At 35.5% G+C, this 72,089-nt stretch overlaps 2 protein-coding genes across 3 annotated transcripts in view; both read right to left on the bottom strand.

The window, feature by feature from the left end:
• LOC129744442 (lysosomal alpha-mannosidase-like) overlaps positions 1-4,576 on the bottom strand; it is a 23,896-nt gene extending 19,320 nt beyond the window's left edge. Inside the window, exon 1 of the mRNA XM_055736957.1 lies at positions 4,201-4,576. Coding sequence (XP_055592932.1) covers positions 4,201-4,368 — 168 coding nt within the window. The 5' untranslated portion in view covers positions 4,369-4,576. The remainder of the gene's footprint in view (positions 1-4,200) is intronic.
• Positions 4,577-20,970: 16,394 nt separating this feature from the next.
• LOC129747434 (lysosomal alpha-mannosidase-like) lies at positions 20,971-40,362 on the bottom strand. 2 transcript variants are annotated; one of them, XM_055741658.1, is made up of 6 exons: positions 39,703-40,362; positions 33,017-33,119; positions 32,336-32,943; positions 32,132-32,265; positions 21,509-23,267; positions 20,971-21,451 (listed from the first exon to the last, which is right to left on the bottom strand). In XM_055741658.1, the coding sequence occupies exons 1-6, from the start codon at positions 39,898-39,900 to the stop codon at positions 21,035-21,037; spliced, it is 3,219 nt and encodes a 1,072-aa protein (XP_055597633.1). In that variant the 5' UTR covers positions 39,901-40,362; the 3' UTR covers positions 20,971-21,034. The 2 variants fall into 2 exon arrangements, with proteins under 2 accessions (XP_055597633.1, XP_055597634.1); XM_055741659.1 differs by lacking the exon at positions 32,132-32,265 and adding an exon at positions 23,328-23,461.
• Positions 40,363-72,089: the final 31,727 nt, after the last annotated feature.

The raw sequence follows: 72,089 nt of genomic DNA, 5'->3' as shown, positions 1-72,089 counted from the left end.
AAATGAAATTATTTTTAGAATATTCTGTAGGCATGCGAATCGGTTTATATCGAATAAAAATATCAGAAAGTCGCATCAATTGTCCGTAATCATTGAATTTGATATAAATTGAATCAAATTAAAGTCATGGCCTTCAATTTTTTTCGAGATTTTCCTTCCATTGGGCGCCGAGCGGGCGGTTTGTTTTTCATCTCCATGGTTGAGGCGTCGCCAGCAAGCGTCGAGAAAGGATAGTAACCAAGGCAAAGCATACTGATTAGTTGAAATATTTGGGCGCGCATTTCTAAACCAAGCATAATTTCAATGCATGTGGTGGCGATATGAAGCCTAGATGTGTTTTTATCTACTCGATTCCTACATCATTTGTACAGCACATGATAATGCATGACGCCCAGATTGATATTTTGCCGATCAAATCAAAACCATTTAAACGATTTAAAAAAATGAAACTATTTTAAGTTCAGAAGAAATTGTTGTCTGAAAAATATGAATTTAGTACTGATGCATATAAAATAATGGTATGACTCTTTAGGGACATTTAAAAAAATGAAAGTGGAAAAATTTACAAACAATTTTATAATCCAATGACCCTAGAATCAATTTTCGAACATTTACAACTGTGCTCGACTGAAGATACAGTTGCGTTCAAAAAAGAATGAAATCGCATGAAGCTGCGCATCCACTTCCAACTTTGACAAGCTGCCATTTCTCTCTCGGTTTATATTTTTACATGGAAATTTCACACAATCTAGTTCAACTATCCAACTAACACTCCACGAAATTTGAAGTCTTTATAATGACGGGAAACAAAGATACAGCTATTCCCGTAAAAAAGGGAAATTTTGAGTTGCTTCACTAAATTTGCTGTATCTTTGACAATTTTCAATGAAAAATCTTGCAATTTGGTCCAAAGATGTAAAAATGTTTGATCTAATACCACGCCAAGTTTCGTTAAAATCGATGAACGTGATCAAAAATGGTGTCGAATTGAAAATGAGGTCCATTATCGCCCAGCAGACGATTTCATTCTTTTTTGAACGGATGTTTGTATAGAAAACATCTTAATCTATTTATTCTTGGTTTTTTCTTTCACAAAACCAACATTTATAACAAAGAATGTTGTAAATTGATAGGAACTTCATTCTTGCTTTGTTTAGAAAGAGAAATTGTTCCAACAGAATTGGTATTGAAACAAAAGAGCGAATAGAATATTCGCGATAATTGTGGATCAAATTGGTTTATCGATATAATTAGCAGGTCATTTCTGAAACCCTGTTCTTCTTATTTTGAACCCTGTTGAAACATTTTCTCTATCGAAACAAAGTACGAATGAAGTTTTTAGCAATTTACAACATTCTTTGTGAGGAATGTTGGTATTGTGAAAGGAAAAACCAAGAATACATGGATTACGATGTTTTCCATACAAAGATCCGTCCAAAAAAGAATGAAATCGTCTGCTGGGCGATAATGGACCTCATTTTCAATCCGACACCATTTTTGATCACGTGAATCGATTTTGACGAAACTTGGTTTGGTATTAGATCAAACATTTTTACATCTTTGGACCAAATTGCAAGATTCTTCAATGAAAATTGTCAAAGATACAGCAAATTTAGTGAAGCAACTCCAAATTTCCCTTTTTTACGGGAATAGCTTTATCTTTGTTTCCCGCCATTGTAAAGACTTCAAATTTCGTGGAGTGTTAGTTGGATAGTTGAACTAGATTGTGTGAAATTTTCATGTAAAAATATAAACCGAGAGAGAAATGGCAGCTTGTCAAAGTTGGAAGTGGGTGCGCAGCTTCATGCGGTTTCAATCTTTTTTGAACGCAACTGTATATGAAGTGCTTCAAAATTTACAGAACAACAACAAAATCCGTTGAAGATGAACACACACTTGAACTGAACAAGAGCCTGTCCTTCAAAAAGGATTATACACGATTGAAGTTTATTTTAAGGTCTAATGCAAAGATTTTTTTGGATTTTTGCAAGCTTTAGTGAAAGTTATCAATAAAATAAGAAGAATTTTCAGTTAAAACATACATTAGAGGTTTTTATTTAGAACAAGTGCAAACGTTCATCATTTACAAAAAAAATGCCGAAAATAACATTCACTCCTGTCATTTCACACGGTGAAGCAAGTGGCAATGCGCCTTTCAGCCATTAAACATATACCTTTTAAGAATTTTTTTTCCAAAAAGGTCAGAAAGGGTATCCCGAGTGTTGAATCTGAAGCGGATATTCAAAATTTTTAAATGTCTTTGTAAATGAAGGTCTTATGGTAAGTATTCAGTGATCAGTATTCAGTGAAATTGAAGTACCAAGCATTATTTCATTCTGGAGAAAAACTGCAGATATATCAATGAAAGTTGATAAAAAAGACAAACAGGAACAAGTATTTAATTCATTTTGAAGTCTTTACACTGACGCATCTGAAAAAGAATAAAGTGTTTCCACTTGCATCAATAAATGGGACAAATGTATACTTAGATATTTCTTTTTGAAGGAATATGAAAGTTGAACTGTGATGATAGCCAAAGCACACTTTAATGTTTTCAAAGATTTCGAAGTATATTTACATGAAAACTTCCAGAGAAAACGAATGAACTCATGAAATCATCGTAGCCTTAACAGGTTAGCTCTTTTCGATCTTTTTAATTTTTAAAAACTTGCATTTCAATCAAATGTTATTGAATCTTGAAAATGTCGGATAGAAGATCAGAAGAAAATTCTAAGGTGGTGAAAAGAGCGAAGAGCATTTGAAATAGAAGCTTGACCACATACTAAATTCTTTGTCCCGCACCAATTAACTGTATTGTAGAAGTATTACCCATACATTTTTCGATACAGTTAATTATGATGGTTCGACCGCCATGTGAGTGTGTGAGTGCACATGTGCCGAACGGACAAAAATTGGTGCGGGACAAAAAATTTAGTATGTGGTCAAGCTTCTTTTTCAAATGCTCTTCGCTCTTTTCGCCACCTTAGAATTTTCTTCTGATCTTCTATCCGTCTTTCATTTCAACTCTTTAACCCTCACTGATAAAGCAGCAAATTCATTTCATGAAAGTTTTTGCTTAAACAAATAATAAAACGGCGAACTTTTGTTTTGGACATGGTTTTGATGAACATTTGGATATTAATTTCCACTGCTGCTTGAAAATGGTCAGTAAAGAATCATCTCTAACGTTTTTTTTTATTTCTGCAGTTTTAAAAAATATACCATCCAAAGTTACTCGGGAGCTGAAAGTGCTGCGATAGGTAGAATATTGGGCAAATACTCCAAAAATGGTCCCGATATTCAAAGTTCTTTTTCCATAAAGATCATATGCAATAAATTTCAATTATTGAGAAACTTTTGATTTCGATTTCAACCTTAAAGTGAACTCGAGCAAAGCGGAGTAAATCAACTAAATGGTGTTCATTAAATGAAACCTTGATATTATCAACATATAGTTATTAATGGAGCAAGTTACAAAGAGTAGATTTTTTTTAGCATGAGTCTTGCCAAGTTTGATGGTTACGTTGAGTGCTGAAAAAATCAAATTTGCAACGGGAAGCTGATACCTGATACCATTCGGGAATATTCAAAGCATACGAAACAAAGAAAAGTAAATGAAAAGTATTCATGCACGTAAGATTGACTAAAGGTAATGTTTTGATAATTTATGTAAAGACCCGTAGAATTGAGTTAAAATTCTTAGGATTGATTCCGATAGAATTAAGCGGGAAAATTCAAGTAAACGGAAAAGAAGGATATGTAAAAAAATCTAGGACATGTTCACGAAAGCAAGACAATTAACAATCAAGATTTGATGCTTTTTTAAAGTCAAACAGCGAAGAAAAAAAATGAAAAATGGACGCCAAGTTTAAAATGGTAAAACGAAGTTTACGGGGTCTGCTAGTATTCTTGTAAAATGATAAAATTTTATTTCAAAATTTCTTACAACATTGTCGAATAATACTATGATACTCATATGAAAAATTCAAACTTAGTTATAGACCAACCTTTTCAAACAGCCTAAAAACGGTTGGATGATGTGGATAAAAAATTAAAACTTTAAATTTTTATTTGATTATTCGAAATAATTTGAAATCGAAAATTTTTATGTAAAAGTGGCCAACAACTGTAAGATTGTCTAACAAAAAAAAAAATTATGGAAAAATCAGAGTTTTTTTCTTTTATAAATAAAAGTCTTACCTCATATCCACATTTGTGTTGTTCCCTCACTTGGAAATGGTTCCAATGATGAATGGATGAGTCCATTAGGAAGCCACTGCCATGGTGCTTTCCAGGTCGTGCTGATATAGTTCCGAGCAACGCAAACGACACCAGTATTATCGCAAACGGCGTCATCGAATTCCACATAGAATATAAACAAGATGCAAATTCTAACGCCTTCCCATATAACTATCGGATGATTCCGCACTTTGTTCTCGTGTAAACCGACCTATCAATTCCACTTCAGCTTTTTCGAAATTTCTTTCCACTAATTGGTGATTTCCGTTGTAGTTAATTGGTCCAACCACATCCGTCGAGCCCTCGGACCAAACTGCGATCGGACCGGGATGGTCAGTTTTATACCGCTCCATTCCATTTTCAACAGAATGCCTGAAATTGACTCTTATCTTTTCTTCATTAAACGGGCATCGCATCGCCTTCGCTTGCTTTTTCCAGCTCCTTTCACTGCGTTTATACCCGATGTCGAAGAGCTGGCTTGTCATTCAACTTTCCGGAGAACAATTGATCTTTGATACCCGAGTATATTCATAGTGCAAACAGAAATGCTGCCCAGCAGCAGCTGATTAGGTTGTGGGGGGATGGGCTTACCTGATTTATACGAGCTGTCAAGTATCAATTTATCTGTTTATTTTAAGAACCGATCTAGGGTGGAGATTCTAAATGCCCCAATTTGTGGCACCATTGAAAAAATGTATAACTTCAAGCATAGAGACGTGTTAGGAATCGTGGGATACTTTTGAAATTGAGTCTATCGAACTGTTTCGTATACCACTTGTATATAAGATGGAGTCCAAATAAAAAAAACCACCCTAGTGGACACTATTCTATTGACAACTTGTTTACAAAATCAGATTGGGTTCGGAGGGGGCAATCAGAAAGTTGTTGTTATCATAAGCCGCTGAAATATGGAAACTCATTTTTCGACTAACCCACATTGGGATGCGCATTGCAATAGTGTTATTGAGGAAATGTTTAAAACTTGAAGTTCCAATTTTAGTACAGACCCGATTTCGATAAAACGAGCGAGGAACCTTTCGAGTTGTTCTACTACAGAGAAAAACTCCCAACAAACTCGCTAGTGTGTCCGTCGGAAAACAAGTATTTAGCAGTTTTATTTAAATTGCTGTGGTTTAATTCACCAATGTCTTTTATTCAATTCGTTCATTCAATTCGAATTCAACTCAACTCCCATTTAAGTTTACATTTTTGATAGCACTAGGCAGTTCTACCAAATGGCGGTCAACTGACGAAACTATCTATCACATTAACCTAGGGTTGCTATCCGTCCCGCAAAAGTGGGACATGTCCCGCTTTTTTAGAAAATGTCCCGCCGTCCCGCTTTTTTCGCAAAACGTCCCGCTTTTTTTTTTAAATTTCATTGGTTCAACACAGAAAATCATTCAAATATAATGTTTTTTTTTGTGTTGGTCTTTTTCAAAATAAGCAGTATTTTTTTAAAGTTTATAAAAGACAATATTAAATAACTCGTTTAGTTCCGAATCCGAGCATTTTTATCAAAAAACCCTTGTAAAATCCGGGCAATGAATTTCAAAATTTTCAACGTTAAATTTGGGTAATGCAATGTCCGGCATCTCGGGGTTTTTCAATAATAAACAAAAAGATCACACTCGAAAAATTTTTTTTTTTACTTCAAAACACATCAGCAGATTTTTAGTCATATTTTAGTCTTCCCAAAAACTACTCACGATTATTCAGACAAAACTTGCTCAAAAAGATAGCAAAAATAAAAATTTATAATAACTCAATCAAAGTTTTTTTTTTGTTCAATTTCCATAATAATGTGAATAAATCTGGGCAAAATCCGGGCTTTTCAATACGAAATCCGGGCAACCGGGCAGAACCGAACTTTTCCTAAATTTTGAGTCAAATATCCGGGCAAGTCCTGATAAAATTGGGCAATCTAGTAAACTTTTCTTAGCATCACCTTAACAATCTGATTTATTCAAGGGTTCTTTGGGCACGTTCTAGCGAAATTAATATTTCCTTTTAGAGAAAATTTTCTTCTAGTTTTTTCCAAATGATGGTGGATCCAGATGTTTTCGGAATCCTAAAAAAATCCGTTGATAAAAAAGAACAGGACTACCGAGTGAAAATAAACTATTTTCATTCAAAAAATGAACGAATGGACGAATTAAATTGAATAAACTTGGGAGATGATCAAAGCCGGCTGTTGAAAAATTAAAAACTTTCATCAAATTTCAGATTTTAAATTACTCTGAACTACAACATTTTCAACTTGTGTGTTCGCAGTTTAAAAAGATGGAAGTTTTTTTTTGTAAATTCAATGTTCAAAACAGATTTCAATGATCTACATTTTATTACTTTCTATAGACTATTTTAGCTAAAGGAACTTATACCACAGAGAACAGACGTACAAGCTAGCCCACGAAACTTGTGTAAAAATCCCAACACCCTTCTTGAACAATTTTTTTTTTGGCTACGATTACGCCTTTTCGAAAACTGGCACTTTAAAGTTGATTTGTAACTCTTGAACTGCGCAATAGATGGCACTGTTTGCAGTCAATTTCTAACGTATTTTTTTGGTGATAGCATTTGAAATTTTACACACTTTTTTGACGGTTTTTTGTTCGAACTTGTACGTCTGTTTTCTGTGCTTATACATAGGTGTAGGAATTGTCATATAAATGAGGTTTGAAGAGTTTCTAAAATGTCCCGCTTTTTTGACGATGTCCCGCTTTTTTCGTGAAATGTCCCGCTTTTTTCTGAAAGTACGCCTATATGAACCCTATAGAACCCGCCATTTAAAGCCACACCAATTTTCATTAGCTAATCGTTTCTTCTGATATTGTTTCTAAAAATGGTGTTTTTCAGTCGGTTTTATTTTGAAACATATTGATTGGAAAGCCCCTGTTAATCTTATTAAACCTTTGTTAACTTGTCGAAGAACTTCTATACGTTTACCTGCTGATAAATACTAGAAAACTTTTCGTGCGCGGCGATAGAAACATTCGAGAACCAAGTGTACCAATGGCCGCGCACATCAAAATTCCCCCTATTCTGCGCCGCGCGTGAGGTGACGATAGTCGAGTGGAGACCCGGAGACCCTAGTCACCCGATTCCAGGGTCGCTTTAGGTGAGAAACGACTTTTAGAATCAACTTTTTGAGTTCTTATCCTAATCTAGTAGTCAGCTGGACATGAACCTCTGTCACATCGGCTTCGGGAATAAGGTGACAAGACTCACGTGACTCCGACTCGACTCGACTATCGTCACCTCACGCGCGGCGTAGAATAAGGGGGATTGTTATTTTTCCTCAACAGAACCTTCAAAATGTCCACTTTTCTTAACAAAAGATTCATTTTTAAGCTACAAATAACTTACGTTCGAAATTTTTTGCCGAGGTGCTCGAATTCAACACAAAAAAATGAATTAAAAAAGGGACCCGCTTAGCTCACTCGCTAAGGACAAAAGAAAAAATTGCATCAGGAAAAACGATGTTTGTTTTCATGGCCGTAGGAACGGGGGGGGTTTTGGGGGTTAAACCCCCCCCATGAGTGTCCAAAAAAGCAAGCGAGGTATTCTACTCTACACTCAAAATTTTAAATTCATACTCAAATTATGATAGTAGAGCAAAGATATTCAAGAGTAACTATCTGGACTAAAAACTAATACAAAAACCTCAAAAACCCATTTCAAGTACAAAATTCTGCTACAGTTTTTCAAAATTTTCTCACTTGTGCATAGAATAAGATTGTCAGATTTTTTTACAGCATGTATCCAGGCCGAACAAATGTTTTGAATCCGTGTACTCGATTTAAAAATTGTTGACCAAATCCAGGCAAAACCGGGGAATTTTGGTCAAAACCCAGAAATTACCCATAAAAAATCTAGAATGATTATTCTTTCAAACTTGATGCAATAATTTTGAACACATAAAAAAAATTACAATACTATTTGTTTTTTTCTAAGTTTCATTTGAGAATGAGAATGAGGACAATCCCGGGCAAAATCCGGGCATTTCCAATGAAATCTGGACAATCGGGTCGGATCGGACTTTTCCCTTATTCAATAATAAATATCCGGGCCAATCTTGGCAACCTCTTCATAGAAATTCAGGTCTGAATATTAAATTTTAAATTTAACCCATTTTGGAGGTTCTGGTTCCATATTCCTATAACCAGAATTGTATTTCTACATATTTTCGTATTTCTTATGGTGTATCGAGCTTGGGATTCTTGATTTTCAGTTCGAATAATTATAAGAAAGTAGGAAACCCGTGTTCGATTTCGGTTTTGCATTCATATGAAATTTGAATCATGTTTTTCGAAGATCAAATGCATTTTCAATATTTTGATAATAGTTTTCCGAATGTGGAAAAAGAAGAGATTTGTTCTATATTCAAATTCGAAGTTCTTAAATTTTTTTCTAACACAAAATTTCAACATTAAAAGCTTCTAAGCGGCGATTCAAAATTGAAAACCAGATTCAGATTCATCATTAGAAATTCTCATTTTCAATCAGATTCATAAAACAGATTAAAAATAAATGATTAAAATAATGAATTAAGATTAAAGTAGGACTAGAGAATTTCAATAATAGATCCATGAATGAGGGCTCTAAGATTTGGCTCATGAAATTCTAATCTGGAATTAAGATTCTTAAATCGTATTTTTTGTACATTTCGAAAATCGTATAGAAATTCAGAAACAGATTCAAAGTTTAATTTTTGGATTCAGGTTTAAATTCAGATTTAAAATTCAGAAAAAGATTCAGCTTGTGAATGCGTTTTTCAATCAACATAAAATTGTTGAGAAATTCAAGAGAACATTAACTTAAAAAATTGTCAATTCAATTTCCAGATTTCAAAGTTTTTAATCAGAATTAGTATGTACACACAATTCAGCTGAAAATCACAAATATAAAATAGAATTTGAATTAATTTTCTAAGTTTTGATTCATGCAAAATATTCCAAATTATATTTAAAAAAAATCAAACATTTATTCTTTATGAAAAATATTTCCTGTTTCAGAAACAAGAACCTGAGATAACTTAAAAATCTGCACAATTTTTTTTATTTTCATGGTGTATTGTTTAACATTATGAATATAGTAGCTTTTTTAAACCCAAATTCCAAACTAAAATCATTAACTTAGTTCAAATTTGCATCAAGCTAATTTTATTCGAATTTTTTTTTCTCTTCCTGTTTTTTTTTTTGGAAAATTGTATTTATTTTCATCAAAGGTTAGAATTTTGGAATTTGCAAAAGAGTTTAGAAGATTGGGCTTGTTTGATTTGAGTATTGAATAAGTCTATTTTTAAGAAATTGAGGGCTACCCTTAAAAGAACTTATTTTATGATCAAATCATACAACTTTGATCTAAAAGACTTTTAAATAAATTCAAAAAAATTATCCATCGATGGAAGCAAATTTCATATTTTGTTTTTAGAGGTTTAAAAAAAATATAGCTCACCCTTTAGGCTAAGACCACTTTTCTAAAGCTACTTTTTTTTAAAGGTTTTGTCAATGACACTATATTAATGAGTACTTAATAATGAATAATCATATAGTTACAAACATAATTTGTTTTAATTTTTTTTATTCCTGAGTTGTTAAGTAAAAAATCATAGGTAAACATTTGTCACCAAAACCCCCCCCATGAGTCGGTTCTTCCTACGGCCCTGTTTGTTTTTATTTTTTCCTGACCTCAAAAAGCAGAATAAATTTATTTCTAGTATGGCAAGTTAAAGATACTTAGCGTAGGTATCAGAAAATGCGAAGTTTTCGTTGTTGAATTTCGGAGAAAATAATGATTAAAATTGAAAGTGCGCGGCCATTGGTGCTTTCACGAATCGAAAAGTTGTGGCCCTGATGGAATACCAAACTTATTCTTGAAAAAATTTGTGAGTGGAATCAAAGAGCCCTTACACTTCCTCTTTACTGCATCGATTCGTGCCGGAATATTTCCAAAGTTTTGGAACATCTCGCATGTTATACCGTTACACAAGAACGGATCCAGGCCCACCGCCACACTCGTGATATTGAAATTCTCTCTGAAAAACCTAAACTTTTTGAGAGTGTTGTATTCAACAAGATCTATCTGTGGATTGAAACGAAGACTTCGGGCGAAAACCATGTCTCAAGAAACGTTCAACCGTAATGAACCTAACAGAGTTTGTATCGAGAAACTCACAGTTGATGATGCAAGATTTCCAAGTTGACGCCATATACACTGTCATGTCCAAAGCCTTTTACGTAATCAATATAAACGCTTGACTCTCAGTTTGTGCTGCACGGCTAACTACAACCCAGAACACAAATACTCAAAACCCAAAACTTGTAGCAATTATAATTTTTTACTTACACACGACATTTCAAAAACTAAAGTTAGCTTACATAATATCTACTCAGGGGCAAGGTTGCCGAAAAAAATTCTGTGTTTTTGACAAAAAAAAATCTCGAATTCTGTGATTTCAACCTAAAATTCTGTGACGGTTTTCTGTGCCGCTAGTTCTACGAAATTCATTGCAGAAATCATGTGAAACATAAACAAATTGAAAAATACTTACAGTTTTGATAGAAAAAAAATCATTTTACATTACCTTCTTTCCATATTTTCTTGAATTATAGTCAAAAATATTATATTTTCATATGTGATGAAAGGAATTAGAGAAACATGAACTATCAAAGAACGAAAGAACATAAGCCGTAAATATCATGAAAATTTCGAAAAAGATACAACGGCTCACCGACAGGACTTGAACCTGCAATCTCCGCTTCGGTACAACGGCGCGTTAGCCAATTCCACCACGGTGAACGTGATGGAACCGGCGAACACGAGCAATCGAGCTCTGCCGATCAACTGCTGGACCTTCTATCGAAACACCATGTATATCCCGCATGTGATCTTTTCCCTCTATTGATCTCTCTTGTTTCTCTAACCCCACCCATCGACTCGGGATTTTAGCCGAGCGAGCACATGGTCGATTGCTTCGGGTTTTGCCGCAACTTACGGTCAGATGAAGAAGCAATCAGTGCCGCTCAAGGTTCCGAGTAGACCAGTTACACAGGGAGGTGTTGCTCTGTTGAAATCAATACTGATGTTATGAAATCGCTTGGTACATCTTTGTACCTGAAAATGATCACATTTTCATATGTGATGAAAGGAATTAGAGAAACATGAACTATCAAAGAACGAAAGAACATAAGCCGTAAATATCATGAAAATTTCGAAAAAGATACAACGGCTCACCGACAGGACTTGAACCTGCAATCTCCGCTTCGGTACAACGGCGCGTTAGCCAATTCCACCACGGTGAACGTGATGGAACCGGCGAACACGAGCAATCGAGCTCTGCCGATCAACTGCTGGACCTTCTATCGAAACACCATGTATATCCCGCATGTGATCTTTTCCCTCTATTGATCTCTCTTGTTTCTCTAACCCCACCCATCGACTCGGGATTTTAGCCGAGCGAGCACATGGTCGATTGCTTCGGGTTTTGCCGCAACTTACGGTCAGATGCAGGGTTGCCAACTATTTTTCAGAAAAGTCTGGAAGATTTTTAAAAAATGTCTGGAAATTTCTGCAAATGTCTGGACACCTAAGTTTTGAAGGTGGCGACCTTTTTTTTGATCCCCAGATCTCAATGTTACAATAGTATTTTTCTGTCGCTATCACGTGCTCTGTCTGAGTCTCAATTTAACATACATCCTCAAAGCATTTGCCAAGGTTTCGAACCCTTATTGAATTCATAGTTCATAGGTTCTACTAATCATTTCCTCAGGGTGGCCACTCGAAATCCATTTTGGATTTCCCGCATTTTTCCCGCATGTTAACATGAAATTCCCGATTTTGTAAAACAGGAAACATAACAAAAATCTGAATATTTATTTTTTAAACCACCTACCTTGACCTAGATTTCTAAGATTTGCCTTTGTTTTTATATTTTTTCAAAAATCGTCCTGAATTGCCCGACCATGTAGAAACGTGTGATGGAAAGTATGGCATTTTTAAGTTAAAAATCATCGTTCTTTGAAACTACTATTTTGAAGATATTTTGCTCAAATTCGACCTTCATATGATTCAATATCAAATAAGCAATTTCAAATTGGTTAGCACCTGCTTTGACATTTTTTGTTCCAGATTTCACAGGATCCAAATATCTTTGATAACCAACGCTCTAGCAGCGACAAGTCATCTGATGTCCTTTCAATTCTTTGAGACATTTTGAATATCAGAGAAACCCCTACCTGAAAAAGGCCTCGTAATACATCATATGGTAATATCATCTGATTGGAAATGATCGATTCAAAACATGAGGGGTATTATAATGGAACAAATATAAGGAAAATGAAATAATCGCTCTTGGTTTTATAATTAAAAACTCTCTGGAGTATTCGACCGAATATTCGTTTGGCCGAATAGTTTAAAAGGTCAATATTCGGTATTTGGCCGTTGGCTGAGTACAAATTTTTTCGTTCATCATGCTTCCTCTCTATGAGCGTCGGATAGAAGCTTCAATTGTTTTGCCTCACCGGCCGCCTCTCGCTTCCGATTTGCAATAGTTTCTATAACAGATTGTTTTCCTTTTTTTTTGTTTTAATAGGACTCGACATCTCTCGAGTGAGTATTATGTGTATAGCACCAAACCGAATAGCGACAGTAGGACTAGCGACGCTATTTTACTAGCGAGATTTCTGTCATTCGCAGTTTTGTTTTTCTTTTTTCAGTCCAGTAGGCGATTTCGCTGTAGTACTCGAACATTGTTTATGTTATTTACTGTACATTTTCCTTAGGCCATCAGTCGCATGCTCCAGGTCTCCTAGGAAACTTGCGGTGCGTCGTTATTATTTTCACCGTCGCGACGTATGCTACGTTTCGCTAGTAGGCAAAGCTGCTATGATTATTTGCGCTCATATCTTGGATTTTTTCTGCATGCATAATATAACGAGCATACTGGATTAACGATTTCGTTACGGTTATTCCCGTTGTTCAATGAAGCAAGTTAAAACTAGTCAAAACCGATCCAACACGATAGGAGGATCCGTTTCGACCTGGTAGAAATCGGTCGAAGCCAGTCGGAAAGAGATTGATGATCAACTGTGAATCAATTTTTACTTGTTTCGCCTTTTTCGTTTAAACTTCATTGAACAGACTTTCACCGAGCCAAAAATTCCCGACTTTTCAGGAGAAATTCCCGGCTTTTTCCTGCATTTTTCCCGGTGGATTCCAAATCCCGTCTTTTTCCCGCATTTCCCAAATGGGTGGCAATCCTGTTTCCTGCCATATTACACCATGACAAAATTGAATTTTCATAGAATCTTATAACAATTTATGTCCAAACACAAAAGTCTGGAATTGTCTGGAAGAAATGCCAAAAGTCTGGAAGTCTGGAAACCTAAAAAAATGTCTGACAAAAGTCCAAAAAGTCTGGAAGATCCAGACAAAATCTGGAAGGTTGACATCACTGGTCAGATGAAGAAGCAATCAGTGCCGCTCAAGGTTCCGAGTAGACCAGTTACACAGGGAGGTGTTGCTCTGTTGAAATCAATACTGATGTTATGAAATCGCTTGGTACATCTTTGTACCTGAAAATGATCACATTTTCATATGTGATGAAAGGAATTAGAGAAACATGAACTGATTGCTTCTTCATCTGACCGTAAGTTGCGGCAAAACCCGAAGCAATCGACCATGTGCTCGCTCGGCTAAAATCCCGAGTCGATGGGTGGGGTTAGAGAAACAAGAGAGATCAATAGAGGGAAAAGATCACATGCGGGATATACATGGTGTTTCGATAGAAGGTCCAGCAGTTGATCGGCAGAGCTCGATTGCTCGTGTTCGCCGGTTCCATCACGTTCACCGTGGTGGAATTGGCTAACGCGCCGTTGTACCGAAGCGGAGATTGCAGGTTCAAGTCCTGTCGGTGAGCCGTTGTATCTTTTTCGAAATTTTCATGATATTTACGGCTTATGTTCTTTCGTTCTTTGATAGTTCATGTTTCTCTAATTCCTTTCATCACATATGAAAATGTGATCATTTTCAGGTACAAAGATGTACCAAGCGATTTCATAACATCAGTATTGAAAAATATTATGTCAATAGTGACATAAAAATTCCGGATTTTGGAAATCTGTACAAAATTTAGAAAATCTGTGAATTCTGTGAAAATTTTAAAAATTCTGTGATCTATGACACAGATTCTGTGACGAAATTTTGCTCAAAGTTCTGTGATAATACAGATTTTTCTGTGATTTCGGCAACTTTGCTCAGGGGCCCGTTTCCTACCATTCCATCAAAGACAACATCCAAAAAGCACAAACATTCGTATCACAGCTCGGTTTCCTTATGTATCACAGGAACATATGGTATTCTGGCAACCCTGTCTGGCTGCACTGCTCTACGGGTACATGACAAAGAGGGGCCGTTCAGATACCACGTGGACAGAAAAATGAGTTTTTCGACTCCCTCCTCCCCCTCCGTGGACAAGCGTGGACAATTGGAAAACCCCTACCCCCCTCCCCGGATGTCCACGTGGACAGATTTGGAATAGTTTTTTTTTAAATACTACCTATGATTTGACAGTTAGAAAGCACCAATTTTTGCCTTTTTGTTATTGAAATGGCTGAATTTGAAAAAAACCGAATAAGAATTTCCTGATATAAAATAGTTTTGAAATTTTTAAATTTCTAAATGATCATATTTATTAATTTGCTTTCAAGTAGCTACTAATTGTTGAAACTAAAACTGGAAAGCTTTGCAAATTTAAGATTTTGATTTAAACATCTAAATATTTATTCTCCTTTAAAAAATATTTTGAAATTAAGTATGTCCACGTGGACATGACCCAAACCCCTACCCCCCTCTCCGTGGACAAGCGTGGACATTTCCATACCCCCCTCCCCCCCCTAAGTTGTCCACGTGGTATGTGAACGGCCCCAGACCCGGAGCATCTCTGACGTCTGCTTCCGACTGAATCTGTTCCAGCTTTTCCATGCAACGGCTGATCGGATCGCAAGAAAACGATTCCAGATCAAAAAACGGCCCTATCGAAAAACAAACGTTGGTTCGTTGTTTCTCAAGAATTTCTTGCTGCTAATTCTTCACTCACCCAGTGGGGCCGGCGGTATTGGCCAGCTGGTCTTACTTTCCGCTTTGGCCATGATCCGTCGTGGAAGGATGTTGTTGCCTTCTACTTTACACCGTTGCCTGGGAGTTGGGAGCAATTAACGTCCGATTCGTGCTAGCAGATTTTATTTTTTCGCTCACCTGCAATCAGCTGAAGCGGAGTGATCCGGTCCTTTACGGGAGCTTTTGGATGACTGGTTGGCACGTAACCGGAGCCAAAACGAACATTTTGCGCCTTTTCTAGCCACGATGTTGATTTGTTTTTGTTTATTTTCCCGTTTGTGCGTGTTTGACATTGTTGTTCGTTGTTCGTTGCTTATGTTTTTGTAGTCAAAGGCTCGCAAGGCCCGCAGCTAACCCCACTATCTCGTAGGAGGACCGTCGTGATGTTGCTGTTTTGGGTCCCGAACGCCTCCAGGACGTTGTTGCACTCCGCACGCCGCCTCTGACATGGAGAACAGACGCGTACGACATTCCACACTCTTAGTTTTAAACACTTAATTTTGGCTCGAATTAACCCAATCACTACACGCTCAAAATTAAACAAGCACAAATACTTAATTTTAACGCTACACCTGGCATAACCGGTCCTGTCTTCAATGGATTCATTCATACCTGATCGGAAAAACGCAAAACTTCAAACTGGAGAACTTGAGATCTAGTACTTTCTCGGCCAACAGTGGTGTTCCACAATGGAGTCACTTGAGACCTCTTCTTTTCATCGCTGCTATGAACGAATTTCCTACTGTACTGACTAATGTGTTCGCGTTGGTTCATTCCGATGATTTAAAAATGTTCTTGCCTTTTCGTTACCCGCAGGATTGCGTGACTCTGCAAAATGCTCTAATGTTGCAGTAGATTCGGCATTTAGGCAATTCCTAGAAATGCAACGTGATAAAATTTTCCCTGAAAATATTAAATTTAAGCAAATGATCGTATCACTACTCGGTAAAACTCAGTTAAAGACTTGAGAGTTAAGTTGGATGCGGGGTTAACTTTTTCAAAACACATTTAAAAATTGGAGCAAAAGCAAATTTCATGTTCGGAATGGTTAGTATAATCTGTCTCGAGCTGGAAAATCCCTAAACGATTATCTCAATCTACACTGGATTAGTTAGGTAGGACCGTCATTAAATATATGCCAGCATTGTGTGGCGACCGTACTACAACATACACAACAGTAGACTAGAGAGAGTTCAGCAAAAGTTCTTGAGATGCGGTTTGAGAAACTTTGGGTGATAAGCAGAAATGTCGGAGTATAGTGTCTCTAGTACATGCTGGTAGTTTCCGACACGCTGGAAACCCAACGAAAATCGATCGACGCACTGTTTTTGAAGGATTTTATCTGTGGAAGACATCATTCGTCGTATTTATTATCTCTTGTATCTCCGTACGAAGGGCGCAGTAGTTTACGAAGCGTAAGACCGTTTAAACTAGCTAATCGAATCCAGAATCACGCCAGAAACGAACCACTGAACCAAGTGATGGCATTTTACAACGCTAGCGTCGATATTATTGAACTAAGCATGACAAGCAAAAAACTAATTAAAGTAGAATTGTGCAGTAGACTGAGTCGATTTGGGGTCATTTTCGAATTTCTCAAACCCTGGGGTCCAAAAAGCTTCGTTTTGGTCCAAAACTCATCCATGATTTTTGCAGAACTTTTAAGTAGGTCACGTTTACATGAGTAAATTTGAACTTTTAGGTTTGTATGGGAAAATTGAATATTTTGTACTGAAAAATCAACATCATTTTTGTTTCTTCTGTGGATCCGAGCCTGCTCAATTTAGGGTGTCCCAAAATTGCATAACTTCTGGGAATCTGGGGGCTCACCCTCCAAATGGTAGATTAGAATGTGCCGAACAAACTTTTGTATGGGGCCGATTAAAAAAAAATCATGTTTAGAGGATCCGCAAGCGCGATCTTTGAAAAAAGTCCACTTTCAAAAGATTTGATTTTAAATAAATTCTGGGTCCAAACATTTCCATAAAATTTATATATTTTATATTTTTTTAATTTTGTTTGAGTTAAATACTACACGTAAAAAATACAAAATGAACCAAATTTGTATCAAAATGTAAAACTAGCAAGCTCTTTTCAAGAAAAAAAATTTTTTTGGTCCAAAAATTTTGAATTCAACTGACCAAAATGTGTACCAAGCGTAGAATATTTTTGATACCAGTGCCATCAAAAGAAACGGATTTTTGTGCACTTAAACTTTGCTGAACAAAACATGTGGTTTGTATCAACGTGTAAACAGCTATTCACGATTTAATGCTTAACAAAAATCACAATTTAGAATATTTTTTATTTAATTTATCAAATTTGTCTTACTAAATACCTACTTTAAAATCAAAATACTTGCAAAAAAGGACTTTGATGGTTTAAAGGAGTCATCAGAAGGCCATATGCCGAATTTGAGCAGAATCGGACAACAGGAAGGGGTTGCGCTGAATCTCAAGTGTGAAAGGGATTCTGAGACATAGTGTTCTAAAGAAGCATAATAAACTGGTTTTTCATCATACATTTTTGTCTTTATCAATCGATTGCTTGGTTATGAAGGTTTTATTAAAATTTCAATTAAGACTAACATTTCACTTGAAGACTGCAACTCGATTGGACTTAAAACAAAAAAGTTATGGCTGTTCCAAGATTGTATTTTTGTGGCAAATTGTCGTTTAACACACAATGAGTACTTTTTACTCATTGAGTTTTACAGGACAATTTGTAACCAAAATACAATCTTTGAACAGCCATAACTTTTTTGTTTTAAGTCCAATCGAGTTGCAGTCTTCAAGTGAAATGTTAGTCTTAATTGAAATTTTAATAAAACCTTCATAATCAAGCAATCGATTGGTAAAGACAAAAATGCATGATGAAAAACCAGTTTATTATGCTTCTTTAGAACACTATGTCTCAGAATCCCTTTCACACTTTAGATTCAGCGCAACCCCTTCCTGTTGTCCGATTCTGCTCAAATTCGGCATATGGCCTTCTGATCACTCCTTTAAACCATCAAAGTCTTTTTTTGCAAGTATTTTGATTTTAAAGTAGGTATTTATTAAGACAAATTTGATAAATTAAATAAAAAATTTCCTAAATTGTGATTTTTGTTAAGCATTGAATCGTGAATAGCTGTTCACACGTTGATACAAACCACATATTTTGTTCAGTAAAGTTTAAGTGCACAAAAATCCGCTTCTTTTGATGGCACTGGTATCAAAAATATTCTACGCTTGGTACACATTTTGGTCAGTTGATTTCAAAATTTTCGGAACAAAATTTTTTTTTTCCTTGAAAATAGCTTGCTAGTTTTACATTTTGATACAAATTTGGTTCATTTTGTATTTTTTACGTGTAGTTTTTAACTCAAACAAAATTAAAAAAATATAAAATATATAAATTTTATGGAAATGTTTGGACCAAGAATTTATTTAAAATCAAATCTTTTGAAAGTGGACTTTTTTTAAAGATCGCGCTTGCGGAACCTCTAAACATGATTTTTTTTAGTCGGCCCCATACAAAAGTTTGTTCGGCACATTCTAATCTACCATTTGGAGGGTGAGCCCCCAGATTCCCAGAAGTAATGCAATTTTGGGACACCCTACTGCTTATGGGTTTTGTGCCAATTTATGAATTCTTTAAAGGAAATGAATGCGGTAACTGGCGAGGCATAACGTTGATCTGTACAACCCTCAAAGTACTCTGCAAAGTGATTCTGAACAGGATCCAGGAGAAAATAGACGCTACACTCCGACGGCAACAAGCTGGATTCCGATCTGGACGATCATGTGTGGACCACATCACAACGCTACGAATCATACTGGAACAAATCAACGAATTCCAGGACTCTCTTCTGCTGGTGTTCGTTGATTTCGAAAAAGCATTCGACCGACTCAACCATGAAAACATCTGGGCGGCTCTAAGGCGACGAGGGGTCCCAGAGAAACTAGTCCATCTCATCGAAGCACAATACGAGGCATTTTCGTGCAAGGTCTTGCACGACGGTGTCTTGTCCGAGCCAATCCCGGTAACAGCTGGAGTGAGACAGGGATGTATTTTATCACCGCTACTTTTTCTAATCGTAATGGATGAGATTCTGACTGGATCGATCGACTGTGCACCGAACCGAGGATTGCCGTGGAATCCTTCAACAATGGAGCATCTGAACGACCTTGACCTGGCTGACGATATTGTTTTGCTCGCCCAAACGCAACCGGATATGCAGAGCAAACTCGACGACCTCACCGAAAGTTCCAAGGCAGCAGGTCTCAAAGTCAATGTCGGAAAGACCAAGTCGATGGAGATCAACACAGGAAATCCCTCCAGTTTCATGGTAGCTGGGCAACAAGTTGAGAAAGTGGAGTGCTTCCAGTATCTTGGTAGCCAGATAACGCCTGATGGTGGTACCAGGAAAGACATCGAAACCCGGATCAGAAAGGCCCGATTTGCGTTTGCGAGTCTCCGAAACATCTGGCGGTCACGCCAGATCTCTCTACGAACAAAAATCCGAATCTTCAACTCAAACGTCAAATCCGTATTGCTGTACGGGTGCGAAACTTGGTGCACATATGCGGTGACGACGCGAAAACTGCAAGTATTTGTAAACCGCTGCCTGCGGAACATCATCCGCGCTTGGTGGCCTGGCAACTGGATCTCGAATGAGGAACTACATCGCCGGTGTCATCAAAGGGCGCTAGAAATCGAGATTCGAGAACGTAAGTGGAGATGGATTGGGCACACGCTGCGAAAAGATGAAAACGAGATTTGCAGAGAGGCGCTAGATTGGAATCCAGAAGGTCATCGAAGAAGAGGCAGGCCCAGAAACTCGTGGCGGCGAAGCCTAGCCGCTGAAATCCGAACTGTCGACGAAAATCTTGACTGGGACCAGGTGAAGACGCTGGCTCCGGATCGTCAACAGTGGAGGTCTTTTACCACGGCCCTATGCACCGGAGGATCGGCGCGGGATCATTAAGTAAGTAAGTAAGTTAAGTAAGTTAAAGGAAATTTTCCGCTGAACACCTTATCATAACATATCATAACTTGATATCTTTTAAGACAAAATAGTTATTAGCTGTTTAAATGGCGTATGTCTTTTGGCATTGATAAACGATAAATTCAATTGACATGGCTCGATTCCACAGATGAAACAAAAATGATGTTGATTTTTCAGTACAAAATATTCAATTTTCCCATACAAATCCATACAAATTTACTCATGTAAACGTTACTTAAAAATTCTGCAAAAAATCATGAATGAGTTTTGGACCAAAACAAAGCTTTTAAGACCTCAGGGTTTGAGAAATTCAGAAATGACCCCAAATCGACTGAGTCTATTATGCAGTAATCTTTTACCACTCAACAATTAGTGTAGTAATAAGGTGTCATTTATATGATAGAATATGATAGCTGAAGCCCAGGATCTAATCAATAAAACAGTTATAGCTGAATAAGGATAAAAATGCCTACAAATAGCAACGAATAACTATACAAAGTAATCTAGAAATTACATCATATTTGATTTTTTTTATATAATAATTTTCGGAATCCTATCAAATGCTTACTACACAGAAATTGTTCTATGAAGTCATCAACGGAAGTCAAACGATGAAAGCCCATTAGGTACATATCATTAAAAGTTTTATTTCAGTCGTGACAAAATGCAATTACGAAACACATTCTATGGCCTAAATTCCAGCTGCAGCACAAAAGTACGAATTTCCATCGGTTGCAGCACGATCTCGTACCCTTCGTTGCTAACGTTCCTCAAACTTTCAGCCGGTTCCTCTCCAGTTGCTGGAATCGGGTTTCCAAATAGATTGTTGTTCTCGTGTTTCAGATAGTCTGGATCCGGCTTAAACTTGAGCCGACTGTTGTCTTCCTTCCACTGGTTCCCGGCCAGGGTCGTTTCCCGGATCTGATCGATGCTAAACGAACGGAAGATATCCTGCAAGTTGAAACGGACCGGTTTCGAGTAGGTAGGATCTTCGTTCTTTTCCAGAAGATGCTCGAATCGGACCAGCAAACTGTTGTCCTTCCACGGCTCGAAGGTGAGCAAATTAACGTTCAAGGGCAGCGAAAGGGAAACTGCGGAGTACTGTGTATGGAAATGTGTGATTAGTATATTTTACTTATTTAAATGCTGAAAACTTACTATATTGTTAAACCGCTTCTGCCAGTCTTCATACTTGAAGTTGGTGGTATCGCTGAAGAAACTCCACGTCGGCAAGAGCACTTGATTCTGCAAGAATCTCTCTCTGGCTTCTAGAGTAGGATTGCTCGTTTTCTTGGATCCGAAGACTACGTAATGTTTTCCGCGTGCGACTAGTCCTTTGCCGTATGCGTGCTCATCTAGGGCCTCTTCTACTCCGAAGGCATCGTCGTGCAACAGTCTGCGGTGTACCATGAGTTCCAGGGAGCCATCCTCCATACTGGACCCACCCTGAGCGCGATCAGTCAGCACAGCCAGCCGAATGTTGGAGTCTTCCAGTGCAATCTTAGCCGTTACCGGGTAGTAGTTTCCGGAAATGTTTTCCTCAAGGTGAAGATTCCAGGTATCGCGATGGTTACGTACTCGCTTGATCATTTCGCGACCGTTCGAGTCGGTCCAGAAAACTCCATTCGATTGGGCAGCGGTGTAGAATTTAGAAACGATTTCTTTGCCCACACGATCGTCGGTTGGAATGGGCCCAACAAGCCACTCGAATTCGACGTGTTTTTCATCGGCATAAACCCTTACGACTTGGCTGATCCACTCATTGAAAACCTGATGAACTTCTTGGACCACACTACCCTTGACGACATTGATGCGCACGGTATCGGCAACGTGGTTTTCTGTTCCATTGGGTCGGAAGATGTAAGCTCCCGATGAGCGGTTTTTAAATTCTTCGTTGTCTCCTAGAGCCCCTTGGTAGTAGATGAATGTTTGACGTAATCTACTGCTGATTCCGTTGGATGTTATGGAGCTCAAGAAGCCATTGCTGTCGAAGCTAACGTTGAGGTATTTGTTTCCTATTGTGACCTCCTCAGATCTCCACTTTTTCTGAGGTTCATCCGACTGAAGCTGAGCTGAGGGACTTTCAGGTTCGTTTACAAAATCATCAACAGATTCAATGATTCTCGACACAAAGTACGATTTGTAGCCCAAAGGTGTTAACTCGTTTGCCAGGAACACCAACTCATGAGTGGCATTGCTGAATCTATAGTTGAGAGCTAGGACTGATTCCGGAATCGGAAGCAGCTGCGATGGGATCTCGATTCCTCGGTAGTCTTTGACAATGTACTTATTCCCGGTTACCGGTACCCTGACATATTGATAGCCTGAATGGGCCAGCGGATTGTAAAGTGTCACCATGAAGCTGTCTTTGGACTCGGTCAACTCACACTTGCTAATATTGAGGGCGTGGCACGTCTCAAAGGCAAAAGTAAAATCTTGCTTGAATCCATGCTTTTTGAACGAAGCCTTCTTTTGCGCAGGATCAACCATCTTGTTAAGAATAACCTTCGTGTTTGAGGCACAAGCCTCGATGGCCCGGTGCAACATCCTAGAATAATCGTTGGCCACATGTTGTTTCTCCGTTCCAGTGACCGCGTCGTGATGCTGCATGACTCCCATGGCCTCACGCAACAAATTCAAATGAGGCGTAAAATATTTTTCCTTCGTCGGGGCCAAAGCCGTAAGCTGTTTGCAAATCTGCAGGAAGTGGTTGCCTACCCGTTCGAATCTTTTGACAGTCGGCCGGGAAGTGAAGTATCCGGTCCAGAAGGAATGCGGATCCGACGCGTACGGGAAGAAGTCATCGCTCTTGGTAGGCCAAGTGATATCGGCGTCGTGAAGTGCCTTCAAATAACAGGATGGTGTCGAGTAGAACACGTTCACATTGGACCCATTCGCCTGGCGAGCGTTGGTGTACCTGAAAAAAATGTTGATTAAATTAGCGTAAGGCAGTCTTTAAACAGAACACCATTCATACTTTATAAGCTTATCTTGGTTTTTGAACCACATTTCAGCATACTGATAATGGAAATCCTCGCCCATGGTAAGAACTATGTTATTAGTGCGGTATGATAGACTCATATTCTGTACAATGGTTATGAACTGGTCAACCTGGGGTGAAAGATTAAAATGTTGTATGTACAAATGATTGACAGTTAAAGCGCTACTAATTGTGACCAATTTCTGAAATTAGTTTTAACCACAGATGAATTTGAACCACACAAATCTTTGTTTCGATAAAAATTCCTTAAAGTGCTAATCCCGTAAAGCTAGAAACTAGAAAGACTCTCAAGCATCCAAAAGTCCCATTAAACGAGTACGAAAAAGCTTGATTTTAAATTATTCTGGGTACAAAAATTTTCAAAAAATTTATATGTTTCTACAACAATTTGAAGTCTTTACAATGATTGAAAACAAAGATACAGCTATTCCCGTAAAAAAGGCAAATTTGGAACAGCTTTACTAAATTTGCTGTATCTTTGACAATTTTCATTGAAAGTTCTTGAAATTTAGTCCAAAGATGTAAAAAAGTTCGATCTAGTACCAGGCCAAGTTTCGTCAAAATCGATGAACGTGATCAAAGATGGTGCCGGGTAGAAAATGAGGCTCATTATCACCAAGCAGACGATTTCAATCTTTTTTGGACGGATGTTCGTACGGAAAACATCGAAATCCATGTATTCCTGGTTTTTTCTTCCACAAAATCAAAATTGATCACAAAAAAATGTTTTAAATTCATAGGAACTTCATTCCTGCTTTGTTAAGAAATAAAAAATGTTTCAACAGAGCTGGTATTTAAACACAAGTGCGAATATAATACTCGCTTTAATTGTGTATCAAATTTATTCGTTTATTTAGCAGGTCATATCTGAAACTCTGTACTTCTTGTTCTGAACTATGTTGGAACATTTTTTATTCCTAAACAAAGTACATGATACCAGGAAATTCTTTCGGTTTGTGATATTTGCCATTTTATGGTTGCAATCGGCATAGTCCTTGAAGTTTTTCTTGACTGTGTTTCCGTATTCTAAATCGATGCTATTGAAAAATCCCGCCATGATTGATTTTGAATGATATTTTAACGATTGTTACTTGAATTTCGAGATGTAATTTTCGGCTTTCAGTCTTTTTAAATAGTGAAAATGACTATTTGTTTAATGTTCCAACGTTTCAATCCATATAGGATCGTCATCAGGGACTGCAAAATTTATTGTGTGTAAACTAAATTATCAAAAATTCTTCACGAGATTATCTGATTCTTACCTAAAATGTGGCGTATTTCTTGTCAGGTTTGATTCGGCTGAACAGATAAAGCTTTTATTTGTTCTGTTACAATATTACAATGTGTGATTAATTTTTGATTTTAGTGTTATGTTATGTATCTGACTTATTATTATTATTAAACATTTTTTTATTCAGCAACGTAAGATGTTACATCTTTTTCAATGTTACATTTTGTGCGTTGATAGAATTCGAGTGCCTAGGATCTTATTTCGATCAATAACTAGTTATTTGAATAAAAAAAAACTAACTTAACTTGTAAAGTGCTCAATTAATCTCATCTTAAAAACTGCGAACGAGGTTTCCAGTGTTAAAGAATTAGGAAGAGCATTCCAATAGCTCACACCTCTAACAAAAAACGAATTGCCATACAGCTCTGATCTGTGGCGAGGAATGACAAATTTTAAAGCTCTTGAACTTCTTAACTGAGATAATTTTATATAGAGATATGCGGGTGTTTTACTATTAATTAGATTGTAAATAAAAATGCAGCATCTTATTTTAGGAAAACTTTCAAAGGAACAACCAATCAAACGAGTTTGTAAATGTGAAACGTGATCCATACGGTTGAGGTTGAATGCAAATCTTACACAAGAATTGAGGGCGACAAATCACAAGCTATAAAATGAGGAAAGATCAAAGCCTTGAAAAGTTTGATCTTCATCTCTGTATTTAAAAATATTTTATGAAGTCGATGAGTTCTCAAAGCGTTATATATTTTCCTGCACTGCTGAAGTACATACGAATCAAATTTAAAGTTGGATTGTATTTTAAAACCTAAGCTTACAGCTTCTGACACTATTTTTATCGGAGTGTTACAGATTTTCGGTATTATTTGCATCGAATTATTCTTATTTAAGAAAATTGCATACGATTTATTCACATTCAAAGACAACGCGTTTCTCATTGACCAAGCATGGATAGACTGGAGATCATCATTGATTCGGGAATTGATCCATTGCTCTGTCAAGTTTGTGCAATCTAAATAGAGTTGTACATCATCTGCAAAAATGTATATTTGAAAAAATCTTAGAACATTAGGTAAATCGTTGATATACATGGTGAAAAGTATGGGTCCTAAAATAGAGCCCTGAGGTACTCCAGATATAATCGGTAGAGGGGATGAATACTGATTGTTATTGTAGACGGTTTGAGAACGATCTTCAAGGTACGATTTTACCAAAGTCGTCACTGCAATTCCAAATCCAAAATTTTGTGAAATTTTATTGCAAAGAACAGCGTGATGAATCGTGTCAAATGCTTTAGAAAAGTCGAGCAGAATCATAACAACAGATTGAGACCTGTCAATTACTGAGCTTATATCATCTAGCACTTTAATCATTGCAGTTTAAGTACTGTGTTTTTGTCGATATCCTGACTGATATGAGTTAATAAGTTCGTTTTCCGATATATACGCACAGATTTGGATTTTTAAAATCTTTTCAAATACCTTCGAAAGAGCACAAAGTATACTTATTGGGCGAAGGTTATCCAACGAATTTAAATTACTTTTCTTTTTAATTGGAATAATTTTTTAATGTTTCACGATTGCTCGTTCGATGTTTAAATTGAACCAAAGACTATCTCTGGAATTGGTTATACCAGGACGCAAAGGAACACATTTTTCAAGAAGATTCCTTGTATTAAGGTTAAAGAAATTCAACAACATATCAGCATCATCCATGCTTTAAATTTGACTCCAATCAACTGGATTAAATTCTTGAAATAATGTGTTTCGATTGATCTTGTTGTAATCTCGAAAAGAGTATGCTTGAGTTGTTCGAACAGTGTTAAAATCAAAGGATGCAAAAATTAAATCATGATTTGAAAGTACAGGGAACTCAATTTGACTAAATCTGAGCGTTTTGGTAGAATCATTGGTTAAAATTAAGTCTAATAGAGATTGGCCAGAGCGATGAAAAAAAGTCGGCTCGGAACCGATACAATGAATGCTGTTACCTAACATCATTGACAAAAAACGTTGAGTTTTCACGGTATTTTCATTAAGATGATTTGTATTGAAGTCACCAAGAAAGAAAACAAATTCATAACTAAGAGTGTACTCACGTAACAAACTATCAAAAATATCACAACAATCATTATCAGGAGGGTTGTAGAATGCGCCTATCAATATTTTAGTATTATCTACAAAAATTTCCAATAAAATGAATTCAATTCTCGAATCACGATCCGATTTTAGCACTACAGACGTAAAAATATTATTTTTAATTAAAATAGCCACACCTCCAACCATTCTACCCATTCGGTCATTTCTGATAAGGTTGTACCCAGCAATTGTTAACAAATTGTCGCTTACATTGTCATTCAACCACGTTTCGCTTATGCAGAAAATATCTAATTCTGTATAGTACAAAAGTTTTCTTATTTCTTCTAATTTTACTAAGTTTCTAGCGCAAATACTCTGACTGTTAACGCAGCTTATAGAAAGTTTTCCTGTGTGGAGAGCATAATTAACTTCTATTCCCGGTATATTAAAATTTGTTGAGGGTGTTCTAAAGGATGCTTCAGGCATAATCAAAAATGGAATATGCAGTTATTATAAGAATTCGATAAAATTGAGCACATTTACCTTTCTTATTTTCAAATTCATGTTTAACAAAATTAGTCTAAAATGAACAACGCATTATAAAGAGAAAATTGACACCACTTGATCACCGATATGATTGGCAGCAACAACAACACCAATGATCCTTCCAGGTCCATATGGATCAGCATACGACCCCAACAGTGCGAGTTGAATGAGACTCGTTCACCCATCATTGTTGATTGAATTTTAGGAGGGGAATCACAAGGAAAACAAGGATGGATTGGTAGGAATGAGAAAAGCAAAGTTTGGAGAAGGTTTAACTTTGTTTTGACTTTCAGGAGGGGAATCAATAGGAAAACAAGGATCGTATTGGAAGGACGAGAGTAACTTATTTGGAAAAGGTTTTGGTTTGTTTTGACTTTCAGGAGGGGAGTCACGGGATGATAGGGAAAGGATTGGAAGGAAAAGAATAGCTATTTAGGAGAGGGTTCAGCAGCGATCACACGATCAAGACAGCTCACGGTTGGTACGGCAACAGACGTCTCTTTCTCATCGCCAGCAGCTTGATATCTCACGTAAACGATTCCATCTCGCGAGAAGACTCCGGTAAGCTTCCCTGTTTTTTTATGTTGCAACGCCTTATTCCGTACTAGTCTGGATTCCAGGGAGAGGTTCTCGTTCATGTAGACTCTCCTTTTCGAAGCAAATCCTAGGTCAGCCAAGGAGAGTGAGTGTTTCTTCAGCGATTGTAGATATTTAGAACTCATTCGCTGTATATTGATCGCGAACTGCATGAGGATCACAGGGGAAGTTCCACTGTCAATTTTTCTGCTCGATAGACGGCGAATGTCAACAAGTGGGACGAAATTGTCGGTATATCCCAAGATGTTGCATATGGCTTTGAAATGCGCATTGAGGTCTTCTTTTTGAACGTAGGGAACTCCACTCAAGATAAAATCGTTACGACGTTCAACACGATCGATAGCCATATTGTTGTCCCGTCTTACCTCTCCAACGGATGCATTAATTCTATCTACGAACACGGCACTTTCATCGCGTATCTTCTGCATGTCAGCGGTGAAATCAGAACGAAATCTTTCCATCTGTGTAGTAAGCTTATCGCCAAGCTTTTTGATGCCGTCACGGGTACTACGTTGGAACGTCTCCAGCTGGGATTTCATAAGATTCGCCAGCTCACTTACACTCATCTCTCTTTTTTGTCTTTTGTAGGGATTAGTGACTGTACCTCTTAGTGATCGTACGTACTCCTCATCGCTCATGATGTTGGACAATAAAAAAAAGAAATCACTTGTGCACACAAAAGATATTGTTTCAATGGTTTGCTGATTTTCCAAAAAAACGACTTTTTGGGGATTTGAAAGTTGTTTCGTTGAAAACCCCGATTTATCGTTCAAGAAGCACCATTCACATTCACTTAGAACTGATCAGAAGTACTTCCTCCTATTTTCGGATTAAATTTTCACTGTTTTCGATTTTTCACAGTCACCACTTTCCACTGTTTGTTTTGCTTTGATCTGGTTCAGCTAGTGTATGCTATTGTTTACAGGTTGTTGTTGGATTCCTGTTTCTATGTTGGTGTTTTTATGTTTTGAGTTTATTTTTCTTTTTGTGTGTTGAAGTGTTTTAAAAAAGTTTGCGTATGTTGAGTGTATGTTTTCGGTGTCTTTTTTTAGGTTACATAACACTAAAATCAAAAATTAATCACTCAAATTATTGTAACAGAACAAATGACAGCTTTATCTAATCAGCCGAATCAAACCTGACAAGAAATACGACACATTTTAGGTAAGAATCAGATAATCTCGTGAAGAATTTTTGATAATTTACACACAATAAATTTTGCAGTCCCTGATGACGATCCTTTATGGATTGAAACGTTGGAACTTTAAATAGTCGTTTTCACTATTTAAAAAGACTGAATGCCGAAAATCACATCTCGATAAACAAAGCACGAATGATGTTTTTATAAATTGACAACATTTTTTGGGGAAAACTTTGATTTTGTGGAAGAAAAAAACAGGAATACATGGATTTCGATGTCTATAGGGAACAGACAGACAGACAAACAATCATTTTTATATATATAGATTGATTAAACCGTGAATAGCTCTTCATACAATGATATAAACAACATGCTTTATTTAACAAAGTTTAAGTGCACTAAAATCGGCATTTTTTGATGGCATTGGTATCAAAAATATTTTACGCTAGGTACTCATTTTAGTCAGTTGAATACGAAAATTTTGGACCAGAAAAATTATTTTTCTTGAAAATAGCTTGCTTGTTTTCAATTTTGATACGAATTTGGTTAATTTTTCATTTTTCACGTGTAGCATTTAATCCAAACAAAATTTAAAAAAAATAGAAAATGCATAAGTTTTTCGAAAATTTTTGGACCCAGAATTTATTTAAAGTCAAATCTATTGAAAATGGACTTTTTTCAAAGATCGCCTTTGCGGAACCTCTAAACATGATTTTTTTTAAATCAGCCCCATACAAAAGTTTGTTCTCCACATCTTAATCTACCATTTGGAGGGTGAGCCCCCAGATTCCCAGAAATTATGCAATTTTGGGACACTCTAATATTCATACCACTTTCGGTAATTTGAAGTTTTCAAAAAATTTTATATATTTTTTTTAAATTTTACTCAAAACCAACACACATAACTTATCAAAAATGGGTAAAATGAAAATTCCAATTCAAATATGTGCTATCTAACCTGAGCGTGTCCTGATTGGTCATATTGATCGAGAACTGTCACTAAGATTTATGGCGGTTCAATAATCAAGCACTGAATGCTACTATAAACATACAAAAGAAAGCTTGGAGCAAACTTCTAAGTTTGTGTTTTATTATGGTTTAAACAGAGCATTTATAACTCTTTCAAAACAACTAGAAGGGCATGTTTTTTAAAAGCTTTATAAGCGTCTCAAAACTATATGAAAACATATGAATATAAGAATATAAGCATTTTGCATGACCATAATTAAACCGTCATAAAACGAGCTGCACAAAAAATGCCACAATAAAACCATAAGTATACTTCCTCATGCTAACTGGCTTAATCTGTGTTACTTGGGCTATCAATCCTAGTAACTGAAAACTGTTTGACTAGCAGTTGTCAAAAGTGGTTGTACTCCATTTTCCCGAAAACCATTGCCCAGAATGAAAAATTACCAGAATTTCAATCACCAGAAATCCACTTCCCCAGAATTATTTTTCCCAGAATACACCATTTACCAGATTTTTTTTTCCCAGAATGAACCATTTCCCAGAAACTTTTTTACCAAAATGAACCATTTGCCAGACTATTTTTCGCCAGAATTGCCATTTCCCAGAAAATAAAATATATTTATCCAACCTGAAATTCAAAAAAATAAACAGATTTTTTCCACAGGAATTGGGTTCCTATATTACAACCAACGAGGATGAAGAGACAGAGGTGGCACAAAGCCGCCGAAACTCCCAAATCCGAGGTGGCCGCCGACCCGCCGTCGGAAGCGGCGGCCCTAATACATTGGTCTAGGTCTGCCGGGGCTTCCTAGGTCTGCGTGAAAGCTAGGGTTGATCCCTAAGTCCCGCGACAGCGTGTTGGACAAAATGTCTTTCTAGTTCGAACGCGCAGCGTGAGCATTCGTTTACCAAAAAGGTTTTTCAAAGGACCATGGTTAACATTAAATCAATTAAAGTACCCAAACCATAAACAAAGCACAATATTGGTTCTAAAATAAACTTAGTTGGAAAATTTCAAACCTGTAGTTTCATTTTAAAAAACCATTTTGAAAAAATAAATTTCGAATCATATGAAATTTACGAGAATTCATTAGAAAAAAAAAACTAATAAAAATACTAGAGGAAAAAAATCTGGGATTTGTGCCATTCTGGGAAATGTTCCATTCTGGGGAAAAAAAATCTGGGAAATGGTCCATTCTGGGAAACAAATTTCTGGTAAATGAAGCATTCTGGAGAATTTTTTTTCTTGGAACTGGTTCATTCTGGGGTTTGATTTCGGGTATTTGTCATTATGGGAAAAAATCATTCTGGGCAAATGTTTTCGGGTAATTGGGATACAATCGTCAAAAGTAACAGCTTGGAGACGCTTAGAACCATGAGAAAAATTTAAATGGACCAATTTTCCGAAAAATTTTCTGGTAGTCTCATAAATTCTTGGACAATATGTTTTCAAAAAAAAAAATTAATGGCAGTTAGGTCAAACTGTTACCACCAATCTGGATTGGTTTTATGAGACCAAAAAAATTATATGTAAGGAAGGAGAGATGAAACATAAACTCCGGCTACAAGCGGGGTTGGGAAAGTGCCACCACTATTCCAAAAATATGCACAGTATCAACTTTTCATATAAGTTAAAGACATCTCAGTTATAAGTAAGCCAGTTTAAACAAAAACTTCTTAAATATATAGCTATGAATCTGTGATAATATGTTTTGATATTTAGAAAAAAAAAGGTTTAAGTTTGAAAAAACAACAACCGAAATGAACCGAAAGTGAAGTTCTTCTCTTCTCTTCTTTTGCTAAATGCAATTAAAAAAAATGTCATAATTTTTTATCTATGAAGTTTTTCGTAGAACAAAAGTTGTTTGTAACCATTAAACTAAGCAAAAAATAGGGTTCTAGAGAGTTAACGTCGGTTCTCCGCATGTTAATAATCCTCGAACTCGTCCATCACCGTTTACTGTGAATGGAAATGGACTAAGGGGTTTTTGCACCAGCTTAGTAGCAATATGGCGTAGATCAATTTGTTCCCCGATAAACTTCAAGCATATCCAAAGCAACGTGTTTATAAATGATATTATTTACATAGTGCATATTTACATGTGCATGTATTAACATAGAGTGTATATAAACAGCGCTATTTCGGACAAAATCACACGCAAATTCGAAACAAACGATTACGGCTACGTTACGTTACCTTATCAGCTTGTCCAAATTTTTGAAGTACACATTAGCATCCATGTAGGTAAAATCCCCTCCCATAGTCAGCACAATATTGTTGGTACGATAGTGTCTCGCCTGGAAATCTACATAGAACAGAAATTTCTCCACCTGATGGTTTCAGAAATTGGTCATAATTTGAATTATTTTTTAACTAAACAAAAACTGTAAACAATCTCACCTTAGAGTTAACATTGTTTTCGGCACTGTAGGGGCTATCCATAAACGGTTCATCCGAGCAGAGAATATCAAAACAGAAACCAGGCGGTGGTTGATACATGTTGTACAGAACACCAGTAAACAAGTCTCCATCTTCCAGATTGGCACTTCCCTTCCAGATCATTTCGGCTTTCTTGTTCGTCAATCGCTCTCTCTTATCTTCATAATCCAATCGGCCAAAGAACATTCCATCGAAGCCCATCTGGGCAAAGATCGAAGCCTGCTCCCGGGAATGCCCGAAAGGATCAATCTGCCACCCGATCCTAGGTCGGCCACATTCGCCGAAGGTATCGTTCAGCATTCCCAGACCCCACGTAAATTGATCAATAATGCTCTGATAGTGGGTGGCCGCTTCATCGTTCATGCTCCAGGCACCCCCGATAAACTCCAACCTCCCCTGATTCACCAAATCCCGGACCTTGTCCTGCAGCTCCGGGGTCTGTTCTTGCCACCATTTGAAAAAGAATGCCGTCTCGACGTAGATAAATTTACGCTTCGGATCTTTCAGCAACGATTCGATCACCGAATCCAGAATGTACTGGACGCCTGCCTTCTGAATCAATGTTTTGCCTGTGAAATCAGAAAAAAACAACATCTGTTAGTGGAAGAATAAAATAAAACATCTATTCAATCCAGGCCATACTTCCGTAATAGTACTGATCAACCGTTTTGAGCCAACCGACATCGTCATGGGTGTGCGGCACCAGATGAACGTTCAGCATATTTTTCTTTATCTCCGGACAGGACTAAGTGGGAATAAATAAAAAAACAACAAAATCCATTGATGAAAGATGCTTTGCGGTCAGTTGATCGATAAGCAAGGGAGAATGGCCATGATAACTCCGAGTCAGCGCGTTTGTCTTTGGTTAAGTCTATTTTTACTACAAAGAAGTGATACATCGGTTGCCAATGGAATTTTTCTGTTTGCTGAACTATGCAGACGATTGTTTAATCTGCAGAAGCTGGAACAACAGAATGGGAATTGAGACCAAATATAGATTGAACTATCATCACCTCATGTGTTCGTAGACAATTTTGCAAATCTAGCAGATCGTTCCCTTGTATTCAGCTTATTGGAGATGTTTTGTGATAATTCGAGAGATTCCATGAAGATTTTCGAACGGATGTAAACTCAATTAGCTTTGACCCAGAAATAAATTTACACATTACTCTTATCATAGGAATGTCTTGAAGTAAAAAGATAAAACAAATAATGAAAATTGTTATTCATGAAAACAAAAATGGTCAGAAAATCAAAAGGTTCCGAATCTAAACTTGGGGAATAAAATTGTTCATTGGTTTCACACAGGACTGACTGAAGGTTGCGAATTTTCAGATGACCATTTGGAAATGAAACTCACCGTAATGAGTATAAATTCAGCAGCACAAGGAAATTCGTTGTGACGCTCAAAGATCTCGATGTCAAACAAAATTCGCTGAACATCACATCGAGAAAAATCACAAATTCAGAATCCAATTGAAGAAATCTTCAGCTAAAGGGTGATATTGTTAAAATTTGGTCAATATCAACTTGACGTATTTCTTTCAATTTTGCATTTAAAAAACCTGAACACCCCTCATTTTGAAGGTGTGTGTGTGTGTGTGTGTGTGTAATATGATGCTCCTATTTTGATTTTGGAATTCACTCTTCAGCTGTCAAAATGCCGTCCAAGGAAGAAGAGCAGCGTATCAAAATTTTGCTCGCTCATCGTGAAAATCCGAGCTACTCGCACGCAAAGCTGGCAAAATCGCTAAAAGTTGCAAAATTAACCGCTACAAATGTAATTAAAGTGTTTGGGGAAGGTTTGTCGACAGCCAGGAAGTCTGGATCGGGGGGAAATAGAAAACCGGAAGACGCTGAGACGACAAAGAGAGTTGCCGGTAGTTTCAAGCGAAACCCTAACCTCTCTCTCCAAGATGCCGAAAATAAGCTGGATGTATCGTCTAAAAACGAGCCGGACTATCGACTTACAAAAAGGTAGTGACTCCAAATCGCGATGATAAACAAAATACGACGGCCAAAGGGCGATCCCGGAGGCTGTACACGACGATGCTGACGAAGTTTGACTGCGTGGTAATGGACGACGAAACCTTCGTCAAAGCCGACTACAAGCAGCTTCCGGGACAGGAGTTTTATACGGCAAAAAGAAGGTTAAAAGTAGCAGATAATTTCAAGCACATGAAACTGTCAAAGTTCGCGAAGAAATATCTGGTTTGGCAAGCCATCTGTACCTGTGGCAACCAAGAAATTTACGTGAAAGAGTGTTTGAATAAATATCTGCTGCCTTTTCTGAAGAAACATGGTTGTTCCGTACTGTTTTGGCCGGATTTGGCATCTTACCATTACGGTAAAAGGCCATGGAGTGGTACGCCGCTAACAACGTGCAGGTGGTCCCCAAGGACAAGAACCCTCCCAAAACACCAAAGCTCCGCCCAATTGAGAAATACTGGGCTATTATCAAGCGGAACCTAAAGAAGACCAAAAAACTGCTAAGGACGAGTAGCAGTTCAAGGAAAGCTGGCTTTCTGCGGCGAAGAAGGTGGACAAGGTGGCTGTACAAAACCTGATGGCAGGGGTTAAGCGAAAGGCCCGGCAATTAGGATTTGGAAAAGCGGAAGCCTAACTGAATATTTTTCCTAAATTTTATACTAATTAAACTTGGAAAAGAAATTTAATTTGATTTTTTAAATAAACGATTTCGCCGATTTAATTTAATGTATCATAATGTGATTAGCTTTTCACACTAGCGGCACGCTTAGTTGAACGACTCCAAAAGTTTCCATAAAAAAATAATTACGAAAACCCTCTAATGACTGGAGTTTATGTAATTTTTTTTATAACGAAAGTGTTAAAGCTCATGAAACCTATGCTGCAAAACAGTGTCAAAACACTACCTTATAAATTTTGGGAACAACACTTGAGTTTTTATAATATTATTTGCCAATACGTAAATTTGTATCTAAACAATTTATAACGTAGTTTCACAATTCAAGACAACTGCTATAAAGAAATATTGATATTAAGGCGTTTTGATGGTTTTCAAATATTAAATGCAAAAAACATAACATGGAATAAACAGCAATATATGAAATCAATTTTTCTGGCGATTTGGAACCAACAAACAATGATACTCGATAAGTAAAACATAGAATACATTAAATGAAGAAAAATCTTTTAAAATTTTTTAGGGCTGAAATGTTGACAAAAAGAGGAGATAATGATTCCAGTTTTCAGGGATATTTTCTTTGTGTTTTCTCGGCTATTAACATACAAATTAGACTTGAAAAACGGGGACTTGAGCTTAGTTGGTGAATCAGTTGCTTCCTGGATGAGGTGCTTGAGTTCGAGCTCAAGAGTAAACATCGAATAAATAAATAAACAAAAAAAAAGTATTTTGAACGCTTCATTCAGAAAAAAACATGTTTTATTCACTTACATTAGCGAGCATAACTATTTTATGCATGGGTGGAAATGTATAAAAGATTCAGAAATAAAAATAAAAAATTAGGATATAGGTAGTATTTTATGGAATTTTCGAAAACAAATTTCAAATGTCCTAAAGATTACAAGAGCAAAAACCATATTGTGGAAGTTGGGAGTTTAATCACCACTTGTATTCTTGATTTTATTGAATTTTTCGATAAATAATTACACCAAGGTTTTTTTACACGGTTTTTTACGCGGTTTTTTTACACGGCTTTTTTTTAAACGCTTTACGGGAATTAATACGGTTTTTTTACACGGATTTCGCGAATCAACACGGTGTTTGAGAGAAAATAGAAAAAAGTCCTTTTCAAGAAGAAAAAAAAACACTTAGAATCTTTTTGAAGTTGGGAAAATCTTAACTCTGAGACAAGGAACATGATACATGAGACCTGAGACCTGAGATCTGAGACCTGAGACATGAGACATGAGACTTTGGACCTGAGACCGGAGACAAGCTACTAGTATTAGTAGCGCGAGAAATTAGTTTAGCTCCGATTTTAACTTTCGACCGATCAAGTGAAAGGATTTCACTTGTAGGTGATGAACATTGTTTTTCGCCACCTAAAAGTCAATCCCTTTCACTAGAGGGGTCGCAAGTCTGAATCGGAGCTAAACTAATTTCTCACGGTACTAACATTAGTAGCTTGTACTAGCGAACTCGCGACACTATTTTTCGTCACCTACAAGTCAAACCCTTTCTCTGTAGGGGTCAAAAGTTGAAATCGGAGCTAAACTAATTTTTCGCGGTAATAACACTTGTCGCTGATCTCAGGTCTAAAGTCTCATGTCCCAGGTCTCATGTCTAATTTCTAATATTTCACGTCTCTTGTCTCGGGTCTCATATCTCATGTCTCATGTCTCATGCCTCATGCCTTATGTCTCATGTCTCAGGTCTCAGGTCTCAGGTGTCATGTCTTAAGTCTCAAGTCTCATGTCTCAGGTCTCATGTCCCATGTCTCAGGTCTCAGGTCTCGTGTTTTATGTCTTATGTTTCTTGTCTCAGGTCTCAGGTCTCAGGTCTAACGTCCCATGTCTTTAGTCTCATTCTTCAGGTCTCAGGTCTCATGACTCAGGTCTCAAGTGTCATGTCTAAAGTCTCAGGTCTCAGATCTCATGGCTCTAGTCTACATTCTCAAGTCTCAGGTCTCAAGTCTCAAGTCTCGGGTCTCAGGTCTCAGGTCTTAAGTGTTAGAACTTCAGACCTGCAGAATTTGAATGGTCTTTTTTTATACGGGTTTCGGAAATCAGCACGGTTTTTTTACACGGTTTTCGGGAATTAACACGGATTTTTTAACGGTTTTTTTACGCGGTACGTATATCAGTTTAAAAAAATCTTACTGTACTTCATTTATAAGTTTTTTGCAAGAATATTGTATGCGATTTTGCTGCATACAAGATTTCTTGCAATTTAATCCAATTTATCAGTTTTTTGCATTATTTTTATTGTCCCCATCCTCCCCCTACAACTCCGAGTGACAAAGAAGGATTTTAAATTTGAGAATAAAAAACAAATTAAACAAGTAACCTTTCACAATTAAAATCCTGTAACTAAAGTTTCCACAACTAAAATCTGTATTTTTCAAAAAAACAAATTCTTCGAAATGAATCCAGATCTTATTGTTTATATGTGATTTTCACCAAGTTTGTGTTTTTGAACTGACTTTGCTTGAATTTAAATTTTAATTTTGAATCAAGAATCAAAATTATGAAACCACGATCTTCTTCAATTTGAATCCTTAATTGAATTTTAAAATTCATATTTCTTCATATATTGATTATAAAACATAAATTTGAGCTTTGTATTTTGTATTTTGAACCCAAATTCACAACCTGAATCTTAATTCCAGATAAGAAACCCTATGAATTTGAAACCAAAAGTGAAATTTGTATCTGAACCCTTAACTAGAAATATTTGAATTGATTTTGGATTTGTGGTTTTAAATATGATTTTTTTTCAATTATTGAACATTTTTCAATTCTGAACTCATGAAACTTTCTTATGTTTCAATTCTAAATATAAATTTCGGATAAAAATTTCAGATCCAAAGCTTCAAAATGTTTTCAACTTCAAATATTAAAATTAAATTTAAAAAATTTCACTTGGCCTTTTTGGTCCTTCATGGGAAGAGTTTAACCACATAACCCCCCCCCCCCCCCGTTCCTACGGCCATGGCTCAGGGTATAAGGTTACGAGTCAAATTTCTACTATGTATGAGGCCCATTTATCCTTTCACAGGGGGATAAGATGTGGAAAAAGGGTTTCCCTTACAGTTTTATGCATCACTCGAGAACTAATCGAACAAAAAAAAAAACAAAATTTAACATGGGAGTAGATTTTAGTACGAGAAATGTTACGTTTTTATGTTTTTAGACCCCTCACTCTCTCCAACGGGAAGTGGGGAAAGAGGAGGGAGATTTTCAAACAATATTTTTGGATCACTCGAGAACTTATTATTCAAATTTAGTAGCAAAGGGTATTGGGTAAGATTTTTTTCTATGATTGTTTAAGGCTTCTACCTCCTTTCACTGATTCGATAGGGAGGAGGAAGGGGAGCTCTCATACATTTTTTTAATAACTCGATGGCTAATCTAACAAATGGTAACAAATTGGGAAGAGCATTTAAATTCAAGATGATGAATTTTCGATGATTTGGTTCCCCTAACGGGATGGAAAGAGAAGAGATGTGTTGTACGTTTATTTTGACAAATTCCAGAGCTCATCAAATAAATTAAAGAAAATTTTGCAGGGGAAAGCATAAGAATCCGAGAGGGGATGATTGAGGGATTGGGGGGATGAATAACACGAGAGTGCAAAAAAAATGTTTCTATTTTTTTAAAGAAAAATTTCATTCAGTGCCGAGCCAGGAATGGGGGAGCTTTTATCGCATAGTTTTAAAAACTTTTCAAGCAATAGACACCATATTTTACATGAGTTTACATGAGGTTTTTTTTCAAAGATTCATGACCCCTCCTTTTTTCAGAGGAAAAACGGGAAAAAGGATAGTATGTAAAGCTTGAAAACTTATCAAGCAAATAGAGCCATATGTGAAATGGCAGTTCGTGGACCCTCCTCACATTGCTGGGGAGAAAAGCAAATAAAATCGGGTACTTAATATCAGATTTCAAAACAACCATCGAAAAACATGTGATGTGAAAGATCTTATTGTAGAAAATATCGAAAATTTATTTATTTTGAAACTATGTTCAACAATTTATTGATTTTTAAAAAGTGCAGCTAAGCACATCGGGTCTGCTAGTATTTTATATCATTTCTGTGCTCGATTTTTATGTCCGAATCTTCAAACTCTTGAGATATTTGAAATTTCGAATCGAGTTCTATTTCTGGTGTTTCTGAAATACTGATTTCAATTTTGTAAACTAGACTGCTTAAATTAATGTTTATACAAATTTATAGTTCAGAATAAGGATCGCCATTTTGAATGATTCATTTGCGACTTACCAAAGCTATAGAAAAAAATCAAATGAAATTCAACAATTCTTCAAATGTTCTTAAAAAAACTTTTTGGGATTTTTAAATCATAAAGAACTTCGGAAGCTGCAACATAAAAAAATTGTAGGGAAAAGTTTTTTAGATTTAAATTTTTCAAAGCCTCAGCCTGAAAATAATTGAAACATACATTAAAAGATAAAATTTTAGTTTTGATTTTAATGCAAATTAGTTATTCTCTCTACTTAGTTCTCAGAAATCGATTCAATTTTTTACTCCCGATATCATTCCGTTAGAACAACATCCGGTCCAACGATTTTTTATTCTATAATGCTCACCGACCAGCTGAACCATAAGCATTTGCTTAAGTTAAAATTCCACCGAGCTCATTTACCTCGTATCCACATTTCGCATCTTTGTCGTTCCAATCGGTTCGATACTCATCTCGCCGGCCGCCGCGCAACTGGAAGAACCCGTTTCCATTTCTCCAGGAGGCCGGGGGCGATTGCCTCCGGGGGCTGGCCGCGGTCAGACCTACCAAGACCAAGGCTAAGGCCACCGCAATCGAGAGCAGTTCTTGCACTTTCGCCATTGTTGTTCGTCAATTGATTTCCGCCGAAGCAAAACAGGAAAGGAAAAAAAATCGAATCGAAAACGCATCCAATTTCACTGAATGGTTTGATTCATTGAACTCCCGGCTCTTTTGTTTTTACGCTCGCGTTACTGTCTGGGGGCACTTAAAATTTCGGTTCTCACGAAACGCGCTTAATCGTAACTGATGATGGAGCTAAACGTAAAGATCACGCACGAGGCACCAGATTTCTTGGAGCGTATAAACTTGAACAGTAAAGTGTTTTGTTATTCCCTGACTAGCGTCTTCAATTCATGGCAATAAAACAAGCGAAAAGTAACAATAAAAAAAAACACAAAAAAGATGCGCCGGAGGCAGTGAAAGAGAAAGGAAAAAATTGGAGGAAAGCTCCAAAGCGACCGCAGAAAAACAAGAACGAAAACTCGCGACGTTGCGCCTCAACAACCCGGCTGGCGCAACGGATCGTCTCAGACTGAACCTTGGTGCTTGAGTCAAGTCCCGGGGAGGTTGAATCAACAACTCTCAGCTCAGTACCTAGGCGGTCTTTATCATTCATACTGAGCTTAGTTCGGTACATTCATATGATCCTCTTCAAGTTACCAACATCATTGAGGAATTATACTCTCAAGTTACACTTTTACTAGGCATTATAGAGCTGAGAGATGCGCACTCGAACTTCGCGTCGTTATGGGCTTATCGCAAAGGTTTACAAGAGATGATTGTGGATTATCAGCTTATGGTTGCAAATTAATGATAGTTTTCAATCCGCTTTGTGAGCTTGTTTTCGAATGATTAAATTGGGTATCAAGTTCGGACTCATCAGAAGTTCGTTTCTGAACTTCAACTAAAAACTTGTTACATTTTTTCTTTTTTGAATTTTTGAATCCAAAAGTTTTAATAGAAAAATGTTGAACAACAGGTTTTTTAAGTTCTGTTACACATATATATTATATCACTATAGCGTAAAAAAATAGGTGATTTAACAAATTTCCAAAAATCTACCACTAAAAAAGAGCTTAGCTTAGTTCTGTAAGAAATGGGACACTTTGTTTTAATGATAGGGTGATTTGCCAATCGTTGCACAGCTAAGCACTTGATTTTGGTGTTTATGCTGTATTTTAGTGATTTAAACCAAATTGGTCACCTAGACCCAAAAGTTCAAGTGCTTGAAAAAAGTGACATAAAAATATAAAAAATCATTTAAAACAGCTTGTCTGTGCCCAATAGTTGCACAGGCAAATTTTGTGTCGTGCATAATGTTGTCCGATTTTTTCCAATGGTTGCACATTTTAAAAATCAGTCACCATGAGGTCGAATAGGCTGATATTTGTTACGGAAGCTTATTATGAGATCTTCTAGTTCAAATGAAATCTAATTTTTAGACGGCCCCTTATGAGGGGGAAGAGGGGGGGGGGGGTCTTCCATATAAACCGTCCAATGTACTTTCCAATTCCAATTCGGCCTCAAATAAAAACACAAAGCCGCCGGTTTGAGTGTCTGGAATAGCATTTATCACACGTGAAGTTTTCTCAGAAACTTAAATCCACCTCTCAATTTTCCCGAAGCCATTTGAGTGGAGTGTTATTTAATCTAATTTGCCCAGTGTTGAGCCTTTTTCTTTATATGTCCTACCAACATAAATCTGTATGTCTTCAAAATCCCATAGAATGAACTGAAAGGTATTTAATGCTTGATTTTTAAGTGGCTATTAACAGGTGAAAAAAAAAGAAAGTGATCTGTTTTGCCCCCTTTCACCCCTATGAAGAAGATCCGATTTTACAAAACAAATGTTTTAGGACTCACTTGGAAGTCGATCGATTTTAAAATAATGAATCTCAATTTAAAACTTGAAAATGGACACAACCACGCCCAAAGTTTCAGATCGTTTGACTGATTTTTGCTCATGCTATACAATTTTGTATAAGAATTTTTTTTAAGAAAAGTTAATTGATTTAAATATCTTTTTCATATAAGTGGGTTTATTTGTAATTAATGTAACCTCTGTAGCATTTCATCAATCTTCAGGAAAAAATCACATCACATAGAAATGCTTCCCGAGAGTTTTCCGGCTGAAAAACTGTTTTGGATCAAATTAAGTTTCACAAAGCCATGACTGTTTATTTTTCTGGATGATAAGGGCCAAATAAAGCTTCACTTAGATGTCTCCAGTGACGGCAACTCGACGGCAGATTCGAATTCCTGAGAAAATTGCACGTAAGATAAGTAATACTTCGGGTCTTCCAACCTTCGACTTCTAGTTTCTGAGATTAAGAGTCGTAGTTTTCCTTCTGTACAATATTCTGACAATATTAATAACAATATCAAAAAGATCGCTGTTGACATGGAATAAAATTCTTTTAGATTTGTCGTCACGAAATTAGAGAAACAGATTTTTTCAGAACAGCTTTTAGATTCTTTGCATAAAATGTTGAGTAAATGGTCGGGATAAAGGATTTCAAAATAAATCTGATAAAAAAGTAGTCTCTTAAAGCCAATGCAGTTGAATTGACTTTGACATTTTTCAGACAATGCAAATTGACCGACTTTCATATAAAGAACTAATAATAATAATAAAAAGTAAATAAAAAAAAATTAAATTTTGAAAACATAAGTTTTTCAACGAGTTTAATAATTTCAAAACTTCATTTTTAAGATTTGACGGTAGAAAAAATAAACTTATGGATATATAAAGTGTCTTTGAATTATTGAATTAATTATTAGAATCAACATTGAGTGCAAAAAATGTGAAAATTCTGAGTGTAAAATAATTAATTAAAGCACAGAATTTACTAAAATTACTAGTTAAACGTAAATATCCACTTATTCAGAAAAAAAACATGTCATGTCAATAAACAATTCGAGTTGTTTTAGTTGCATGTAGTCAATGAACGTGTTCTATGTTGTATGACAATTTGTATGCAAGAAGAACTTTTCGCATATACAAGTAATTCAAATAAGTTAGAAATGAATTTTGTTTTAAATTATTGATTTTGCCCATTCCTAAGAATAATTGTTTGCCAGCATGAGAAGAAGCAAAGTATTTCATGAAAAGAGTTATAACAATTTCGAAATAAAAACCCGATTTAATACACTTGACAGTGGATTGTAGCCTTTCTTACAGCCTGTAAATTTTATTTGGGTACATATAAAACAAAATGAATTATGAATTATGAATTATGATTAATGAATTTCATACGCAATAAATCCAAAATGAATTTAGGAAATAAATATTTAAAGTTTTTATTAGGATAAAAGTATTTTTATATAATCATAAATTTCATATAAATAACCTTATTTGCAACTAATTGGAGATTTTTGAATAACTAGATTCTGGAATATCATGTATGATTCCGTTTTTATGACATTATAATCTAACTCAATTTACTCCTTTTGGAGTTACAGCATATGATATCTTCAAAATGGAAGGGGTATTAAAATTAAGAATACAATTTAAAAAAAGATACCTGACCATGTATTTCAAATAATTCAACCTCTCAAGTAGAGGAAACAAATACATAGATAAAATTATTGGATAAAATTTCAATTGCTAGAGTAAAATACGATACCAAAATGTAGAAAATCGGTAGAATAAATTTTGAAAATTAATAATATTGAAAATTTTGAAAGCGTAGTATTTTTAATTTTGTTATTTTGAGATTTTTATTCTGTTTTGTTGATTTTGTCTATTTCGTTAATTTTGTTAATTTGGTCATTTTTTCCATTTTGTCAATAATGTCAATTTTATCAATTTTCATGATATTGTCAGCATTGTTAGTTAGTAAATTTTGTCAATTTAACCAATTTTCTAGATTTTGTCGATTTTAACAATTTTCATGATTTTGTCAACTTTTTCAAATTTGAAAATTCTGTCAATTTTTTCAAATTTGTCAATCTTTTCAATTTTGTCAGCTTTGTCAATTAAGTGCATTTTGTCATTGTCAATTTGGCCAATTTTCTCAATTTTGTCAATTTTCTTCGATTTTGTCAAGTTTGTCAATTTTGTCAATTTGTCAATCTTGTCAATTTTGTTAATTTGGTCAATTGGGTCAATTTTGTAAATTTCGCCAGTCAATTTTGTCAATTTTTTAAATAAAGTGAATTTTGTCGATTTTGTCTTTGTCAATTTTGTGAATTTTGACAATTTGGTCGTTTTAGTCAATTTTGTCGATTTTTTGTCAGTTTTATCAATCTTGTCAATTTTGTCAATTCAGTGAATTTTGTCGATTTTTTTATCGTCAATTTTGTCAACTCTGCCAATTTTCTCGATTTTTTCAATTTTATAAATATTATCAATTGTTATGATTTTTTCAGCTAAGTGAATTTTGTCAAATCAATGAATTAAGCCAAGTTTGTCAATTTGGTCGATTTGGTCAATTTGGTCAATTTTGTCGATTTTTGTCAGTTTTATCAATCTTGTCAATTTTGTCAATTTAGTGAGTTTTGTCGATTTTGTCATCTCTTTTGTCAATTTTGTTAATTTTTTCAATTTTGTCAATTTTGTCAATTTTGTCAATTTTGTCAACTTTGTCAATTTTGTCAATTTTGTCAATTTTGTCAATTTTTTCAATTTTGTTAATTTTGTCAATTCAGTGAATTTTATCGACCAATTTTCTCGATTTTGTCAATTTTATAAATTTCATCAAATTTTATGATTTTTTCAACTAAGTGAATTTTGTCAAATCAATGAATTATGTCAAGTTTGTCAATTTCGTCAATTTTGTCAAATTGGTCTATTTAGTCAATTTTTTCAATTTTGTCATTTTTGTATTTGGTCATCCTGGCGAAAATGTTTTTTTCTGTTTCTTCAACTTTGTCAATAATGATTATTAGCTTTTTAGCTTTATATGCATGTTCCAAAAAAAATCCCAAATGCTTCAAACTCTACTATGGAGGGCTTGGTGGCGCTACTGTTTGGTTGTCATCTTCCATTGGCTTCAGCAAGTGAAAGTTCAAATTGACCTCCAAGCCGTCATCGTTTTTGCAAGACACCAACCCCAACAACAACAACGCAACGTTAGATCTGAAGAGAGGAAGAGAAAAGGGAACAAAAAAACAAGCCCGAGAGCTTAAAGCTCGAGAGGATTCAGTAGCATTTGTCTTATTAGATTTAATTTGCTTCCACGGGCGAAATACTCTCCTGTCGTTACTGCTTAAGAAAAAGCTTCGTAAGCACGAACGGCATGTGAGAAGATGAGAGGACATACATCGTCCGCGTACCCGTGTTGTTTTCCCCTTCTCAGAGCAATCTGTGCCTGAATATAATGTTGGGCGAAGTTACTATCGCTTCCGTACCATGCAGTGTGGGCATGACGTACTCATCAACGACTTAATCAATTTCGGGGTAGTACCCCTTGGTGAAAACCATTTTTATGATTCAAATTCGGGGCTTCGGTTCCGAAATTTTTGCAATGGATCGGTATCAAACTGATCCATAAAACTTTAAAAAAAATCATTGGCCGGGAAAATTTTAACTGTCTTCTCCCTCCCATACGGTTTCTGTCAGGATGACATCAAAACCTGAGTGGGAGTGATTTCTGTCTGTTCTCCCTTCCACACATCGACAGGTCCATACTTTTAGATAGCAAGCGCGTATTTATGACGTCACGTAGAATTTGACGTCATACATACGATAATCTTGAGTTTAGTGATTGCTGGTTGTGGCTAGCCAGCCATATTGACACGTTTTTGGAGTGATGATTTGATGATAATTACTATGAAAATTTATTTTTCAAACTATTTTGTATTTTTTTTTTCTTTTATACATTGAAGAGGGAAAAAAATCTAATTTTTTAAGACAAAAATCATTTTTATTGTACTTCCCAGTTTCTCAAAAACGTCGTGACAAAGTTTACAAAAAATCACACCAGCACACACAAATACACTGACATCGTCTGAACTCGTCGAGCTGATTCGATAGGTACCTATAAAGGTATATCTAAGACCCATAATAAAGGATCTTCCAAATCGACCGATAACTATACCTTTCTGTAAGAAAGGCAAAAATCGTAATCCATTGAAAAGTATAGTAAAATTGCAGGTTTTGCTTTCTGAAGCTTTCAATAATTTCATGACATGTTTTTGCGAAAGTTTTGAATCATCACACCTATTGGCTATGCAAAGCAGTATAATGCGATTCTTATTTTCATCTGGTTAACCAGCTTTCAAATTAGCTGTCAATACACTAAAATTAAAAAATATTTACCTTTTTTGAATTTTTTGTATGACAACGACTATCATTTCTGAAGTACAAGTTAGGTTTAGTTTTTGTTCACATGCAATGTATTGCAAGATCCAAGAAATATTTTAAAAATACAAAACTATGTTTTTGAACTTTCAGTACATCTCTGATGGTTTTTTAATGAAAATTTGGATTTTTCCGTACAAGCCTCCATACTAATTCAAAACACGTTATAATTCAGGACTTAACCAATCGCTTTCAAAACTTTTATTGCTATTTTTTGTTGTAAAAACAACAAAACAAAGTTATTGGAGGTACACGAATTTAAAAATTTGAAATTTCCAAACAAATTTTGCAGCGGAATTATGTACAACAATGGGGCTGGAGGAGATTGAGCGGACCAATTGTTGCACGATCCAACATATTTTCTGGTTAAGTATGGATCATAATTTTTTTTTCAAAATCATGGTGCTAAAATTGTCCAACTAACGTTTCGTATAGAAAACTGATACGAAAAATGTTTTGTTCTGACGTAAAACCTTATTTGCCGTAGAAGGAATGTTAAGGTTTTTGTTAACAATTAACACAAAAATCGCGCGAAAAAAACAAGAAAAATTAAAACTGTCGTAAGATGCACACTTACCAGCAGAAAATATCACAAAAGCCTCATTTCATCAGAAAACATTCCGAATTACATGATTCAGTATTATTTTTGAGGAAAAGTTGAAAAACAGCTAAAATATTGACAATTTAAGTCATGCTGTGCAACAATGGGTTAGGGGACAACGATTGGCAAATCACCCTAGAGCTTATTTCCTTGTTATCGTACAAACAAAATTTTGACAGTGTTTTGTTGTGTTGGTTATTTAAAAAAAATCTTTGTGTGAGTGGGGGAAAAGAAAATAAAATCTGTCAAAAATGTCTACAAAGCTCGAATCAGGCGTTGGAGTGGAGCATATTATCTGCAACTAAAGCATGGATCACTACAAATCTGGACGCATTGAAACGGGTCTATCTCGAAGCTATGTAAACGAAATACAAATGTTTTGTAATCAAAATGTAGGGTTTTTATAGCACTTTAAAGGAAAAACAATAAAAAAAAACAAATATTACGATGCTGTTCTGATGAATTTTCGAACTTTTCGTCGAGTACCACTCATTATAGTTTGGACACCCTATTCGCTGACCTCAGCGGCCATTTTGTTCCACAATCTCTTCATCTCTGTTCCATCCAGAGTCGTCCTACCATTCTTCTTCATCTTCTGCTTGACAATTACCCAAAATTTTTCGATAGGGGGGAATTGAGGGCAGTTGGGTGGGTTGATGTTCTTTTCGACAAAATCCACCCGTTGGCCCGATACCACTGTAGTACCTCTTTGCTGTAGTGGCAGCTTGCCAAATCTGGCGAAAACTTAACAGGTTCTTTGTGAGATCTAATGTACGAAAAAAAAAGTTTTTCAGGCATTCCTCTTTGTACATTTCCGAGTCCATGGTCTAGTTTTTCACAAAAACCGGAGTTTTTCGTCCGCAGCTGCAAATACCTTGCCAGATCAAAAACTTTCTTGCAAACTTATCAGCAAAAACGAATTTGAACTTGCCGGGGACATCACCCCGACCAGTGCAGTGCACCACTGCAGTGGCTTTATAAAATTTTTGGCCAGGAATCTGCCCAAAATCCATCTTCAAGTACGTTTCGTCATCCATGAGGATGCATCCGTCGAACTTCGTTGGAATCTTCTTGTATAACTTGCGGGCACGTCCTTTGGCTACTAAATTCTGCTTCAATGTCCGGTTTGGTTGCTTACTGGTCCGATAGGATCGTATTCCTTCGCGTAGACGAATCCTTCTGACGGTGCACTGGTCGGCGTTAAATTTCTTAGCGATGTCGTAGTCCGACTACTCTGTGTTTGCCTTGATCGTTCTCAACACCTTCAAATGCAGTTTCCGATCCTTAATTCCACTATGACGCTTGGTATGAACCTGCCGATCGATAGTATGCATCTCACGGAAACGTTTGAGAACGCTGCACACGGTTTATTTGACCATTTTCAACAATTTCGCGATTTTTGAACCCGACCACGTCGGGTTTTTGACTTGAGTGTCCAAAATTAATTTTCGTCTCGCGGCTTCCATCACGTGTAACTTTCTTGGAACAAAACGAATCGTAATGAAATTTTCAGCACTGATAGAGGAAACATTTCCAAACAAAGTACTATCAAAAAATTTTTGATCCGACAACTAGGAGCGCTGTGGTATAATAAACAGTGCGTTCAGATTTGTAGTTATCCATGCTTTACAGTTAAGGGTCATCATGGAAGTCAAGGTGCATTCCAGAATTTTAAATCTTGATTAAGCGAAAAACTAAATGTGGATCGCTGAAATGTCCCAAAAATTTTTCTCAGATGAGCTAAAAGTCTTGCATAGCTATGAGTCATAAAACCAAACCTCAATTTTTTTGCTAATTCTGGAGCTTGTAAGCTGTGAAGCCGGTACCGAGGCAATGAGACAGATGATTTCTGATGGACGACAAAACTTATGAAAAACCCTATTTCAAACAAACTCAAGCTGTTGAATCCTATAACATTTCTGATCGTGGCAAGGTCCCTAACAGATTGCAGTGTGTATTTTCGGGTTGTTCTGTAAAAAATATAATAATTTGCCAAGATTCTGCTTCTGTTAAATAGCGGAAATTGAAGGAAGAGGTCCACCTAAAAAACAGATTTGACGAAGTATAAGAATAAGTATAAAACAAATTTGGAAGATGGCAGTAATTTCACTATTTGTATTCTTGATTTTGTTGAATTGTTCGAAAAAAATAACTTGATTTACAGGATTTGTGCAATGATATAGTATGCAATTTTGAGGCATACAAGCTTTCGTGCAATGTATTCCTTTTTTTTTGTTTTTCTCATAATTTTTTATTGTGCCCCCCTCCCTCCCTCCTCCTCGCGATGTTTCAACTCCGAGTGACAAAAGACGAGACATAACAGGAAAAAGTGTGCGCCAGCTGATGGGAGATACCATGAATAAAGTAGAAATACCTAGCTTTATCTAGTGAATAACCGTTCATTTTTAAAGAGTTATGGGGGGTTCATGATGCTGCCTACTGCCCCTTTTCCACCCAATTGGATCTCATAAAACTTAATTTAAGGTAATATGAAATGAACGATGAACTTCTGATAGCATAAGGAACAAAAATTAGATTGGTGCAAAAAAAAAATTACAACATGATTTTGACAGATTTGGAAAACCTTATAATGTTACAAAGACATTGAAAATAAAGGTTTTTGATCAGATGATCAAATTTTCGATGGCTGCGAGTATTTTTGACTTCTGAGAAAACGTTACAAGTTTTCTCATGATGTTTTTACAGTTCTACGCAAAATTGACCAAATTTCAAAAAACATTTAAACCAAAACGAATCTCTGATATTAAAGAAAACAAAACGTTTTGCAGTCTTCCATAAAGAGAAAAAAATAATTAAACTTTTAACATAAAAAAAAATGAAAAGGCCCTTTTGTGATGAAAGCATAAAAAATAGTTTAATCATTTTCAATAGAACTTACTTCAACATTTACGAGATACCTACTATTTTTTCTAACTAAAACATTGTTCTTCGAATTTAAAAAAGTCTATCAAAAATCTTTGTCCTTCATGAAATGAAGAATAATTAAAAGATTGAAATCAGTTTATAGTTTATATGTAGGTTTATTATTTATATAAGTTAAAATTTAATAAAAAAAATACTAAATTTGAATATTTTAGGAGCCATTGATTCATTAAACCAGGATAAGAGGTGATAAACTAAATCTGACGGAATATTCGAATTCATGACACCAAAATCTTTCAAACCAGTAAATAATACAAATGCAAAAAATCTGTTCTCTTGTGTAGGTAGTTGATATTCTTCTTTATTGTAAAGTCTTAATAAATTTTTCATTGATGGCTGTTAAATAATTCGAAATCTGAGTTATTATACTAAATCATAGTTCCATTCTTTTTTCATATTCGTAAAGGCAACAAACGATTACCTAAAATTGGCGAGAATTAAATGTTATTTGATTGACTAAAAATTATGTAAAATACACCACAGCAATTACCCGCAAGTGCAAACGAAGCTCTTATCCTCCATCAAAAATATATTCTCTTATTTGATTTTTGACATTTCAGCGCATTATTAAATTAAGTTTAGAATTGATATGTTAGGCAACGGAAAAAGGATTGAAAAAAAATGGTTGCCTTTCTATGTTATGGATGTTCACTTTCAATTTGTTACTTTATGAAAAAAAATTGAAAATTGAATTTTATTAACCCGCTTTTAGATGGGTTTTACTACCATCGGAATTAAACCCAAATCAATACACATTCTTACTTACTTTTTGCGAAGATTTTTTTAAATATGGTTATCTTACAATCCATACTTTAGGCCACTGTTTGACAACGTGACAAAACGTACGTGCTACATGTTAGAAAACTTTAACATAAAAAAAGACTGGAAATGTACCTATTATTTGAAATTATCATTTTTGTAGCGTCAGAAATAGCTATTGGCAGTTAGATCTAAGCTTCTCATTATTCTTATTTTTCCTTAAAAAAATGATCGTTAGGAAGAATAGAAGAAATTTAATATACGTCAAAAGGCGGATTTTGAATATACGATAACAAATCGACAAATATGTTAAATGATTGCAACCGAAAATGTAATAGACTAAAACTAAGTTGTTAACCCTTGTGGTTACACAATATTTTTCAGAAAAACGATGTTTCATGTACGACTGAGTTTAGAGTTTAGAATAGAACTAATGTCAATACTGATGTTATGAAATCGGTTTGGTACATCTTTGTACCTGAAAATAATCACATTTTCGTAGGTGATGGAAAGAATTAAAGAAACATAAGCTATCAAAGAACATAAGCCGTAAATATCATGAATTTTTCGAAAAAGATACAACGGCTCACCGGCAGGACTTGAACCTGCAATCTCCGCTTCAGTACAATGGCGCGTTAGCCAATTTCACCACGGTGAACGTGATGAGACGGGCGAACACGAGCAATCGAGCTCTGCCGATCAACTGCTGGACCTTCTTTCGAAACATCATGTATATCCCGTGTAGTGGAGCACCCCTCGTATGGAGTGAGTGAGCGAACTGAGGGAGAGATGGATAGGATTCATGCTCCAACTGAGGGAGGATTTGGGAAGGACTGACGGGAACGGAGTGGCAGAAAGTGAAGGATGAAGTGGCAGTTTGCTAGTGTCCGAGGATAGATTTTAGGGTTTGTGAAAATGAAGTGAATGTGAATAATGTGAAGATTCCAAGCTGTTACATCTGGCGACGAGGATGAAAAAAAGAGGGTAAGTGTTCTGTTGATTTTGATGGAAGAAAACGAGTTTCTCAGCGTTTCGAAAAAGTTAGAACAGGCGTAGCCCTGGACCCATTTCGTGGCAGCGAAATGTTTGCTGCCGCTGCACAGAGAAAAAAGGTAGGTCTAATATTCGGAACAAACATTTGCATCTAAAAAGATAAATGACAGTTAAAAGATGTGTCCATGTAGCGAATGGTTCGAGGACCACAAATTTACTTCGTAGACTCCGAGGAGTAGTTATTTTTACAAAGAAACGTATTTAATTACACGCCTTCGAGATGTGCAGATGGTTCTGAGGAACTTCGATGACTTCGAGGAGTTATGGACCGTTAATGACAAAATAAAACAAGACTTCTAGATGTCAATTACTTTTCCTTTGATGTACATACATTTTTTTTTGTTTCTGGGGAGCGCTCATAGTTCCGAGGAACTTATGGGTTAGTTGAACAAATTTAAAATAAGATTTCATGATAAAAGGTTCTGAAGAACTCATTTATTTTTCGAACTGTTATGAAAGTAAATGTATTCAAGTAATCAAGAACGAACGAATTTTGGTTTTCAGTAATCACGAATTAAGGAGAAATGTGAATTGTTAATAGATACATAGATGACTTTGAGGAGTCATATTGTCACACATTTAACAAAAAGACAGCGGTAGTGTGCCAGCTTTAACTGAAAGTGGACGGTGGTGCCCTGAAGATCCTGCCAGTGTAGCGAATGAGCATAAGAGAGGGTGAAGAAAATTATGGTATCGAATACGAATATGGTATCAGTTGAAAGTGATATCTTGCAAACTTATGATGAAGAATATTGGTTCTGTTCCATGCTTTAGCAGTATGTCAGTGTGATGGTTGTTATCAAGATGCAGCCAATAAAATGTGATTTGCTAAACCTGTTGCCATATCATGCTACATCCTTTTGAGACTAATCCACAAGTCGCATTATGAATATAAGTTGCAAAATATGCACAGCAAAAAAAATTGTAACGATGGACGATGTAATTCTAGCAGATGTAAGCCATATGATGTAATAATTTGAATTTATGTTGTTATATTACAAAATTGTCGTGTTATTACATCCAAACAATGTGCACAATTTTAAGATGTCTGTTAGTGTAATATCACATAATTGAATGTAATAACATCAAAGCAACTCATATCTGTCAACGAAAAAAAAATTCATATCCAAAACGTTGGAGGGGTTTCTGAGGCTCTGAGGAAACCGATTAACTGGTAAGAAATATCAATTTGTTTTAAATTTGTAAGCAAATCCGTTGATATGTGTTAATATTCATATTTTTTTGTTTTTAGCACATTTAGTTAAAAGAAATAATATACTAGGAGTGTGAGAAAAAGTAAATAAACAGACGGAGGGTAAGTGTTTAGATTAATTTTTTTTTCTTTTGCTTTTAGGTGCTTGAATTATATTGAATCCTTTTAAATGCTCAAAGCCTCAACCCGTTCCTCCCTTCATGTCATGCATGCGTATATAAGAACATAAATAAAGATCCAGAGTTAAGAGAGCCAAGACGAGTCTACAAGATGCTGATAGTTTCGTCGGTAAGGACATTGCCGGAATCTGTTGGAAAAATAAAATCAAACATTCGACTTGCTAGTTGCGTACCGAACAGACCATCAAGTGTTTAAAAAAAACCTCCAATTGGTGAAATTTAATAGTGATTGTGAACGCTGGATTAAAATTTGATGTATTCAGTTGAAAATTGAAGATTCTCTCTACTGATGCTATCTAATCAAGTAAATTCATTAAATCAATTGCAGCTACGTAATACTCTTATTAAACGATTTGCTTTAATAAATTTCAATCCGAATAAATCGTGTTTGTAGTTTTATTGAATATTTTCTCCTCTGAAAATGCCCCAGTAAATTTTGAGCATAAAATCTTTCAGAGTATCATTTGTGACCACATTGATCACTTGTGATTTTTTTTTTTGCATTAAGCCATTTTTACTCCTTCTATTTGATCATTTGAAAGCAAAGAGTTCAACAGACCTCTAATAATTGTGAACTTGCACATATTTCGGAAAGTACAACGACAAGTTCATACAATAATATCTGCGCTCATAAATATCGCATCGAAAGTTTTACATCGTTTTGATGCTCTACGTTTTTGTGTTTGTCTACTACGATACATTTTCAAGTACAATTTTTTTACATCTTAACGATGTGATTTTTTAAATCAAAAAGAAGTAATATTAGGTAGCATTTGCGACTCAAGTTATGTGCACGTTTTTGATGTAATATCGCAACACTTTTTTTGCTGTGTGTATATGTTTCGACTTTTGGAAGTGTAGCTTTTGTGAAGCAAGTGGATAGTAATTTAGATTTCATGACGATTTATCCGTCCCCTGTACTGATGGCTTAAAAGTCGAATTTCATTTCTGTAACACACCGTCTGTAAGTCCATTTCTGGTGTGGTCTGGGTTTAAATTGATGATACATAATGGTGGCAGATTAATATGGTGCCAACTAATTTTTTGAAGGTCAAGGAAATAATAATTTATTTAAGCAACATCCTACTCTTACAGCAATAGGAACCGTGTATGAATGAAAGTTCAAGTCTAGAACAATTTTTGTCCATGTTCGAGTCAAAATTTCCCACAATTGGGATGAACCCCCTTAAAGAAACATCAATTTTTTACACCACTCTTAAATGCCTGCTCTTGAATGAAAAGTTGGGTATGAAGACAGGTTACAAGTAATGTGATGCATAATGAAGATTAAGTTTAGGAATTCATTTTCTCATTTCTTGATGGTGTGTCCAATCAATCAATGTTTGTTATCCCTAATGGAGTGCATGAAAATCGCAGTAAAATAATGAACTCGATGCAATTTGATAGCTTTTTCTTGTTATCAAACTGTTGTTTGAAATGCAAAGGAGTATTGCAGCATTTGTTGAATTTTGCTAGCGGTTTTTTAGATAAACTATTATATCAGTCAATACAATTATACACAACATATATTTAACAGAAAATATAGCAATTTGAATAAGTTATATAAATCCAGAAAGTTCAACTTGGTATAAAATAAGGATTCAAATAAAAAAAACAAATGGGAAGTTGTAATCTGAACATTTTCTTTAAAATATTTCTTTAAGACAAGACAACATTATCACTATAATCTCATGGGCGTAGCCGAGAGCATCTCGGCATTTGAGCAGCGAAGACCGTAAGACTGAATTTAAAAAAAAACATCTTGAAGTATTTGGAAACATTAGTTAAAAAAAAACAAAATAAAAGAAAAAAAATAGCCAAAGTGATCTGGCAGAAGAAAGAATTAAGTTTAGTGTAACAAATGTTTCTGTAATTTGCTTGCTGACAGACAAATACTATAAAACAAGACGACAGCAAATAATTATAGACTAATGTATATATAAATGTTAGAAATATGAATCACTCTCAGCATTTTTGTAAACATCAGCAAACACTCATGAAATTACAAAAAGACGAGTCAAGTACTGGAACTAGTAATAGTAACTTTAAATTACTTAGAAATGGTTACTTTGATTTAATTTCATTTTTCGACTGGGCAGGCCTTCGCGTTAGTATTTATACACAGGATCTATATTTGAAGGGCAAGGCACTTTTCATTTTGAGCCAATATTTCCAAAAACCTGTCGTGAAGGTGCTCTATATTTGTTATTGGCAATATTGGTCATTATAACTATGATTAGCCAATGATAGAGTCGGTGCCGATTTTATTTTTAAGGGGGTGATTTGCTCTATGGGTTGATATGTTGGGATCGGTTTATATCGTTTGTATTCAATAATATATTTGAGTATGACTATGAAAAAAGCCAATCCAAGCCAATAAACTGAGAAGGTTCTTTTATATGAATGAGAGGCTTTTAGCAACTGTTACAACAGTTATTAGCAAGGCTGGTAAATATCAGTCAATTTCAATCGATCCTGACCAATGTCTAGTAGTCAATGTTATCGAAAGAATTCGAGTTCAATGACCAAGTTACAATGTCAGTCAGGCAGCAATCTCAATATTGAATGACATTTTTTGTATTCCACTCGCATCACACGTACGGTCATCTTATAACTTAATAGGGATGAATAAGAGTTTATATCAAGGTCTCTCCTTCATAACAGTAAAGAACATAACAAATGATGATTGGATTCTTCTTAAAGTTAGTAGGACTGTTACAGCAAGTCATAGGTATAGCCATTCTTAGTCACAGCTCTTGTATGTGTCAGAACTTTGGGAGAGTCCGTCTTTGAGGTCTACCGATTAATACTCACAACCTTCTCACCCACTTGTTTCTGTGGTGAACATTCCAAAAGCATGCTTATGAAACAATATATTTAATTTTTGGAGATATATCACCAATCAGAAAGAAGTTTTGGCGTCACGATAATGTTCTATCACCAATCATTAAAAATCACGACTGTTCAAGGAAAGGTGAGATTTAAAAGGTTTCTCTTATTGAAAACTATATGGTTCATCGTCTCAAGAAGTGTTGAGGGGAATGTAGTGGCGCACCCCTCGTATGGAGTGAGTGAGCGAACTGAGGGAGAGATGGATAGGATTCATGCTCCAACTGAGGGAGGATTTGGGAAGGACTGACGGGAACGGAGTGGCAGAAAGTGAAGGATGAAGTGGCAGTTTGCTAATGTCCGAGGATAGATTTTAGGGTTTGTGAAAATGAAGTGAATGTGAATAATGTGAAGATTCCAAGCTGTTACATCCCGCATGTGATCTTTCCCGCTATTGATCTCTCTTGTTCAAGGCTGATAAATTTCAGTCAATTTCGTTCTACCCGACCAACGTCTAGTAGTCAATGTTATCGAAAGAATATCAAAGTCATCTACGAGTTGAATGACCAAGCTACAATGTCGGTCAGGCAGCAATGTCAATATTGAATGACATTTTTGCACTCCACTCGCACCACACATACGATCATCTTTCTATTTCAATTTCTGGTTGTTTTGGGAGGGATTTTATGCAAAGCAGTATCAAAGTCGGCTGACATCGGCTATCTGACGCTGATAATTTGCAGCTCTGCTCTTGTTTTTTTAACCCCACCCATCGACTCGGGATTAAGCCGAGCGAGCACATGGTCGATTGCTTCGGGTTTGCCGCAGCTTACGGTCAGATGAAGAAACAATCAGTGCTGCTCAAGGTTCCGAGCAGACCAATTACACAGGGTTAAAGAAACAAGAGAGGTCAATAGCGGGAAAGATCACATGCGGGATATACATGATGTTTCGATAGAAGGTCCAGCAGTTGATCGGCAGAGCTCGATTGCTCATGTTGGCGGGTTTCATCATGTTCACCGTGGTAAAATTGGCTAACGCGCCGTTGTACTGAAGCGGAGATTGCAGGTTCAAGTCCTGCCGGTGAGCCGTTGTATCTTTTTCGAAAAATTCATGATATTTACGGCTTATGTTCTTCCGTTCTTTGATAGCTTATGTTTCTTTAATTCTTTCCATCACCTACGAAAATGAGAACTATTGTGTTATGTTTTTAAACATAAGACTTTTGGATTTTAGAGAAGGAAAGGGTAAACCGACTGGTAAAAATTCTATATTTTCATGAAGATCGAGCGTTTTCTTATATTTTTAGAAGGGCCCGCTCCTAGCCAATTCCGATTGGCTAGGACCGCGCTTGCTAGATGCTTTATAAGAAATTTAAATTTTAAATGGATTGTCTTATGTTTAGCCATTTAACGTCTACTCAAACGTTTTTGGCTACAAGAGACCTTCTGTAGAACAGCCACCAAGTGTATTTTTGGATCGCGAGGTGAAATTACCAAACCTTTCAGTTAAGAAAAAATCATAACGTAAAGAAAATTTGGTCGACTGAATCATTTTATCAACCATAAAAATAACGTTTTTGTATAAAAAAAAAACTTTCCAGTCCCAAATTTGTATGAGCGAGTGGGAAATCATAGGCCACTTTTATTCTTTGTTGCATAACTTCTTTATAATAAAAGATGAAATCAAAAATCTAAAATGGTATGGTTTTATACATTTCTATGGTATAATTAGGCAATGTTTTTTTTATTTAAATAAGTTATTTTCCACAAGTTCTGACATGTTTTTGGATTTTGAAAAATGGTGGGGAATCGTGGGCTGCTAAATAATAAAATAATTTCAAAATTCATTTCGCTATTTTAAAGCAATTTCAAATGATGAAATAAAAAAGAGAGTTATTTATGTATGATCAAATAGATTAAAAAAACCTGGCTCGTGAACGTTTTTGCTAAATTTCTTGTATATTTTTCATAACTTTTCATTTGGTATAAGAAAACTTTACAGATAGGAAAAACGAACTTTAAGTTTTGAATGTGTATAAAAACATAAAAATATAGGTTGCCCAAGGTACCCCACAAAATGTGGCTCAAGATTCCCAACGAGCAATGTTTTCCAAAATGGTTGCGTTTGTGTGACTTATTGATGTTCCATCGAAAATGTCTTTTCCACGTGATAGAACCTGAAAAAACTAAGATCATATCGTATGATCATATGACCATATTTTTGTTATGAAATTTAGGTTCCTTATCAATGCAATCAGCGGGTGCTTGTTCTTATGATAGTAAATTCTTATATATTTTTTTTAAGCTTGTTAAATAAAAGAAGCATATGATGCGTATTTAAGTCAACAACATATTGAAAAATACATGACGCTGACAATTGAATTGAAAATTTATCTCAACCCACATCTGAGATATTCAGAGTGGCCCTCGGTTCTCCATGGTTCACGTTACCCCACTTTCCCCTATTTTTTTAGTTTTCAAAAATAAAAAGATTTAATCTTGGTAAGCCAGCAAAGATCTAGCGTTCCAAACCATAATATTTAAAAATCTGTTTTGATCCATGAGGGAATCGCAAATTGATAATAATTTTGTTAGCATAATTATAAGAATTTTGAAAATCTTCGAACATTGAATTTGCTTTCAACATAAGTTGCATCAGTTCTATTAAATTTGATGCAAAAAATTCAATTTTTCCTCAGAAATTTCACCCACATCAACAAAATTGTTGGGATCAGAAAATAGAGGTGAAGAACAGGTATTTGAATTTCTGGGAGTTTCTCAAACCTTCGCATGTACGTTGAGACTTGGTTTATTCCCATTAGTTATACCCGAAGCAGGCAACGCATTTTCAACCAGCGACAGGTAACAGTAAAATCACTTCGAGCTTCACCAAGACGTGATTCTAATGTAGGTCGAGGCTGAACGCAAACAGGCAGAATCTTTGCCGGCCTGACGTGTGAAGAAAATAAAAATTAAGACGAGCCTTTTTAAGAATTTGCAAATTATTAACCTGATCCTGGTATTATTCGTGTTGTCGTGTTGGTCCTTTTCCTCGTTTGAATCACTTGAATCGAAAAAAAAAAAGAATTTAATTCAGTTGTGATCTCATCCGGTGTCTGATTGCCGGTGAGACCACGAAGTACAACTTTTTAAGGACGATCACTTCTAATGTCGTACGTAAAAAATTGGTGTTTTTTATTAGGGACCATTCAAATATTACGTAACGCGTTTAGTGGGGGGGGGGGGTATAAAGCAGATTGTTACGGTTTGTGAAGTTTTGATAGAAAATCTGATAACAATGTGTTACGTAGGGGGGTGGGGGGGTTGAAAATTACCGATAATTGCGTTACGTAATATTTGAACGGCCCCTTATTCAAATAATTTAAAAAAATTTGAAAACCATTAAAAGAATCCGCCAATATACGAGCAGTTCCTTTTCGACCGGTCTGAAAAGAAATCTTCACATCCTTGACAGAAGTGACGATTTTTTTCCGAAAAGCATTAAAGTCCGGAACCGTGACCGTAATTGGCTGAACCTTTTCGCTTTTAAGAGTATAAGAAGAAGAAGGTTTCTTAGTACTCTTATGAGAATTAAATATGAATATTTCCTCATCACCGATGTTATGAAGGGCATCGAATGAATTGGAAATTTCAACTTTTTTGGCTAATGGACCTGAATTAGGTTCAACAATCCGTTTTCCCCATGCTGTAGAAATAAATGAGAAAAAATTAATGAAAGAAAATTAAAAGAATTTAAGCACTGAAAAGTGCTGATTGAAAACAGGTAAGAAAATAAAATAATGTAAAAATTTCCTGCAGGTACACAGCAACGATACGATGCTCCGGCGTACGTGTTGACAGCTCAACGCTACAGATGGAAGTGATAACACAGAACTTAGTAATCAACAAAAAAATGTCCTATTTCTAAATGAACTAAGAATGATTCGAAAGAAGATTTTCCGAATCGAGTAACATTTTCATGATCGAATTTAGCGCGTTCAAATCGCATATTAAACTGTGCAAATTCTTTAAACGAATCAATTCAAAACATAACAGGCAAATAAAGAAGAAAGCGCTTTATTTCAATTTGCACTATTTTTCATAAATTTAAATTAAATTGATAAGGAAAGCACTGCGCTGATAAGAAACTGTGTTTTGAGTAAAGTTTCCACTTTAAGCTAAGTGGTTAGTTACCTACTCTCAAAGCATCTATAAGCGGTAGCTGATGATAAGTGCTTTTGAAGTGCAGATGCAATGTGGATTTGTTTCATTTTATTTTATTTTTTTAAAGAGGTCATCGACACAGATGGAAAGGTTTCATTCATATCAATTTGACTAATAATAAATTTAATTATAAATTAACAAAAAATTACTTTTGTGTATCAAAATTATACTGAAAGCAAGATATTGGATAATAATATCATATTATTCATCGGTTTTGGTTAGCAGTTGCTAATTTTTCAATTTACAATACCCGACACTGTAAACGACATAAATTTGGTCCCAAGCGAGAATTTAGAAAAGAGAACAAATAATTATTGAAAATTATCAGCGCAATGATTAAGACTTTGTAAACATGAAACGACTTTGAAAAGAGATAGAATCACGTATGAAATATGTTATTTGATTCTGCAACCCGGAATAACCAGTTTGTAAATATTATCCCGAAGCAAACTTAGTTGTTGAAACGATGCTAAAATTGATTCATCATGGTAGCTGATAAGTTGCATTTAAGAGATTTTTGTTTGTTTATTAAAAAAATCCGTATGTTTAACTTAATCATCTGAGGATTCTCTTTTCACTCGTATGTGAATATTTAAGTTTAAAAGTTTGAAACAAATTTATGAAACTCTGGTGAAAATTTGGTAAGGGAGATAACATTCAAATAATTGTTATTCAAAAAGTTAGTTAAAGAAGAAAAACTGATTAAATTTTTAATCAGTATTTTATTTCAAATGATAGAAAAAATTAAATCACACAGATATATTGCGTTTGTTTGGGGGAGCTGTCGTTTTTTTTCGGTATGGATTTCATAAGAAAAAAATATATTTAAGCGGTTCAATGTTCTAGTCTTCTTTTATTCCAATATCTTTTAGAAAAAAGCATAACTTCTCTGCTTGCTAAGTAAGACCAGGCGCAAAATTTGCTTTTACTCAAAAGATGGTCGAATAAAAGTAGACCGAAACGTTAGACTCACATTTTTTCAAAACTTTACTGAACAAAGTCATCAAATCCGCGGGCAAAAAGCAGCGCACAATGGGGAAAAATGTGTATAGAAGGCGATGAAATTCAGTATTTACCGTACTACATGAGCCAAATCCACGAAAATATACTATCCCTTAGTGAAAATGTCCGGAAAATCGGTTGGACATAGTTTCAGACGCCGCACAAGCTTATGAACGGAGCTGCCTTTTTAACCCCCAAATCCCCAATATTTTGTATACAAACCAGAAACACAGTGGTTTGGACTACAAAATTTTGAGTACAAATTAATTTATCTTGTGTGATTTTTACCAAGAAATCAAATGAAGGCTTTTTGAGCCACCGCTTGCACCGAAAAATGGAGTTGTGACCGTTTTATTCTCAACTCCTCTACAAATTTTCAATGAATTGAGGAAAAAGCATGTTCGGAATTGAAAATTTGGAATCAAATGAACCTATCATGTGAAAGATTTTTTTTTTTCAAAGAATCCAATAAAGGCTGTTTAAATCACTACACAAATAGGAAAATGAGTTATCCTCTATTTGCCCTAAATTTTCAATAATATTCAGAAAAAGCTTGTGCGGATTGGAAATTTTTGAAGAAAATGAGACCTTTCTTGATTTTTTCTGGGAGTTGAATGAACGCTATTTGAGCCAACGCACGCATTGAAAAATGGAGTAATGGCTGTTTTAATTTTAATCCTCCAAATTTTTTTTTCCATATTGCAGAAAAGCATGTTTGGACTTGTAAATTTTAAGCAAATTGGCACTTATGTTATGTGAATTTTTCTAAGGAATGTAATGAAAACTATTCGAGCCACAGCACTCATTAGGACATGGAGTTATCGCTGTGTTTTTCCATTTACATTTTTCAATCGATACAGAAAAAAACAGGTTCCGATTTAAAAAATTCTGAACCAAATAAAAGCGAGTGGTGGATTGTTGTGTGGTTTTATTTTTTTCAAAGAATCGACTGAAGGCTGTTTGACCCACCGCACGCATAAAAAACTGGAGTTATGGCTATTTTGCCCTTAAATTTCCAACATTTATCAACTAATTTAGGTGAAGCTTGTTGAGACTTGAAAATTTTGAACCAAATGAGACTTGTCTCGAGTGTTTTTTTTTCGAGGAATCGAACGCTGGCTATTTCAGCCGCCGCATGTATCGCAAACTGGAGTTCTTTTTCCTTTATTGAAGAAAAAAAACTTGTTTGCCGAAGACAATTTGGAACAAATGGATACAATGTGGTGTTATTTTTCTGAGCAATCGAATGCGGGCTATTTGAGCCATCGAAGCCATCGGAAAATGGAGATTTATTTATTTATTTATTTATTCCGCCAAACAGTGTAGGCTACATATATATAATAACTTAAACCTAGAGATTACAATGTTCAAATAAGCTTAATAATAATAATTTTTCTTTACATTTACAAAGTCAGGTTCTTCGGTGCCTGTTACCGTATAAACCTTTTTTCAGCTGCTGTTTTGACATAGTTAAGTCTATATTCTCATAATGTTTATTATAACTATACATTAAACAATTAACAGGACTATATTTTCCATAATCAGTTCGAGTAGAGGTTATAATGAAAAGATTTCTTGTTCTTAAATGACGGCAAGGACAATAAAAGTTTAATTGATTTAGTAGATAAGCAGACTGAACGCGCTGATTAATTATGTCGTTTACAAAACAGATTGCAGCAAACTCTCTTCTTACACTTAATGTTTCCATGTTTATAAGCAGGCAACGTGATTCATAGCTAGGTAATTGGTTCTGAGACCATCCTAAATTTCGTAAAGCGAATAGAACAAATTGTTTCTGGACTGATTCCAAACGGTTTTTATGTAAAATTTGAAAAGGCGACCACACAACGCTACAATACTCAAGAATAGATCTAACATAAGCTGTGTACAATGTTTTTATTGTGTATGGGTCTTTAAAATTATAACTGAAACGTTTTATAAATGCTAACATACCGTTTGATTTCTGGATTATTGAGTTATAGTGATCTACAAAGGTAAGTTTTGAGTCCAATATAACTCCAAGGTCTCTAATCTTGTTGACTCTCTCGACAGGATCATCTCCCAATTTGACAATTTCATATGACTGACATTTTCTTCTGGTAAATACAATATTTGAACATTTTGCCACGTTAAGTTTGAGCAGACTTTAAGTGCACCATTTGTTAAATACATTAACTTCGTTTTGAAAGATTCTAAAGTCTTCTTCGCTATTCACTTTCATATAAAGTTTCATATCATCAGCATAAATTAGCACATTTGACTGCTTGAGAAGACAAGTTATATCATTTACGTATAAAATAAATAATAAGGGGCCGAGATGGGAGCCTTGAGGCACACCAGAAGTAACGGAGATACTTTTTGAAAGTGAACCATTAAATCTAACAACTTGTGAGCGGTTCGTTAAATAGGACCTTATCCATTTCAGTAGGTGTGAACTGAAACCCTGTTTATTTAATTTAAAAATTAACATGGGGATGTCAATTCTGTCAAAAGCTTTACTGAAGTCCGTGTATAAAGCCTGTACAGAATTACCGCGATCCATACAGCTAATATTATAGGTAACAAACTCGAGTAAATTAGTGGCTGTAGATCTTCCTTTAACAAATCCATGTTGCTTTTCAGTAATGAGTGTTTTAATTTGGTTATATATTTTTGCATTCACTATAGCTTCGAAAAGTTTTGGTATGCACGATAAAATGGCTATGCCCCTGTAATTGTTTATGTCAGATTTTTTTCCTGACTTGAATATGGGTACAAGAAATGATTCTTTCCATACTTGAGGAAAAACACCTGATTTCAATGAAGAGTTAAATAGAAGAAACAATGGCATACTCAGTTCATTTACTAGATTTTTTAAAATAAGTGGAGGAATTCCATCAGGCCCGGGCCCTTTAGTGCTGTCTAAGGAAGAAATGGTTTTACATATTTCTTCAAAGGAAATTGATTCTACTACAGTAAGTACCGTTGAATCAGAGAGATAACTAAAAAACGAAGTATCACGATCTTGCTCGGAAAAACTAGTGTAAACATTTTGGAAAAAGTCGGCGAATAGATTACAAATTTCGTCGGAATTTTGACCTTCTATGCTGCCAAAGTGCATGCGAGATGGAAAACTATTATTTTTTAATTTTGTATTGACATATCTAAAAAAGTTTCTTGGGTTCGATTTTATGTTTTGCTCAATTTTTATATTATAGTCTTGGAAAGAAGTATTTAAGCGTATTGCTAGTCGATTACTGGCTTCTTGGTGTTCTAACTTAGTGACTAATGATGGATTCTTTTTCCAGTTTTTATGTGCCTACTTTATCCTCAATTTCCCTACTGTTTTCATATACATTTCAGAGAAATGCCAGTTCGGACTTAAAAATTGAAAACCAAATGAGACTTATCTTGTGTGTGTGTGTGTGTGTGTGTGTGTGTGTGTGTGTGTGTGTGTGTGTGTGTGTGTGTGTGTGTGTGTGTGTGTGTGTGTGTGTGTGTGTGTGTGTGTGTGTGTGTGTGTGTGTGTGTGTGTGTGTGTGTGTGTGTGTGTGTGTGTGTGTGTGTGTGTGTGTGTGTGTGTGTGTGTGTGTGTGTGTGTGTGTGTGTGTGTGTGTGTGTGTGTGTGTGTGTGTGTGTGTGTGTGTGTGTGTGTGTGTGTGTGTGTGTGTGTGTGTGTGTGTGTGTGTGTGTGTGTGTGTGTGTGTGTGTGTGTGTGTGTGTGTGTGTGTGTGTGTGTGTGTGTGTGTGTGTGTGTGTGTGTGTGTGTGTGTGTGTGTGTGTGTGTGTGTGTGTGTGTGTGTTGTTTTTTTTTTGTTATTTTTTTTTTTGGGAATTATGGGTTAAAACGGCCATAACTTCATTTTCCGATACTACCGGTGGCTCAAATCGCCTTGATTCGATTCCTCGGAAAAAAAAATCACACAAGATAACTCTAAATTGGTTTAAAACATTCAAGTTCGAACATGCTTATTATGATCTATATTCTAAATGAAGGGGAATTGAGGTTAAACCAGCCATACTTCCATTTCACGATACATGCGGTGGCTCATTAAGTCTTCATTTGAATCACATAAGATAAGTCTCATTTGGTTAAAAAATTCCAAGCCCGAACATGCTTTTTCTGAAATAATTGAAATACAGGGAAATGGTGGAGAAAACGGCCCTAGCTCTGTTTCAAAATGCGTGTGGTGGCTCAAACAGCCTTAATTCGATTCCGAGAATTTGATCTAGAAAAAATCACAGGATAGCTTTCATTTGATCTTTAAAAATTTCAAGTCTGAACTAACAATTTTTTAATTTATTTATTTTTTTTTTAAATATAGGGAAATCGAAGGTAAAATCAGTCATAACTCCACTTCATGAGGTGGCTCCAACAGCCATTCACCGAACATACTTTTTCTAAATACATTGAAAATTTGTAGGGGAATTGAGGGGGAAAATCGATCACAACTCCATTTTCCTATACACGCGGTAGCTGAAAAAGCCTTCATTTGCTTTCTTGGAAAAACCACACAAGATAGGTCATTTTGTTTTCAAAATTTTATGTAGTCCAAAGCATTGTTTTTCTAGTTTGTTTACAAAATATCGGGGAATAAGGAGTTAAAAAGGCAGCTCCGTTCATAAGCTTGTGTGGCGTTTGCGGACATTTTCACTAAAGGAAAGCATATTTTCATAGATTTGGTTAACGTAGGATGGAAGATACTGAGTTTTTTCGAGTTTTATACACATTTTTCCCCACTGTGCAGCGGGTTATTTCAAGGGTCGAGAACAAAATATTGCTTTTTTGTACATGCATGTGTGTAATTTTTCAAGCTGAAATTAACAGAACTGTAGGGGAGCATGAAGATACTTGATCCCTGGGGATACTTGATTCCTCAGCTTTATTTCGAAAGTGGAATATCTCACATAAGTCAAACGTTCTAAAAAATATGCCAAACAGAACAAAGCAACAAACATGATATCTGAATTTTTTTTTAAATCTTATTATATGAATAATGGCAATTTGTTTGGAAAATATAGCAAAATGTGATTTGAACATCTTTTCTTATCACTTTTTTTTTTGTTTCTTTTTGTTTTAGGCATTTTAAACCAGGTAGTTTCCCTTTAAAATGTTTCCCGCACGAAAAGCATAATGATAAAAAACCCGATTTAATACACTTGACAGTGGATTGTAGCCTTTCTTACAGAGTGTTAATTATCTTTGGATGCATATGCAAGACACAAAATACATGATTCCTAATAAAACCGGAAATCATATTAAAGAATACAATTTAAAAAACACCATTTAAATATCATCTGAACCGAAGATTACCATCTGTTAATTTGGTTTAACTATTTTATAAAAGATTTATTAGATTTTCTCATAGTTTAAATACAAATTCGATTAAATTTGAGAGGTTTTCATAAAAATCAGGACAATTCAGGACATTTTATGCACCAATTTTCAAAAATCAGGACAACTCGAGAGTTAAAAAAAAATTAGGACGGTCTCTCGAAAATCGGGATAAATCCTGATTAATCAGGACACCTGGCACCTCTGAGCACAAGAGAAACAACAACAACAACTGAACAATTGTAATGCACGTCAGAGGTGCCAGGTGACCTGATTTTACGGGATTTGTTCTGACTTTCGAGAGGTTGTCCAAATTTTCAAAAACTTTCGAATTGTCCTGTTTTTCGAAAATTTGTCTTCAAAATGTCCTGAATTATCCTGATTTGTCAATCTTGTCAATTTTTTAAATACTGTCAATTTTGTCAATTTTGTCAATTTTGTCAATTTTGTCAATTTTGTCGATTTTGTCGATTTTGTCAATTTTGTCTATTTTGTCAATTTTTCATTTTTGTCAATTTTGTTAATTTTGTCAGATTTGTTAACTTTGTCAGATTTGTTAACTTTGTCAGATTTGTTAACTTCGTCAATATTGTAAATCTTGTCAAATTTGTCAATTTTGCCAATTTTACCAATTGTGTCAATTTTGTAAATTTCATCAATTTTGTCAGTTTAGTCAATTTTCTGAAGACCAATTTATACTCGACAATATTTGAAATATGTATTTTTGATATTTGTCTTCTACAACTTGTCTGGGTACATGCTACTACTAGATGAATTGATCCCAGTATGACATTATTTTTTTCCAATAAGATTATATTTTCCCTACTCAGCATGAGATCAGCAACGGTATCGATTATTTCAAAAGGACGTACTGCCAAATGTAAACAAATCGAGTTGTCAGCTGAGTGAAAAAGTACCGTTCAAAGACCTACATTACAGCTCAATTTCTTCTTTTTTTTCTTTCGAAATTTTAAAAAGATCCGAAGCGGGGATGGATAAAGTTTGAAATATTTAGGTAAATTTTGAAAAAAAATAATTCAAAAATCCGAAAGATTACAAGATTTAAAATCAAATTTTGGAAGATTATTTCACCTTTTGTAATCTTGATGTTATTGATTGATTCGATGAAAAATTACTTGATATATAGATTTTGTGCAATTATGTTATATGCAAATTTGTTGCACACAAACTTTCAGGCAATTTATTCCAATTTATTTGTTACTCGTATTATTTTTTAATGCCCCCCCCCCCCTCGCGATGTTCCAACAGGATTTGATTAAATGTTCCGAAATTTCAAACGCGTTTTTCTTGTTCCGAGCCAACTGCTAGTTTCGCCCTTATGAAATATTACGCTAGATTTATTTACATTTGGCGCGTTTGCCCTTTTCCAAATTTACTACAAAACTATATGACAGATTCCCGTTTGCGTCAAGGCGGGTAAAGGTAGGTGTGTTCTTATACCAATGCACGGAATCGTCCATCTTGTGACAGGCAATCGTAATCGTAGGCATGGTAGGCGAACAATTCGCTGTCAAAAAGCGCACCGTCTCCACCCCCCACCAATGAGAAACTTTTGGTACCCCTTGCCTACTTTTCCTCAGTATGCACCCACCCTACTGGAGGCACTCTGGTTTGCGTCGTAGCGCTTCTAAAATTTTAGTACAAAACGATCGCGGTTTGGGCACAGGCTAAAAGTTTGAGTCAATGCTACTAAATGGAGAAATTTGATGCGTATGATTCGGACGATACACACCAACTCAATTTCTCTCACACAGTAAACGAAAATTACCGAGTTCGGCAATTTCTTTACCGAAATCCTAACATGTGTAAATCGTTAAACTGTTCGGTATTTTTTTCGGTAAAAAATAAACGAACATCGGTAAATCGATTCTTCATTTAGCGATGTTCGTTTATTTTTTACCGAAAAAATTACCGAACAGTTTAACGATTTACACATGTTAGGATTTCGGTAAAAAAATTACCGAACTCGGTAATTTTCGTTTACTGTGCATGCTGAATAGCATGACCACACGGAAAATAAAAAAAAGGTAAAATTTACCTTTTTGCGAGGTGAATTTTTTCCACCCCTCTTTCGAGGTAAATTTTACCTTTTTTTCATTCACCTAGCAAAAAGGTAAATTTTACCTTTTTTCAATTCACCTAGAAAAATGGTAAATTTTACCTTTTTCGCATTCACCTAGCAAAATAGTAAATAATATCGTTTTCCCATTCACTGATTTGAAAGGTAAATGCTTGTTGGTTTGGTTATGGTTTCTTCAATAAAAATGAAAACAAAATTCATTCAAAAATTTATATTTATTTTAAAAATAAATAGGGAAAATTAATTATATTATTTTTTTAAATATATCACCTTGTTTAAAAAAATTTTTGAGGTAAGTCCTTTTTTCGCCAGGCTCGTGGCAATTTGGCTTCGCGTTCTTCCGCGCCATAATGGCGACTTATCCAGTCAGGTCCGGCTTTTCCGGAATGATATCTGGAGGATGACGTGGAATACACCTCGAAGCTGGGCTGATCTGAAATAAAAACAAATTATTATGATGAGAACCAGCACAACTAAATAATAGCTAAGAAAACACTTACAATTCTGTTCCGATTTTTCCATATTGGCACGAAACAAAACTTCCCTTCTGAACGACAAAACAGCTTAACCTCAATTAACGGATTCGGCAAATAGTTCTTTTGTTCGAGATGATTGTACCGTTTTGTTTAGCTCAATCCAGGTCAATTCCACCTCGCTAAGAGGTAAGTTTTATCTAATTTGGATTTACGTTTTTTTCTAGGTGAATTATACTTTTTTATTGAGCTCAATTCAGATAAACTTCACCTCGCTACGAGGTAAGATTTACCTTTTTTGGATTCACCTTTTTTCTCGGTGAATTGTACCTTTTTTCCAACCTCGATTCAGGTAAATTTTACCTCGCTGTGAGGTGAGTTTCACCTCGAAGAGGTAGAAGTTACCTTTTTGGCTTTCACGAGCGTTCACCTTTGCTAACTCGGTAAATTTTACCTTTTTATTATTTTCCGTGCACGACCGAACGACATAAGCTCGAGCGGTATGAGAGAAATTGAGATGGTGTGCTCCACTCGCGTCCCTTATGCGGTTTCTTCTTCTAAGGGAAACCTTTGCTTGCGAATATAGCGTTGGGCGAAGTATCGCCCGCATCGCTTCAGAAGAATGTCGGATGTAAGACCCATCGATTGGATATGTACAGTACGAGGTCGTATCCCTTTATGAAAATCCATATTACCACAATGTAGTTAGGAGCTTCGGTTCCAAAATTTTTGAAACCAGTTCGGTTAACTTTAAAAAAAGTAAAGTTAGAAATTTTACCAATCTCTCCTATTCCTTCCTCCCGCTCGTTTTGTCGTCATGAAGACATCATGAGTGGGAGTGGAGGCTGTATCTTTTTACCTCTATACACAGCGAGCGCGCCCATCGTGTAAATGACGTCATGTATTATTTGACGTCATATATACGATAATCTTGATTTTAGTGATTGCTGGTTGTGGCTAGCAAGCCAAATTGACACGTTTTTTTGCCTTTCTTTCAGAAAGGTATAGTTATCGGTCGATTTGTGAGATCCTTAATTATGGGTCTTAGATATACCTTTATAGGTACCTATCGAATCAGCTCGACGAGTTCAGACGATGTCAGTGTATTTGTATGTATTGGTGTGAATTTTTGTAAACTTTGTCACTACGTTTTTGCGAAACTGGGCAGTACAATAAAAATGATTTTTGTCTTAAAAAATTTGATTTTTTTCCCTCTTCAATGTATAAAAGAAAGAAAAAAAAACAAAATCGTTTGAAAACTAAATTTTCATAGTAATTATCATCAAATCATCACTCCAAAAAACGTATCCATTTGGCTTGCCAGCATTTTCCAACAATCACTCATGAAGATGATCGAAAACATGGAGCGATAAGCGCTGAGTACGCTTTCACTCCGTGTAATTCTCCATAAGGAAAACAGAGGGCGCTTCCAATCGAACGATAAAAATGAGTTTATTGACAAATAGATGTCAGTAAACAAAATTTCATGAATTATATATTCCCTATAAACGTAGAAATTAAATATGTATATACCAGTTCACCCTAAGGCGAACAGGTGCAAAAATTAATTTCGGGACTGTTACCCAAAACTAATGATCATGTGAAGGGATTGAAACACGAGGTACAACCCCAAATTCGAATGACTCAAGCCGAAGGACTAGACCCTCACATCGCATATTTCTATAGTGATGGTAAGTCCCGTCTCGCCCAACGATAGATTCTCAAGCACAGATTGCTCTGAGAAGGGGAAAACGACACGGGAGGGAACGCGGACGATGTATGCACACCATCTCATCTTCTCACGTGCCGTTCGTGCTCAGGGAGCTTTTTCTAAGCACGAACGACAGGAGAGAATTTCGCCCGTGGAAGCAAATTGAATCCAATAGGACAAATGCTACTGAATTCTCTCGAGCTTTAAGCTCTCGGGATTGGTTTTTTTTGTTCCCTTTTCTCTTCCTCTCTCCAGATCTAACGTTGCGCGATGAAAACTTTTCGTTCGCATCGAAAAACCTGTGCAATTGTTGCGTTGTTGTTTTTGGGGTTGGTGTCTAGAAAAAACAAGGACGGCTTGGAAGTCAATCCGAACTTTCACTTGCTGGAGCCAGTGGAAAATAACAACCAAACAGTAGCGCCACCAAGCCCTCCATAGTAGAGTTGGAAGCATTTGGTTTTTTTTTGGAACATGCATATAAAGCTAAAAAGCTAATAATAATATTCGACAAAGTTGAATGAAGAAACAGATAAAACTATCCGAATTAACCATTTTGGCCAGGTTGACAAAAAGAAAAATGACAAAATTGACAAAATTGACAAAATTTAAAAAAAATGACAAAATAGACCAAATTGACGAAATTGACAAACTTGACTGACTTGACATAATTCACTGATTTGACAAAAATGGCAAAATTGACAAAGTTGACAAAATCATGAAAATTGACAAAATTTATAAAATTGACAAAATCGAGAAAATTGACAAAATCGAGAAAGTTTGCAAAATTGACCAAGTTGACGATGACAAAATCGACAAAATTCACTAAATTGACAAAACTGACAAAACTGACAAAACTGACAAAATTGATAAAATTGACAAAATTGATAGTACTGACAGAATTGACTAAGACAAAATCGACTAAATTCACTATATCCACAAAATACATAAATTTACAAGATTGATTAAACTGGCAAAATTTACAAAATTGACCAAATTGACAAAATTGACAAAATTGAAGAGATTGACAAATTGACAAAATCTTAGAAAATTGAAAAAATTGTTAAAATTGGCCAAATTGACAATCAGAAAATCGACAAAATTCACTAAATTGACAAAATTGACAAAACTGACAAAATTGACAAAACTGGCAAAATTGACAAATTTGACATAAGTGACAAATTTGACAAAATTGACAAAATTGAAAAATTTGGCAATTGAAAAAATGGCAAACTTACATAATTAAAAATATTGCGATTTCAAAATTTTTTAAATTTTTGATTTTCAAAATTTATTCTACCGATTTTCTACGTTTCGGTATCGTATTTTACTCTAGCAATTGAAATTTTATCCAATAATTTTATCTATGTATCCATTACTTGAGAGGTTGGATTATTTGAAATACATGGTCATGCATCATTTTTCAAATTGTATTCTTAATTTTTATACCCCTTCCATTTTGAAGTTACCATATGCTATAACTCCAAAAAGAGTAAATTGAGTTAGATTATAATGTCATAGAAACGAAATTTTACAAGATATTC

The sequence above is a fragment of the Uranotaenia lowii genome, chromosome 2 (genome assembly GCF_029784155.1).
Source record: "Uranotaenia lowii strain MFRU-FL chromosome 2, ASM2978415v1, whole genome shotgun sequence".
Classification (NCBI taxonomy): Eukaryota; Metazoa; Arthropoda; class Insecta; order Diptera; family Culicidae; genus Uranotaenia; species Uranotaenia lowii.
The sequence above is the reverse complement of the archived record's forward strand: the minus strand, read 5'-3'. Positions and strand labels throughout refer to the sequence as shown.

Coding starts and splice junctions, on each gene's coding strand:
- LOC129747434 (XM_055741658.1), bottom strand. CDS start 39,900: ATGGCGAAAGTGCAAGAACTGCTCTCGATTGCGGTGGCCTTAGCCTTG. Junction 33,120..39,702: donor ATGCGAAATGTGGATACGAG/GTAAATGAGCTC, acceptor ATTCCCACTTAG/TCCTGTCCGGAGATAAAGAA. Junction 21,452..21,508: donor AGAAGCGGTTTAACAATATA/GTAAGTTTTCAG, acceptor TTCCATACACAG/TACTCCGCAGTTTCCCTTTC.